Source organism: Gobius niger (assembly GCF_951799975.1).
Source record: "Gobius niger genome assembly, chromosome: 24".
NCBI classification, from domain to species: domain Eukaryota; kingdom Metazoa; phylum Chordata; class Actinopteri; order Gobiiformes; family Gobiidae; genus Gobius; species Gobius niger.
Window position 1 is genome coordinate 10749523 of NC_136875.1, and position 53338 is coordinate 10802860.

General features: G+C 41.8%; 3 protein-coding genes across 3 annotated transcripts; 2 read left to right on the forward strand and 1 right to left on the reverse strand.

Moving 5' to 3' along the window:
• Positions 1-18694: 18694 nt before the first annotated feature.
• LOC306982501 (zinc-binding protein A33-like) lies at positions 18695-20095 on the forward strand (the record flags this gene model as incomplete). Its single annotated transcript, XM_079582437.1, has 1 exon — positions 18695-20095. One exon carries the CDS (start codon positions 18695-18697, stop codon positions 20093-20095), a length of 1401 nt encoding a protein of 466 aa, XP_079438563.1.
• A 530-nt stretch (positions 20096-20625) lies between these two features.
• On the forward strand, positions 20626-28483 carry LOC306982502 (ciliary microtubule inner protein 1-like; the record flags this gene model as incomplete). Its single annotated transcript, XM_079582438.1, has 5 exons — positions 20626-20657; positions 21711-21878; positions 23728-23809; positions 23902-23985; positions 28328-28483. The coding sequence occupies 5 exons, from the start codon at positions 20626-20628 to the stop codon at positions 28481-28483; spliced, it is 522 nt and encodes a 173-aa protein (XP_079438564.1).
• A 2408-nt stretch (positions 28484-30891) lies between these two features.
• Positions 30892-43109, reverse strand: cyc1 (cytochrome c-1). The gene is made up of 7 exons (XM_079582337.1): positions 42970-43109; positions 41490-41680; positions 39964-40090; positions 38730-38887; positions 38403-38563; positions 35444-35544; positions 30892-31433 (listed from the first exon to the last, which is right to left on the reverse strand). Exons 1-7 carry the CDS (start codon positions 43048-43050, stop codon positions 31329-31331), a joined length of 924 nt encoding a protein of 307 aa, XP_079438463.1. The 5' UTR covers positions 43051-43109; the 3' UTR covers positions 30892-31328.
• Positions 43110-53338: the final 10229 nt, after the last annotated feature.

Consider the following 53338-nt stretch of genomic DNA (forward strand, 5'->3'; position numbering starts at 1 on the left):
GACAAACACAGGGAGAACATGGACACCCGTTACCTTCCCCTTACCTAATGACTGGAAGTAAAGAGGATAAAAAAAATAAATCGATTGGACTGTCAATGGGAACCGTAAACGTATCATAGTACTTTTTCTGAGTGGTATGTGGGTGATTGTGAATGGAAGATCAGTTTGTAGTAGAAAGCAGCCCTCACTGCTTTGTTGTAGCAGCTCGCAGACATAAGAGAGGAGCAGTGGAGCGTGGGTAAGCAGGAATGTGGAGGTCCGGTGCGAGCCAAAAATGATCTGTGAGTTTTGTCGAATCATCACAAACAGAGTTCATCTTCCAAGTGATAAAAACATGACAGGCTCTCTCTCTCTCACGTGGATATTTATAACTGCGACCAGGGGCGGACTGGCCATGTGTCCATTCTGGAAGAGCACAGACGGGCCACCGGCTCTAGGGCCACCGGTCTGGCCTCTGACTTTACCTGACCCTTAACCGAGCTTTACCCAAATCTAAAAGCTTGAGCTCGTAACTCCCGCCTGAACCGAGAGGATCTTTTTCCTCACGTCATCAGATTTTTTTCCATCATCTTTTTGTTGGGTATTCAACTCATTTTTATAACTTTATTTGTCATTTTTTTGGGTCATTTTTTTGGGTCATTTTTTGGGTCATTTTTTTGGGTCATTTTTTGTCAATTTTTTATCACATTTTTGTCAAATTTTTGTCTTTTTTGTCATTTTTTTTGTTACTTTTTTGTCATTTTTTTGTCAAATTTTTGTCAACTTTTTGTCACATTTTTGTAAAAAAAAAAATGTTATTTTTTGTCACTTTTTTGTCATTTTTTTGTCAATTTTTTATCCAATTTTTGTCACATTTTTGTAATTTTTTTGTAATTTCTTTTGTCATTTTTGTGACATTTTTGCCACTTTTTCATCAATTTTTCGTCACTTTTTTGTCACATTTCCATCATTGTTTTCGTCTCAGTTTTGTCGCTATTTTCACACCTTTTTCTCCAGAAGCTTTTGGATTGGGGTAAAGCCAAACTGGAAAAAATGTGCTCGGTTCAGGTGGGAGTTAAGGGGTTAAAAGAAAAGCATCCAAAAACGCACTGGAAAAGCAACAAAAAAGTTACAAAATGTGACGACAAAGCAATGAAAAAAGTGATGAAAAAACAATAACATGAAAAAACCCCTGAAAAACAAGAGACGAAAACACAACGAAAAAGTGACAAAAACCCGACAAAAATGCAGCGACAACGTGACAAAAAGTTACCATCACTTTTCTAGATTTTATCTTTCAAACGAGACAGTGTTGCTCTCCAGTCAAGAAGCTTTTACTGGAGAAAATGCTCTCGGTTAAGGCGGGGGGTCAGAGGTTAACGTATGTATTTGTGGAAGTGTCACATTTACGCTAATTTGGGCCAGGCTGACCAGAGTCCAGGGCTGTTTTTCGGTCCCAGTCCGCCCCTGACTGCGACATGCCTTTACAGCGTGATGTTGCTTCATATATATATCATTCTGGTTTACATTAAAGGTTTCTGAATCATTAGTCCTGTTTAAAATCATTCGTCATCCCCATTGTTCCAAATAGGGACCATATAAAGTCTGTACAAAACATATCACTTTGACGTGTCCTGGTTTTACTGCAATAAAAGTGCTCGATTTGCCAACATTACTTCAGAGTCAGTTCTGAGTCATTTGAGAAGCGCATGAGTAAACCTCACTAAATAACTTCCAGATCCACATCCTGTTTTCCCAACGCCGGAAAATGTTGAGTTTTTACAAAGTCATCAACCGAAAACTCCCTTTTTACTGTAATTTACCAGCGTTGTGTTCAATCTGAAGTCAACATTTTACTGGGAAATACACTCACCTAAAGAGAAGTCGCTACGAAAACAGGCCACACACGCTAATGGACCTTTAGTTTTAGTTTTAATACAGCAAGAAAAGATCCGGTGCTGTATTAGTTTTTCACCGAGATCTCGTGTTGATGATGGGAGAGTGACCACAGCAGCGGTTCAAAACAAACCACTCTTTCACAATGTGAGCTTGATGAATCCTGGCATTGTTACATATCTCAGAATATGTCCGCGCCATCAGGGAAAAAGTAATCCACTGATGAAATAACCTGGAGCCTGTTAGATCCAGTTGTCAGTATCTTCATGAAGTTTGTTGGTAGCTTTCTGGGTTGTACAAGCTCCAAACTGGAGGGGGAGCAGTTGTGCAGCGAAGGGCCCTGTGCACGAAACTGACCTCAGTCGACTGGAACTGACCAGAAGACTTGTTGTAGCCCTAAAAACATAGCGATGGTGTATTTTCTATTTTCCCAAACATCTTAAAATATGGCAATTATTTTTGGTTTGTACTAAAAACAAAGTGCTATGGGGAAAGACAGCCTTCAACTATAACAGAGTTACAGTAATATATACATCTTTTTTTCCCTATTTAAAAAAAAAAAAACTTACTCTGATCTCATGGGTATAATCAGATTTGATCTTGATCCAGGCCTGGCTCTGGCTCTGGCTCTGGCTCTGGCTCTGGCTCTGGCTCTGGTGGATCTTGGAAGGTCAAATATTTGAGTTGGTTCTTGGAAAGACATATATTTTATGAAGTGGCTCTCTTCGCGTAAAAGATTGGTATGAAGTTTGTGAACCACTGCACGAAAGGATTTGAAAATGCTGTGTTGTTACACTAAATGTCCACAAGGGGCCACTCAAGGCTGCCCTATTACATCAGAGCTGTAGAACTTTAAATCTCATGAATAATGAACAGAATGAGGTAATAAACTTTGGCAACAGCAGAAAACGGTACTTGAGCTATGAAGTAGTCTCATAGTGGATGATATTCTAATTATATGACGAGCACCTGTATTTGTCATTTACACTTTAGCTCCAGTGCATTTTATGTAAATGTATGTTATTCAGCAGCTGTGGGTCTCTGCTATAGTTAACATTTACTATAGTAAAGCAGTCGCAATTGAGGCAATGGCAATATTTTGGTCACCACGAGATGGCGACATTATCATCTGTATGTTCCATTGTGTGAAGAGGTGTTGTAGGAGCCAGAAATGGACTTGCAAATAACTTCATAAATATGTTTGAGTGGGGGGATTCTGCCGCCATCTAGTGGGCGCTTTGAAGAACGCCTTGAAGAAATAAAGGGCAAAGGCTGTCTGCAGAAGGTGTGGCTGCAGCAGGAAGACACAGTCTTCGACCTCCACTGCTGCCTTAGTTAATCTTCCTTTTATCAAAGCAATCATTATTTCTGCTCAAGTGCTTCAATTTGTATATGCGCCTCTTTAATTTCTGTAATAAATGCCGTTACCATTTTTGAAATCTTTTTTGTCTACCACACTGCAAAAAGTAACTAGATTAGATCAGTATAAATGTCTCAATTTGAGCACAATAATCCACATTTTAGTTGTTTTGACTAGTTAAGAAGTTGTTGGGCATTTGTCCTAGATTATTTCACTTGTTCTAAGATGTTTCTTACTCTTTTCGATACATTTCATCCTTATTTCAGGTCATTTTTTTGCCAATGGAGTAAGAAAAACGGTCTTATCTCATTGGCAATTTTACTTTCTTATTTCAAGCGAGATTTACCCTAGAACTGGTCTGAAATGTCCTCAAACAAGCAAAGTAAACTTGGTACGATCAGGAAAAGTGTCTAAATGAGTGATACAATGCTTGATATTTACTTTTTGCAGTGCAGTTTATTTTATTTTATGTGGAGCGTCAGACATTTTTGCCAGCCACCAAGGATGATAAGGTTGAAAAACTGACACTACAGGTGGACCAAAGCATTATTACTGTTTAGACAGTTTTATTGTAATAATTAGACCTCAAACTACATTATTATTTTCACATATATTTTAATTGTGCAGTTATTTATTGGCATTTTATTTTCTGTCATTTCAAACTTGTTACAATACTTGATCCAACCTTCATTAAATTACCTCTGGAGCTTCATGACTCGTCTCTCTTCCTCTGGTTGATTGGATCAAGATCAAGAACAGATAAAGAAGAAGCACTTTAAGCCACACTGAAGCTACATGTTGCTAAACGTCACAGGAGCAACTGTTGGAAAAACTATAACAAGTGCGATACAAACGTGCTCTCGCTGGAGTTTCATCAAAATAAGGCACTAAAGCAGAACAGGCAGCATCTTCATGGAGCTGGGCTGTCGATTTCCTGCTCCAAATGAAGCATCAAAGCTGAAATGTGAGGCTGAAAGGCTTTAAACAACAATTGAACATAACTTTTATTGTAGAGTTTTCAGTCCCCTCTGTGGGTTTAAGCGTGTTTTGGTCGTTTTCCTCGGTCAATATCTATTCCCAGTCATCTGTTGGAAGGGAATAGAAGCCTCCACAGGTCCGCCTCCACTGCTCTTCGGGCTTCTTGTCGATCCGGACCCTGTTCTTGGTCAGTTCTCTGAGTTCGGAGACGAGCGCGTCAGGCAGAGGCTTCACAAAGTCGGTGTCCAGCGACTCCATTATCTCCAGCACCTCCAGCTCCTTCAGAGAGGCCAGGCTCAGGAACGCGTCCTCAGAGACCTGATAATGCATCAGGCGCAGAGTCTTCAGCCTGGGGAAGAGCTGCGGGATGAGCGCCATCTCTGAACGTGGGCCCAGAGGGGGATCGTCATACACCTCATGAGGGTCAAAGGGCACGACCACCTCCAGTTTCAGGTGGCAGAGGTTCGGGAGCTGCGCACACAACGTAGTCATGTCATCAGAGTCGATATAATACGTCCGGAGGGAGAGGTGAGTCACCGAGGAGGGGATTGATCCAACAAAATTACTATGTTCTGTACCGTCCAGCGTCAAAGAGGTGAGGGTGGGCAGGTCCCTCAGCCAGGCAGACAACTTACGGGATTGGTCTTCAAAATAACTTTCATCTACAGAGCAGCAAACAATGGCCAGGCTCTGCAGAAAGGGCAGCTCGCTCAGCATCTTCATCATGTCCATCGGGAAATTCTTTGTTTCGCAGTCCAAAAGCTCCAAGCTGGAGAGGGAGCAGTTGTGCAGAGGAGCCAGGTCTGATATCTGGCCCTCAAAGCACATGTTTGTGTCGCCGGACAGGGAGAGGTGCTGCAGCTGAGGTAGAGATGAGAGGAAGAAATGCAGGACATTGACCGGATGGAGGACAAGAGTGTAGTGGAAAACCAGAGACTTGAGCTTCTTTAACGATGATTCAGGCGGGAACGCAGCGGGGGGACAGTAAACGTGGTCAATATTACTTTGGCACAATCTGAGGTGCTTCAAACGCGGAGGCAAGACGGGGGATAAATCTTCCAAACGTACATTATAGGGTAGCGCTAGATGCAGATGCTCCAAGTTGCTAAAACTCTTTAAATCCTGTATCTGCTTGTCACTATCACTCCATCCATGCATGAAGAGGGCGTTTATAATCAGAGTGGTTAATCCCGGGAGCTCTTTGGCGACGTGTGCCAACGTCATGTGAGAGAATATCCGGGCGGAGGTCACTCTCCAGCGGCGGAGCGCGCTCCAGTAGTCCTCTCCATACGCCTCTCCTCTCTTCAGCATCACGGTCCTGTTCCTCCACAGAGCGTCATCCACCAGGTCTCTGAAGGATTTACAGGAGGCTCTGACCGTCAGTCTGTCCGAGAGAGAGAGATGTCTGAACACGAGGGTCCACACCTCAGCGGGGAGACACGGAGTGCACATGTTTATTCACACACACACCGCTCCAAGAGGTTTTGGAAACTGCAAGACGTCACCGTGGTAGATTTTCTTCTTCTTCCGAGGACGAGACCGAAGTCATGCGCCCCCTAGTGCACGGGAATGACACAGTGAAGTTGCAACATTATTAGTATTTTTCTTGCCAACAAATTTACTGGCTCAACCTCTTAACCTCTTACCACCCGCCAAAACAAAATGCATTATCTCCTCTTTGCCATTGTCGTCACAGCTGATTTTTTCTGTCATGAAGAGCTGTTTATTTAAATCACAGCTCTTTTACCACACAAGGGCAGCAATGCTCTGTTTGTAAAAATTATTTTGACCCACCGTAGAACTATTATCGTCTATAAAATACATTTGTGTTGCCCACTAAAGCCTCGGACGTGACGGCATGTTCATAACACCTATAGTCAAGCGTTCCTTACTGTTCAGTAGCATATTGCTAATGTTGCATTACATTTGGAGCTATGATAGCCAATATTTTGAAGTTAAGAGATTGCAGCACCATCTACAGATCTATAACTAGGAAACCAAACAATAGTTTACACAGATTAATTAATGTGAGCAAATATGCCAGAAGAAATCTTCCCACATCAGCATGTGTTAGCATTACAACTGGCAACAAGCTTCTGGAAAAAGCCACTTCTCTATAATCACACAGTGATCATTGGCTGATATTTCTACTCCCTACACAATGGACAACTTGTTATCAATGATTAATAATGTGAGCAAACGCCAGAAGAAACCTGCCCACATGCTAACGCATGTTAGCATGTGGGCAGCATGTGTTAGCATGTTAACACATGCTAACATGCTAACGCATGTTAGCATGTGTTAGCATTACAACTGGCTACGAGCTTCTGGACAAACTCACTTCTCTATCATCACACGGCTATTCTTGGGTGATATTTCTACTTCCTACACAATGTACTGCATGTTGTCAATGATTACATACCTTCCACTTGACGTCCACGGTGATTTTCTTGAAGATATGACACTTCAGATTGAAACACACGATCTCATTCCATTAGAGTAACGCGGACAGGACGTCGTTTTACACTGCACGGAAGTATCATGGCGGATTCGTGACGTCAGCGTGAAAAGGGCCTATAAAGTGCAGCTGATACAGAGATTATTGCACATGTTACTTCACAGTCTTATTGTACAGTCTGACAGCAGTGGGGATGAAGGCTTTGCGGTAGCGCTCCGTCCTGCACTGAGGGTGTCTCAGTCTGCCACTGAGAGAGCTGCTCAGCTCTTCTACAGTCCTGTGCAGTGGGTGGGAGGTGTTGTCCATGATGGAGGTGAGCTTGGCTAACACCCTCCTGTCCCTCACCTCCTCCACCGAGTCCAGGGGGCAGCCCAGGACGGAGCTGGCCCTCCTGACCAGCTTGTTCAGTCTGTTCTTGTCCCGCTCTGTGCTGCCCGAGGCCCAGCACACGGCAGCGTAGTGGAGAGCAGAGGCCACCACAGAGTCATAAAAAGTCCTGAGCAGAGGCCTGCTCACTCCGAAGGACCTCAGTCTCCACCGAGTGTAGCATTAGCGGCTCACAGACCGAGTGTAGCATTAGCGACTCACAGACCGAGTGTAGCAATAGCGGCTCGCAGACCGAGTGTAGCAATAGCGGCTCACACACCGAGTGTAGCAATAGCGGCTCACACACCGAGTGTAGCATTAGCGGCTCACAGACGGAGTGTAGCATTAGCGACTCACAGACCGAGTGTAGCATTAGCGGCTCACAGACCGAGTGTAGCATTAGCGACTCACAGACCGAGTGTAGCAATAGCGGCTCACAGACCGAGTGTAGCATTAGCGACTCACAGACCGAGTGTAGCATTAGCGGCTCACAGACCGAGTGTAGCATTAGCGGCTCACAGACCGAGTGTAGCATTAGCGACTCACAGACCGAGTGTAGCATTAGCGGCTCACAGACCGAGTGTAGCATTAGCGACTCACAGACCGAGTGTAGCATTAGCGACTCACAGACCGAGTGTAGCAATAGCGGCTCACAGACCGAGTGTAGCATTAGCGGCTCACAGACCGAGTGTAGCAATAGCGGCTCACAGACCGAGTGTAGCATTAGCGGCTCACAGACCGAGTGTAGCAATAGCGGCTCACAGACCGAGTGTAGCAATAGCGACTCACAGACCGAGTATAGCAATAGCGGCTCACAGACCGAGTGTAGCAATAGCGGCTCACAGACCGAGTGTAGCATTAGCGGCTCACAGACCGAGTGTAGCAATAGCGGCTCACAGACCGAGTATAGCAATAGCGGCTCACAGACCGAGTGTAGCAATAGCGGCTCACAGACCGAGTGTAGCAATAGCGACTCACAGACCGAGTGTAGCAATAGCGGCTGACAGACCGAGTGTAGCATTAGCGGCTCACAGACCGAGTGTAGCATTAGCGGCTCACAGACCGAGTGTAGCATTAGCGGCTCACACACCGAGTGTAGCATTAGCGGCTCACAGACCGAGTGTAGCATTAGCGGCTCACAGACCGAGTGTAGCATTAGCGGCTCACAGACCGAGTGTAGCAATAGCGACTCACAGACCGAGTGTAGCATTAGCGGCTCACAGACCGAGTGTAGCATTAGCGGCTCACAGACCGAGTGTAGCATTAGCGGCTCACAGACCGAGTGTAGCAATAGAGGCTCACAGACCGAGTGTAGCATTAGCGGCTCACACACCGAGTGTAGCATTAGCGGCTCACAGACCGAGTGTAGCAATAGCGACTCACAGACCGAGTGTAGCATTAGCGGCTCACAGACCGAGTGTAGCAATAGCGACTCACAGACCGAGTGTAGCATTAGCGGCTCACAGACCGAGTGTAGCATTAGCGGCTCACAGACCGAGTGTAGCATTAGCGACTCACAGACCGAGTGTAGCATTAGCGGCTCACAGACCGAGTGTAGCATTAGCGGCTCACAGACCGAGTGTAGCATTAGCGGCTCACAGACCGAGTGTAGCAATAGCGGCTCACAGACCGAGTGTAGCATTAGCGGCTCACAGACCGAGTGTAGCATTAGCGGCTCACAGACCGAGTGTAGCATTAGCGGCTCACAGACCGAGTGTAGCATTAGCGACTCATGCAGACCGAGTGTAGCATTAGCGACTCACAGACCGAGTGTAGCATTAGCGGCTCACAGACCGAGTGTAGCATTAGCGACTCACAGACCGAGTGTAGCATTAGCGGCTCACAGACCGAGTGTAGCATTAGCGGCTCACAGACCGAGTGTAGCATTAGCGGCTCACACACCGAGTGTAGCATTAGCGGCTCACAGACCGACTGTAGCATTAGCGGCTCACAGACCGAGTGTAGCAATAGCGGCTCACACACCGAGTGTAGCATTAGCGGCTCACAGACCGAGTGTAGCATTAGCGGCTCACAGACCGAGTGTAGCATTAGCGACTCATGCAGACCGAGTGTAGCAATAGCGACTCACAGACCGAGTGTAGCATTAGCGGCTCACAGACCGAGTGTAGCATTAGCGGCTCACAGACCGAGTGTAGCATTAGCGGCTCACAGACCGAGTGTAGCATTAGCGACTCACAGACCGAGTGTAGCAATAGCGGCTCACACACCGAGTGTAGCATTAGCGGCTCATGCAGACCGAGTGTAGCAATAGCGGCTCACAGACCGAGTGTAGCATTAGCGGCTCACAGACCGAGTGTAGCATTAGCGACTCACAGACCGATTGTAGCATTAGCGGCTCACAGACCGAGTGTAGCATTAGCGGCTCACAGACCGAGTGTAGCAATAGCGGCTCACACACCGAGTGTAGCATTAGCGGCTCATGCAGACCGAGTGTAGCATTAGCGGCTCATGCAGACCGAGTGTAGCATTAGCGGCTCATGCAGACCGAGTGTAGCAATAGCGGCTCACAGATCGAGTGTAGCAATAGCGACTCACAGACCGAGTGTAGCAATAGCGGCTCACAGACCGAGTGTAGCATTAGCGGCTCACAGACCGAGTGTAGCATTAGCGGCTCACAGACCGAGTGTAGCATTAGCGGCTCACAGACCGAGTGTAGCATTAGCGACTCACAGACCGAGTGTAGCATTAGCGGCTCACAGACCGAGTGTAGCAATAGCGGCTCACAGACCGAGTGTAGCATTAGCGGCTCACAGACCGAGTGTAGCATTAGCGGCTCACAGACCGAGTGTAGCATTAGCGGCTCACAGACCGAGTGTAGCATTAGCGGCTCATGCAGACCGAGTGTAGCAATAGCGACTCACAGACCGAGTGTAACATTAGCGGCTCACAGACCGAGTGTAGCATTAGCGGCTCACAGACCGAGTGTAGCATTAGCGGCTCACAGACCGAGTGTAGCATTAGCGGCTCACAGACCGAGTGTAGCATTAGCGACTCACAGACCGAGTGTAGCAATAGCGGCTCACACACCGAGTGTAGCATTAGCGGCTCATGCAGACCGAGTGTAGCATTAGCGGCTCATGCAGACCAAGTGTAGCATTAGCGGCTCATGCAGACCGAGTGTAGCATTAGCGGCTCATGCAGACCGAGTGTAGCAATAGCGGCTCACAGATCGAGTGTAGCATTAGCGGCTCACAGACCGAGTGTAGCATTAGCGGCTCACAGACCGAGTGTAGCATTAGCGACTCACAGACCGAGTGTAGCAATAGCGGCTCACACACCGAGTGTAGCATTAGCGGCTCATGCAGACCGAGTGTAGCATTAGCGGCTCATGCAGACCAAGTGTAGCATTAGCGGCTCATGCAGACCGAGTGTAGCATTAGCGGCTCATGCAGACCGAGTGTAGCAATAGCGGCTCACAGATCGAGTGTAGCAATAGCGACTCACAGACCGAGTGTAGCAATAGCGGCTCACAGACCGAGTGTAGCATTAGCGGCTCACAGACCGAGTGTAGCATTAGCGGCTCACAGACCGAGTGTAGCATTAGCGGCTCACACACCGAGTGTAGCATTAGCGGCTCACAGACCGAGTGTAGCAATAGCGGCTCACAGACCGAGTGTAGCAATAGCGGCTCACAGACCGAGTGTAGCAATAGCGGCTCACAGACCGAGTGTAGCATTAGCGGCTCACACACCGAGTGTAGCATTAGCGACTCATGCAGACCGAGTGTAGCATTAGCGACTCACAGACCGAGTGTAGCATTAGCGGCTCACAGACCGAGTGTAGCATTAGCGACTCATGCAGACCGAGTGTAGCAATAGCGTCTCACAGACCGAGTGTAGCATTAGCGGCTCACACACCGAGTGTAGCATTAGCGGCTCACAGACCGAGTGTAGCAATAGCGGCTCACAGACCGAGTGTAGCAATAGCGGCTCACAGACCGAGTGTAGCAATAGCGGCTCACAGACCGAGTGTAGCATTAGCGGCTCACACACCGAGTGTAGCATTAGCGACTCATGCAGACCGAGTGTAGCATTAGCGACTCACAGACCGAGTGTAGCATTAGCGGCTCACAGACCGAGTGTAGCATTAGCGACTCATGCAGACCGAGTGTAGCAATAGCGTCTCACAGACCGAGTGTAGCATTAGCGACTCATGCAGACCGAGTGTAGCATTAGCGACTCACAGACCGAGTGTAGCATTAGCGGCTCACAGACCGAGTGTAGCATTAGCGACTCATGCAGACCGAGTGTAGCATTAGCGGCTCACAGACCGAGTGTAGCATTGCTTTCCTGAACAAAACAATTACATACAAAAAGATGACAGGACACTGTGTTTGGAGGAAGCTGCCACGCCCATTTCGAAGTGATGATGGGAGGAATCAAGAACATACAGACAAACATGGCTTACCACCACCGATTATTTTCCGAGTGGTGGAGCTATATGCGAGAAAAAGAGCTGCAGTGTCCGCATGTTCACCGCCCACTACCCCACAACCCCCCTCCAGGCCGCGGAGTCGATCTGGTTGGAGGAAAATGTGCGTCTCCACCCACTTAAATGCAATAAGTCTGGAGTGGCAAGATCCCAAAGTGTGCTTCTACTGAGCACAAAATGTCACGCTTTCGTTTGTGTTTTGAGACACAAGATCGGGCCCAATAATTACCCAGACCCGAGCCCTGAACCCTAAACCCCTAACCCTAACCTTAACCCTTACCCTAATCTAAACCCAATCCTAACCCTAAAACCAAATCTGGACCCTCAAACAGTCCTTCAAATAATAAGTATCCGCACTTTCCGAATATATCGTCACTCTGTTAAAAACTCACACTGGTCCTCACAATGTCGTAATAACAAGAACACGCACACACACACGGACGCGCACGTACACACACACAGACGCGCACGTACACACACACAGACGCGCACGTACACGCACACAGACGCGCACGTAGACGCGCACGTGCACGCACGCACGCACGCACGCACGAAATATGGCTCAGTGTTACTAGCCTGGCAAAAGCCAGACTGACTTTATTTATGTATTTATAAATACATATAAAGATTGAAAAGGGTTCAGTGTCAGAATGTGTTGTACTTGGACAGTTTTCAATATCTTCAAAAACTTCTTGGACTATTCTAAGAATACCTTCAGCATGTTTGTATGCAAAGACTGGAAGGTGTGACGTTATGTAAGACACATCAAATATTCTGGGACTGTGCTCAATAGCGGCCTCAATGAGTTCTACACCAAAACCAGTACAAGCAGTTTTACTAGTACAGAGGTGTGTTTCTTCATGAAGCAAATTGTCTTGGTATTGCTCCAACAAATCTCTTAACAGCACTCTGTCATCATCGGTCACCTCTCTACTTTTAGTGACTACAGGTGCTTTGCTTTGGGGTTGCTCATACAAAGGTAAAGGCTCCTTGCACCCGTCAGGATGACAGACACATTTTAAGTGACAATAAGTACAGCACAAATGTCCAGGAAGAACAGAAGAGGGATCTTTATCAAAATGACTGTATAAAGCTTTTCGAAAGCATGTACTCTGGCCTAGGTTTAGCAGCTCTTTCACTGTGTGACCCACATTTGTATGTTGTTTAATACAGTAAACCACAGCATGTGATTGTGCCCCATTTCTGCCCGCCCTGCCGATCTCCTGAACAATAGCTTCCACATCCGCAGGCACACCGTACAAAACGACATGGGATACAGTAGGAAAATTTAAGCCCATACCAAGAGCAGTTGTGGCCACAACAACTCTACAATTGCCTTCTCCGCTAAAAGAGGATATCACATGACTTTTATGCGGTGGAAGTGTTTTGCTATGATACATGCCAATAAGTGCGTTCTCAAGCTTGTGTTCTGGATCCCTGTCAACCCAAGAATCCTCACCCAACTCAGCTTTTAAGTAGCTGAAGACTCCCGAAACAGCTTTTAATGTACGACAGTAAATTATTATGTGAGACATTGAAAGTCCTTTGCCCTTAATCTCCTCTACAATCCAGTCCAGACTGTCCAGGTAAGGTCCAGAAATACGTCGGACTCCGAGTCTGATGTTCCATCTGTTAGGGCTTTCTGTCAGAACCATTGCGTTGTCCAGAAGTAGCTGCCTTTTCACCCTTGTTCTTGATTCAAGGTCCGCAGAAGCTGTCAGTGCCAATATAGGTGTACCTGAGAAAAAAAATAAGCATTTGTAATACTGCATTAAAAATATGAATATTTTAGCAAAGATTACAAAAATCATTCATCAATAACTAGGTAGGGGGGTGGGAGCACTATCAGTCCTACATGTTTTCCTGAATATGAAAAATATTTACCATGAATAGGCAAAATTATGTCATTGTTACTTAGATATTAACATAGTACATACAAGTAACTTAGCCTAAATATTACATATTTCATAATATTCCTCCAATTACTCCACAACATAGTATTGCAGCCATAATCAGTGTAATCATGCTGGATTACTTTGTAGTTCATATTTAGAGTGTAACCATTTAATAATTAAAATCTCACCAGCTTTGATCAAGGATCGCAGTTCACCCAGCCTTGAGAAAGTCTCTCTGAAAGCACGCTTGCCCTTTTCAGCGTGGCCCCTGGTAATAAAAGCATTTGCGTTAGCATGTTAACATTTTTAGTCTAGGTAATAGCGTTACATCTGGTAATTTGTGCAGAAACAGAGAAAACGTACCATTTGTATGTATGGTGAACCTCGTCCACGACGACGCCAACAAGATCCTTTTGGCTAGACAACAAGTTACGCCACTTATCATTTAGCAGCCAAGCCTCCGGACTGCCAAACAACAGCTGAGCTTGACCGCTGAAAATGTCTTTGTCACTGCGTTCGCCAAGCTGCATGGCAGTGACCCCAAGTTTACTGGCCTCCTTTACCTGTTACTCCATCAAAGCCACGAGTGGAGAAACAACAACCACGACCGGATTCGCGTATATTTCCATTTTCTTAGCTACGAGTGGAGCAAGCTGATAAATCAGACATTTTCCAAATCCTGTCGGGAGAGTGGCAAAGACGTCGTTTTTTAAAAGAAAAGCCCTCAGAGCAGCTTCTTGTTGTGGCTTTAAGGTCAGGTCCAGCTCATTTAAAACAGAAGAAAGGGCACTGGTAAAAGATCGCTGTATCGCGGCCGCCGCCATCTTCACTGTTTTGGTTGCGGGAGGAGCACAGGTGTTTATGGGAAATCTTGGCGCGGCAGATGACGTACGGTTAACTCCCGCCTCCCGCGCTATGATTGGCTCTGCCTGGTTTTGCCGGAGTCAGCGAGATTCAAATCACACAATTCCAGACTGTCTCCCCATGTATCTCTTAACATGGAGGAGCAGTCTGGCTTGTGCCAGGCTACAGTGTTACAGTGTTTGTCCCATTATTTCATCTTAATATACTTGAATAATTAATATTATGTTGTATAATTGTTAATTAATATTTTATGTTTATGTATTTTCCAAAGGTTTTTAAGTAAAATGTTTACTTGAATGTGTGTCTTGTAATTTGAAAATAACACTGTGAAATAAGTGTGAAATATTGAAGGGACATATGGTTTATTGCAAAATGAATCACACTTTACTTTAGCGGCAGAGACACTTTTTCAGTTTCCTTTTTCCTGCAGGGGAAAACACACTCATCTTAAACTCGATGCCCAGATTAGCATCTGATGATTAGCATCGAGTTTCTTCTTGTTTTGACAAGACGCTTGTCAAAACAAGCTTCATTCCAAATTCATCAACTGGCAAAAGTAAAACCTGTTTTGTCACGGCAGCACTTGGAGATTTTAATGCATCCTTTTCTGAGTAACCGTCTCGATGATTGTAATGTATGTATGTGGGGCTGAACCAGACCTCTCTCGCCCGACTCCAGCTGGCACAAAACGCTGCCGTTTGACTCTTGACGGGCACAAAAAGAGGGAGCGCATATCTCTTATTTTAAAATCTTTGCACTGGCTCCCCGTCTGCTTCTGTATTGAGTTTAAAATTCTGTTATTTAGACCATTGGTTCTCAAGCTTTTGGAGCCGCGACCCTGATTATAACTAATTATTAATTATTAGCCTACATAATTCTTAAAAAAACAAATGGATAAAATAAAAGTCATTAAATTCCGAACAAATAATAGCACTGCTACAATAAAATATTAGATTATATGCTAATAAAAATATGTATATTTTATCTACATGATCTGGCGACCCCCCAAATTTGTCTCGCGACCCCCTTTAGACCATTTGTCCAGGGCTTTTGATAGTGATTGACATTTGACTTTGTAATGTTTTTCTCATTGCCTTTGTATTTGTTTATATTGTGATTTTTTTTTTCCTTTTAACTGATGTTCTGTTTTGTAAATGAGGGATCATGTCTCAAAACTGGCCATAGAATTACAATTCCCAGGATTTTCTAAATCTATGAGATGTTTAATTCAGGTTCATCAGTCTAAAGTATTATTTATAAGCTTTCTTTTCTTAAGTGAATAGGCATGTGCTGTATTGACTTATGAACCTCAGAGTCAGCACTGCTATAGCAACACTCAATCAACAAAGGGCATTATTCTACAACGCAATAAGTAACATTAGAAATAAGCTAAATTCTTCTTGAAATAAGTCAATTTTCCTCTGACTTGTGTCACTAATTTCAAGAAATCTGTCAGTGTCAAGTATTTTAACACGCAAGATAAAAAATCTCATCTGACTCAAAATTAGATTGGAAAAACAATCTTAAATTAGCCTACTTGAAAAAAGATGTACTGCAAACCGGACGACTGAGCACCTGAATATAAGCCGAACTAACAAAATCTATAAAGATTTTTATTTTTCACATACATAGGCCACTCTGGTCTGAGCCGCAGCTGTCCACACTGTGACAAGCACATTTGAAGCACAATCAGCGCAACGGAAATACTGGACTTTTCTCTTTGTGTGTGGTCAAATTCTCAGAGAACAACGACCTACATTTACTTTTATTAACCTCTTAGTCTCAGAGCTTGGATATTGGCGTTTGGTCACATTTGAGCCCAACCCACTCTGAGTGACTGTGATTTGATTGGTTTCAGAGTTACACTGTAGGTCACTAAAATACATATTGACACTGAATATTGAGCCCTTTATAGAAGAGAAACCATGAGATGAAATACCCGCCATTGAAATCAAGGCTGGAGGCTAATATCAAAGCAGCGCATCGACAAGTGAGTCAACTGACAGACGAGTAAATCTTCTGTTCGCCACTCAACCAGCGAAAGTGTACGTTCAGACCCACCAAGGCTGGAAACTGAACAGTGCTGGAAAGCATATGGGAGAAGGAGGCAGCACACAACAGTGATGCACAGTGGCTGGTGGCTCTGAGAGAAGACCACAGCAACCTCCCTGAACAGAATCCAGTTACCATCACAGTGGCAGACGTCCAAGAAAGAGCCTCAGGTATGAAAAACTGGACAGCTCCAGGCCCTGACATGATACACGCCTACTGGCTTAAGAAACTCACAGCACTCCATGAGCGCTTGGCAGCACAAATGAACCAGCTGCTGAGAGATGGGAATCACCCTGAATGGTTAACCGAAGGGCGCACAATCCTGATCCTGAAGGATCCCTCAAAGGGTACAGTCCCATCCAACTATCGGCCAATAACCTGCCTCTCCACAACGTGGAAGCTCATGTCCGGCACCATAGCGGCTAAGATAAGCAGGCACATGGATCAATACATGAGCACAGCTCAGAAGGGAATCGGTAAAGATACCAGAGGTGCCAAACACCAGCTCCTGGTAGACAGAACAGTCGCTCGAGACTGCAGAACCCGACACACTAACCTGAGCACTGCCTGGATTGATTACAAGAAAGCCTACGACTCAATGCCACATACTTGGATCATTGAATGCCTGGAGCTATACAACATCAACAGGACTCTAAGAGCCTTCATTGCAAACTCGATGAGGTTGTGGAAAACCACCCTTGAATGGCAAGCCTCCATCAAATGTGGCATATTCCAAGGAGACGCCCTGTCCCCACTGCTGTTCTGCATAGGTCTGAACCCCCTCAGCCAAATAATCAACAAGACTGGCTATGGACACCAACTCAGGAACGGGGCCACCATCAGTCACCTCCTCTACATGGATGACATCAAGCTGTAGCTAAGAATGAGCGAGACATCGACTCACTGATCCATACCACCCGGATATACAGTGCAGACATTGGGATGTCATTCGGACTAGAGAAGTGTGGTCGGATGGTGACTAAGAGAGGGAAGGTAGTCCACACAGAAGGGGTCTCACTCCCAGAAGGAACAACAGCAGACATTGAGGATGGTTACAAGCACCTTGGAATCCCACAAGCAAATGGCAACCTTGAAGAGGTGACAAGGAAAGCGGCTACGGCCAAATACCTCCAACGAGTAAGGCAGGTCCTAAGAAGCCAGCTCAATGGCAAGAATAGAACAAGTCCCGGACAATAAACAGCTACGCCCTGCCAGTAATCAGATACCCTGCAGGAGTAATAAGCTGGCCAAAGGATGAGATACAGACCACAGATATTAAGACGCGAAAGCTCCTAACCATGCACGGAGGGTTCCACCCCAAATCCAGCACTCTGAGATTGTACGCTAGCCTTAAGGAAGGAGGCCGAGGGCTAGTGAGTGTGAGAGCCACTATCCAGGATGAAACATCCAAGATCCATAAGTACATCAAGGACAGGGGTCCAACAGATGACGTGCTCAGTGAATGTCTCAGACAATGGGGAACAGAAGATAAGACGGTGGAGATCCGGTCATAGGCGGACAAGCCCCTACATGGGATGTACCACCGAAACATAACTGAAGTGGCGGATATCAGGAAATCCTACCAATGGCTGGACAGAGCCGGACAAAGGACAGCACAGAGGCTCATCATGGCTGCACAGGAGCAGGCCTTGAGCACCAGAGCAATAGAGGCCCAGATCTACCACACCAGACAAGACCCCAGGTGTAGACTGTGCAAAGAGGCCAATGAGACAATCCAGCTTTACATCACTGCAGGGTGTAAGATGCTGCAGGGAAAGCTTACATGGAACGCCATAACCAAGTGGCTGGTATAGTGTACAGCAGGGGTCACCAACCTTATTTCAGCTGAGGGCTACTTTAAGAGCATTAAGTTGTTCGAGGGCTACCAGTTAAAAACAAATCCTGAAGACTTAAACGTACACTGTTCACTTATAGGATATTGACCCCATATTATATTAAAATAGCTTTATTTTAAACTCATACTGAGTCACAAGAACCGAAATAACTGTAATTTTAAGAATTAGATTCAAGAAAATGAAGTGTTTTACACTTTAGAAAAAGTCCCAAGGGCTACTGTACATGCCCCAAAGGGCCCCTGGGTGCCCGGGGGCACCACGTTGGTGACCCCTGGTGTACAGGAACATCTGTGCAGAGTATGGGCTTATTCCATTATTGTTATGGTTCAAATAAAGGACACATTCTTTTTACACATGAATGTTCATCATGACACTTTACCTCTAATGTGAATCGAAAGAGAGCTGCACCAAAGTTGGCAAACAGGCTTGACCATAAGACTAAGACAAACATTACCCTGTCAGTAACACACCTCACGTCAGAGTATTTTTATAAAGAGCAGAGCAGTCAGAGACAGCAGAGTAAAGGGACTCAGCGACCATGGCGTTCCGACCGGTGGAAGATTTGACTTGTTTAATTTGTCAGGACATTTTCAAGGAGCCTGTAGTGTTGAGCTGCAGCCACAGCTTTTGCAAAGACTGTCTGAAGAACTGGTGGAGAGAAAAGCCCACAAGAGAGTGTCCTGTTTGTAAGAGAAGATCCTCCAGGAGTGACCCGCCACGAAACCTGGCTCTGAAAAACCTGTGTGAGGCCTATGTCCAGCAAAGAGAGCAGAAGACTCCAGAAGAGCAGGAGTGTGGAGTGCACTCAGAGAGACTCAAACTGTTCTGTCTGACTGACCAGCAGCCGGTCTGTGTGGTGTGTCGGGACTCGGCCGCTCATAGAAATCATAGATTTAAACCAATTGAGGAAGCAACAAAAGGCTTTAAAAAGAAGCTCTGTGAGTCTCTGAATCCTTTGAAAGACCGCCTTCGCATTGTGGAAAGGTTCAAAGAAAACTGTGAATTTACTTTAGATCACATTGAAGCCCAGTCGTGCCACACAGCAAATCTGATTGAAAAAGAGTTTCTAAAACTGCATGAGTTTCTGTCGGAACAACAAGAGGTCCGGATGAGAGCACTGAAAGAGGAAGAGGAGCAGAAGACTCAGAGGATGAAGGACAAGATGGCGGCCGTGAGCAGAGAGATAGAAGCTCTGTCAGAAAGCATCAGAGCCACAGAGGAGCAGCTCAGCGCGCCAGACGTCTCCTTCCTGCTCCAATACAAGGCTACAGTGGAGAGAGTGCAGCGCTGCCCCCTGCTGGAGGAGGAGCCACAGCTGGAACCAGAGGCTCTGATAGACCAGGCCAAACACCTGGGCAACCTGGCCTTCAACATCTGGACCGACATGAAGAGACTGGTGCAGTTCACTCCCGTCATTCTGGATCCGAACACAGCCCACCCAGATCTCCTCCTGTCCAATGATCTGACCAGTTTCACCCATGGTGATGAACAAGCGCTTCCCAGAAACCCAGAACGAGTGAGGCTCGATTCTACGATCGTCCGCGGTTCAGAAGGTTTCGACTCCGGCTCTCACAGCTGGGACGTTGACGTGGCAGACGGAGATCACTGGGAGCTTGGAGTCGTGACGAAATCAGCCTATCATATCGCAATCACCGATGAGTTCATAGATGACGACGCAGGGTGGTGGTCCCTCCAGTTCTCTGACGGACAATACAGAGCGTTTAACATTGACAAGAAAAAGGAAAGTGTCCTGAAACTGAAATCACATCCTTTAAAGATAAGACTCCACCTCGAATGTAGCAGACGGAGATTGACCTTCTACAACGCTGACACTAACGCCCGCATTCACTCCTTCACCCAACTCTACCAACAAAAGCTCTTCCCAGTTTTCGGAGGTTTAAATCACCTGCTTATTTCCATTCTCCCTCAGAAAATATGACCAAGAATGTGTCAAAAGAGCAGCAAGTCTCAACTGGTGGGTCATGAAGCCTTGTAGTAATTGTATTTTATTTTTCATAAACAGGACTTATTTGTGCCCCCAGATATGAGGTAAATGTGCTTTTACTGATGACCATTGTGATTTTTCAAGGTTTCAACATTTTATACTAGAAGGTCTTGGCTTTTAAATGAGGTATCCTTATGCTTTTAGATTTGAACATGTATAATAACCCTAACCCTAAGCTGGCAGATAACAGGTTAATAACGTTAACATTGAACTGCTGTAACTCATTCATGTACAGTGTGATTGCATCAACGATAAAATAAATTCTGTTCTGGTAACTTACTGAGTGCGTTTGGTGCTTTTCATTCACTCACCTCCCTCATCATTTCAGTGCTCAAATTGACTCCACTTCACTTTTCTTCATTAAAGGTTTTAATGCTCAAGGATTGAATCTGGAAAGTAATCTCTACAAAGGAAAAAAAGCAAATATGCAGAATGGTCCAGTGAGGAAAGTGAAGGAGTGAGTCATGTTTGATCAGGAGTTTGCTGCCATCTACTGGTAAAGTAATGTACATCATGTCATGCATTTTCTGGCAACCTTAAACATGCTTTCTCATGTTTATGACGACCAAATAATGGCAGAATTGTTTTGCTATTTTTCAAAGAATATAAAAGTTAACACAAATTTTTAGTTAGTGCCTGTGTGAAGCCATTTATGGTGAGTTTGTCATTTGTAAATCATAATGAAAAAAGAAAGTACCTGATCAACAGTTTTACACACCCAAGTTTTTTATATTGTGTATTTCCCCCTTTAAAGAGGGGTTATTCTGCTTTTTTCAATCACACAGCACCAGTCTATATCACATTACAATGATGACCAAACCTTCTGTTGGTCTGTAAATGCAGTAAATTAGAATAACTGCCTTGTATAAAATTGCTCTCTCAAAATGGCTGTAGTGAATGTCTTGAAATAGGCCTCTGTCTCTTTAAGAACCTCTGACCCTTTCCGACACGCCCCCTCCACACGCTGTCTGTGGCATCAGTGGGGAGGGGGTTCTGTTGAGGAGCAGTGGTTGGTTACTCGGCTGGTGACGAAAGCTCGGAGGCGTCTCCAGGAGGTGGGGGCGTTCCTAGGAGGACTCGGGCAAACCTATCCCTAAAATGGCCGCCATCAGAGTTTTTACAGATTACTCAAAAATATGTGAATGTGCCAAGGCAACACTTCAGGCATGTTTTTAATGAGGGAATGACATAATACCATGATGTAAAGCTTGAAAAAGTCGATTTTGCATAAACCCCCCCCCTTTAATTCAAGTAGATTTATGTCATTTCCTCCTTAAAACGATTATTCTTTTTCCAGTGCACTTCTTTCAAATGCCAGTGTTATGACCTAATTGGGTGTATTGACAGCATTTCTACCTTTTTTTCCTCCCATTTAACTCTAATAATGTTAAAAGTACTCTGTGATTTGTGTAATAGTGTTTCTCAAAATCATCAGTGACAGGATCAAACACAGCATATGTTCCCTGAGTTCTGGCCAAAAGAAAAACTCTTCCCGTGTGTCGGCCAGAGGGTATAAGGCCAACGTAGATGTATGGGAATGTGTCTCCAGGGCGACGGTAAACTCTGGTGTCACTGAGCCTTTGGTGCAGGTGAAACATTATCCTGACACAGCCCAAGGAGACGGTCTACAACAAAACACAAACTCAACCCACGGAGAGGAGATGGAGGCACCGAAAACTCCCGCGAAAGTCAACTATGTTCATCGGGACGAAATCTGGTAAAAGCACCAGCTCGTGTGTCTAAAAGCTGACATGTGTGTGTTTAGAATTGAGGAATTTAAATTCTTTGTGGCGAACGTGATGCTAGAGTTCTGTTTTGTGAATGTACATAGAATTCCAGCGAAGTACAGTGAGAGCGAGGGCATTGAAATTGTCCCATTTGTGTCGCTAATTCCAAGAAACACTTAAAGGGATATTTGAGGATTTTTTTTTACATAGGGCCTCATTTCCTTGTTATCCCGAGTGTTGTTGATTTCTGGAGATATATTTTTTTATTATTCATGCAGTCCTTATATTTGAAGAGTTTAGTGGTGCTAGGCTAGTGCTAGGCTAGTGCTAGGCTAGTGCATGTCTATGGTAGCTAGTAGCCTGCATTAAAAATCATGGGGTCGTCCTCCAAACGTTGCCATATCTGATTTGTAGAAAGCTCCTTTGTGAATTCCACACGTAGTAATGCTGCCGCAGGTAAATAAACTAGACCCGGTAACCAAGCAGATCACTCCGCCGCCACGTAAATACAACCAGAAAGCTGATGCTGCTCAAATATAAGTTCTTTTAAATGCAAAATTAAGTTTAAGTTAAGTTAAGTCATCTATTGCACATGTTTTTACCACGAACCTGCGCAGACACGGGGAGAACATGCGAACTCCACACAGAAAGGCCCCGTCCAGGTGGGAAACAAACCCGGGACCTTCGAACTGTGAGGCACGAGTGCTAACCACTACGCCACCATGCTGTTAAATATTGTATTTCAAAAATTAGTCAGTCAGCAGCGACGTTTATATGGGTATTCTAGTGTTATAAGTGATTTGCCTCAGGTGCACTGTGCTTGGGTCAGACTGTTTTTAATGCAGGCTACTAGTTACCATAGACATGCGCTAGCCTTGCACTAGCCTAGCACCACTAAACTCTTCAAATACAAGGAATGCATGAATAATAATAAATAAAAAAAATCTCCAGAAATCAACAACACTCTGGATAACTAGGAAATGAGTCTCTATGTCAAAAATCCTGAAATATCCCTTTAAATGAAGAAGAAAAATATCATCAGACTCAAAATAGGAAAAAATTCATAAATATTAGTTTACATGAAAAAATATGTTTCTTAATTTCAAGTAAAACTAAAAACTGAAACTACATTTTCTTGATTTTATCTCAATTTTATGTGTCAAAGTCATCTGCGGTTTGGTGGACTTGGGGTGGTTTGGCTTTTAAAAGTCAGAACATTGTTATTGGGCCCATGGAGGTTTAGTGTACGTGTAAAGAGAAAAATAAGTGTCCAAAACTAAACACGGTAAATCTCTTCTAAATTGGCAAACAAAAGTCTGCAGCATTAAATAATACGTCAGCATGGCCGATCCACGTCCTTTAACCGCTTACCACCCGCCTAAACCAAATGCATTCTGTCCTCTTTGGCCATTATATCGGTCTGTGTAACACCTCATTTGAAAGCTAAGAACTGATCGTTTTCCTCGCGTTGTTGCGACATTTTTGTTTGTCACATTTTTGTTGAATTTGTGTCACATTTTTGTTGAATATTTGTAGAATTTTTGTCACTTTTTTGTTGAATTTTTGTCACTTTTTTTGTTGCGTTTACATCCTTGTTTTCTTCTCATTTTTTGTGGCTGTTTTGGTGCTTTTTTCCCCAAGAAGCTTTTTGATTAGGGTAAAGCCAAACTGGAGAAAATGGGATCCGTTCAGGTGGGAGTTAAGAGGTTAAGGTTGTCCATGACCTCACCGACTCACAAGGGTTTTAAAACGATAATTAAAAGCTTCCTCCATCACTGCACCATCCATCAAATTGTAAATAAATCTGAAGACTTTATTTTCGTTTTGTGTTTATTTCAGGAAGGCCCATGTGAAGCTGGAGAAGGACTCGGCTGACGTTTGGCCAAAAAAGTGGGGCTTCCTGACGGACGAGTACAGAGAGGTGAGGGATTTCAAGCCAAAATCATATTCTGCTGAACAAATTGTAGAAAATAACAAACTGTATCTCTTTTTTTTTATGTATACATTTTGTAGTACCAGAAAGAAAGCTTGAAGCAGAGAGAAACCGCAGAGCAGCAGCCTGAGACGGACACAAGTTCATCGGACAAAGACGACAATGTAAATCATTTCAGTGTTTACTTAACAATGCCTAAGTCAAAGTAGTATACTTCATTAAGAGTTGTGGTATACAGCTCCTCGAAATATTACAAGTACCCCACAACTCCAAAAGAAAATACAGGTAAAAAAAAAAAAGGAACAAGGAACATTTTAGCCCCAAAGAAATTGTAGTTTTCCACAAACTTTCATTATATGGTGTTTTTTGTTTAGGTATTTGCAATTAATTTGAATTTGAGATTCCATTCTCGGATTGACAGATCACACCTTTCTGAATAGACGCAGCTCGATGGAAATGTAAAAGGGCCCCTCAGAAAAGACCTTTGACAGTTGGCCTTCACTGTCCAGGGCGCGAATCTCTGGAACTCCTTGTCTCCTGATCTGAAACCGGACTTAGATCTCTTAAAAATGAACCAAAGCATTGTTTTAAAGTGTGCAATTATTTTTGGATTGCACTCAAATGCACCTTTGTGTCAGAATTAATGTAACTGTAAATGTTCTGTTTGCCTGTTGTTCATTTTTGAATCAAATCAGAAAATGAACTAAATGTATTTTCTGTGTGATTGAAAAGCCCTTTTAACCTCTTAACTCCCGCCTGAACCGAGAGGATCTTTTTCCTCACGGCATCAGATTTTTTCCCCATCATTTTTTTGTTGGGTATTCAACTGATTTTTGTAACTTTTTTCATTTTTTTGGTCATTTTTTGTCACATTTTTGTCAATTTTTTTTATCACATTTTTGTCATTTTTTGTCAATTTTTTTTGTCAAATTTGAATCAAATTTGTCCTTTTTTTGTCCATTTTTTATCACATTTTTTTTCATTTTTGTCACATTTGTCATTTTATTGTCACATTTCATTGTCATTTTTTTGTTACATTTGTCATTTTTTGTCAATCTTTTGTAATTTTTTTCGTAAATTTTTTTATCACATTTTTGTCATTTTTCGTCATTTTTTGGTCCATTTTTTAAATCACATTTTTGACATTTTTTTCACATTTCATTGTAATTTTTTTGGTACATTTTTGACATTTTTTTGTCATTTTTTGTATCAAATTTGTCCTTTTTTTTCGTCAATTTTTTATCACATTTTTGTCACATTTTTGTCATTTTTCGTCATTTTTTGTCAATTTTTCGTCATTTTTTGGTCAAATTTTTATAATATTTTTGTCATTTTATTGTCGTTTTTTTGTCACATTTTTTGTCATTTTTTGTCACATTTTTGTCATTTTTACATCAATTTCTTGTGACATTTTTGCCACTTTTTCATCCATTTTTCGTCACTTTTTTGTCAATGTTTTCTCACTTTTTTGTCACATTTCCATAATTTTTTTCATCTCAGTTTTGTTGCTATTTTCACAGCTTTTTTCCCAGAAGCTTTTGGACTGGGGTAAAGCCAAACTGGAGAAAATGTGCTCGGTTCAGGTGGGAGTTAAGGGGTTAAGGACTGACATTGCAAATTAGCCATAAAATAAACAACAAAACAAGCAGCAGATTCACATTCACCAATTACCATTTAATCATATCATTATAAAGGTCACTTTGTTCATTCTGAAGGAACAGCTGACTGACACATGTTGCATAAAGCGCAGCAGACAGTAACCATCTTGTCCAGGGATGACAGTTCTCCCTTAGTTGTCGGCTGGCAGAGAGAGATGGGGATTGTGCTTTGAAGGATGGCGTACTTGTCCCTCACAAGACCGATCACACGTTCCACATGAAAGCGAACGGCCGCCAATCCTCTCGTGTCCTCAAGTTCACATGGATGTAGCTGCTGCTTCCCTTTGGCGTAGGCTGGTATTTTGAGACGTGCACTGTCCAGCCCAACGGTGTCCTGCAGAGTGAACCCTCCGTCTGCTAAGACCACGTCACCAGGAGAGAGATTCTTCAAGTAATCACTGCTTTCTGTGATGTGCTTATCACTTGTGCGTCCACCCCAACCAGTAGATACAAATGATATGACACCCTGTGGAGTGATGGAAATCAAATACTTGACAGAATTGTGAGGCTTGTGATGAGAAAATGCTTGGGTTCGGACGTTCAAGTTCTTGGGTCTCTCGATAAAAATTTCAAAACAATCAATAATAGATGTACAGTTGCTCAAGCTACTGTTTCTGAAACACATTGGCATTGACATTTCTATCTGCTCTCTATTCGGCCACTCTATAAATCTGCTTAATCTAACATGCATGATATTAAGAGTATAATTAAATAACCGTGATGCAGCCGCCTTTGATACATGAAACATATGTGCTAAAAAGCTAAGTGGTAAATTAAATTTCATTCTAATCAGAGTAATTAAAAAACACTGAAATGGAGATAACTCAGCTGGGGCTTTTAGAAATGTGGACAAGAAACTGAAAACAACAATCATCTTGGGATAAGATGGAAGTCCTGTTAGGTCCTGCACCATTTCATCATTGTTCTTAAAGGACTCCTTTTGGAAAGAGAGCTTATTGACTCTGTCGCGGAGCACGTGCACCTCGGCCAGCAATCTGTTACATTCACTGGACAAATATTTTATGGCGTCTTTGCATCCTTGATTGGCGCACTCTTTGGCAGGGATGTGGGCTTCTGCAGGGATGTGGGCTTCTGCAGGGATGTGGGCTTCTGCAGGGATGTGGGCTTCTGCAGACGGCCTTGCTCTGTGGGGTTCACATCTGCACTCTTGTCCAGGTTCTTCACAGCAGCCATGTTCCCCACTCTTGTCACTCTTCTCCAGTTTTGTGTTTTTTTCTGCTTTGCATCTCTTCCTTTTAATACGTTGTGTTTTCTGAAATCTTGTAAAGCTGTTCACATTTTTCTGATGTAGATCAGATGTGAGAAACACAAACACACTTGGAACATAATCAGGGTCCAAAGGATTTTCACTTTTGCCTGAAAAACAGAACAACACTTTACCACAATGCAGCAATACGGGCTCAGTCTTTTTCATGCCCTACTCTTGTAACAATTCAGGATATATATATACACACATATATGTATTTGTATGGTCTGCATTATGTAAAAATAAGTAAAGCAATAATGTGACCAATTAAACTTTAAGGGAGGCGTGGGGGGCGTGTAACTTGGAGAGATGTGATAGCATCACTTCCATAACCTTGCATGTTTAGACCAGGTCTAAAAGGTCTACAGGTTTATATAATTTCGTCCTGAACCTACTCAAAGCATGGCCTGCTACAATGAGCACTGAAGGCAAATAATAATAATAATAATAATAATAATAATAATAATATGATTTCACTTTCAGTATACATGTGCATTTGATTCTATCTATGCAAATAACATGTTACATTAATACAAATGTTAACTATGGCAAAAGCCTAGTTTTCTTTGAACAAAATCAACAACTGTAGAAATATAGTGCAAAATGTAAACAACAACAACACCTGTATCTGCAGCACCTACAGTGACTTTGCCTCATTCATTTAGTAACTCAAAGAAAATGCCATAGCTATTAGATCATATTGAAAGTGTCAGTTCAGCATAAATTATTTTATCAATTTTTAACACCCACCTTTGTTGATGTCAACAACCATTGAAATAAAAGTTGGCAAACTGGGAAAGTTGATGCTACAACGCTCTGATAAAAACCTGGACATCACAACAGTGTTTCCTTAACTTTTCGAAAGGAGTGAAACAGCGCCCCCAATATGACGCGAGTGGTCAAAACGTGTACTGCATCCACATTTACCACTGAGAATGAATGGGAGGAGAGTTAGTGTTAACCATATTATGCGGTGCAAAAGTAGGTCACTCTCGGCGGGCCAAATTTGGCCTGCGGGCCCCCCTTTGGACACCCCTGCTCAGAGTTGGAACTTTGTGAAGTGCTCCACGTGCGCTAGCTAAACTGGAGTTTATTCTGAAAATGTCACGGCCTGAATAAATGGCAACATTTACAACGCTGTTTTATTCCTCAAGGTCCTACTTAGAGTTATATTATGTGCTCATTCATGTAGGTAAATGGAAAGCCTAGTGTTTTACATTATTGCAACTGTTTCAAGGCCGCCTCACCTTTAACAAAGTGCGCACTGCACAGTTTAGAGTAGGCTGTTGGAGTCCAGTGGTCCCTCCTGATGGCAGTTATCCATTTCTGTCGACGAACTGGGTCTTTAGGAAACTTGTAGAAAGCCAGTCCCTTTTTCTGAGACATGGCATTTGGACATCCCACAGCGCAACAGGCGGACGGCATAACGGCGGTCCGTGCGGTGCTCGGTGTTTCGGTATTCAAAATGGCGGCCACAACAGTGCGTGACGTCACTGGAAATGCGTGTTATACATTAACATTATTAATGTAAAGTCAAAGCAGTAACATAAATACCTTTTTGCTTGCATGCTTTTGCTGTAGGCGGGCCCTTCGCTCCCGTTCCCGCGCACGTCGCAGGCCGTGATTGGCTGGCGCTTGGCTCATTCCCGACTGCTGCGGCTGGAGAAGTTTGGGGCAGTGCATCATGGGAAACGGAGTTTTCTCAAAGAGCTGGACTGGCCAATGGACGCCTGCTGACCTGACGGACTGCTCTTGTTCATATTTTTCATGTATAAATAGCAGATAATGGTAAATACTAAATAAATACATTTCTATTTCACAATGGTTTGTAAAATTCATACTTTGTTGGCTTATTCTTCACCACAACCAGCTTCATGGCTCTGTGATGCGCCATAAAACAAACCAGTGTATTGATCCACAATAGTTAGTCAGTTCTACCTAAACCTGTTGAATGGTCATTTGATTCATATCTTCACATTTAATTTTATTCCAGTAAATTATTAGAACATTTTGCACAAAGGTTGAATTAATAGGATGCATCGTGTTTTCTTTCCCCTCCATGGCAGACGTGACGGCTGCTGCCCTCTGCTGGAACCTTTCTGAAGTGACAATTTAGTAATGTAACAATGTAGATCAAGCCTGGTGGGAAAAGGGGAAACATGAGTAACCTGAATTGAGTCAACCAGTGTTGGGGAGAATACTTACGGTACTTTAAAGTGTATTTCGTAAGGTAATCCGTTACTTTATCCAGTCATAGTACTGTATTCTGAATACCTTAAAATACTTTCAAGTTGATTAGTATTATAACCATCCATCCATCCACTTTCTTCCACTTGTCCGTTGTCGGGTTTTGGGGGCAGCTGTTTGGAGCTGCCCAAATCACATTGCACCAGCCCCCTGTGGCTCCTCCTGCAGGTGGTGGGTCCACGGGTGGACGGCCTCACGATTAACCGGGCCTGTTGGTCTCTCATAAGGGGCTTCTGAACCGCTCTTTGTCTGACCCGTCACCTATAGGACCTGTTTGTTGTCGGGGGCTTCGTGCTCCTGGTAGGGTCTCTCATGGCAGAGCTCCCAGGATCATGCGGGTGCTCAAACCCCTCCACCACGTTAAGGTGGCGGTTCCAGGACGGGTGTATTATAACCATGCATGAAAATGGTAAAGGTAAATGGTCTCAACTGGGGCTGAACGATATTCATGCCAGATATCGCTATATTGATGTGATATAACAATGGGTTAGGTGAAAACCACAAGAGTAGTTTTATTGATCCATATCTGTATATCATTGATATCTTGCCTTTTCGATTTTAAGATTTTGAATGTTCATATCTCGACATCGATAGGATATATCTTTCAGCCCTAGTCTCAACTTATTGCTGGGTTGCAGGTGACATCACAGCATCGTAAAGGCCTAAACTATTATATAGAGGAAAACATATTTTGAGAGATCATGGACCCAGTGACTAATATTAATGATCATTTTTCTAAGTCATACATTTTCTTTTTAGCTACGACTTGTTAAAGTGTAATAATGTTAATAGGAAAAACTGTCTCCTGCCCCCCGCTGGGTCCGATGACATCATCACATTCTAGAACCTGCAACCCAGTAATATAGCACTTTTCTACCTCAAAGGTTTTCTCATCTCGGGAACTCGGGCATCAAACTTACCTGAAAAGTACGGGATGAGGCGGCGTTCACAGCAGTGTTTGACAACATATTTTATTTTAGTTTTAGTCTTAGTCTTTTGACTAAAATGTAATTCAAAAGTCGAGATTTAGTAAAAAAAAAATTTTAAATTTTAGTCTAGTTTTAGTCGACTAAAATTGCATATCAATTTAGTCGACTACATTTAAGACGAATTTAGTCGACTTTGCATTGATAATATTCATTATAATCATATTTAATCTTGTTCCTCTGCTTCATGGAGCTGCTCCACATGAACAAAGCTCAGAGCTGATCCTTTGGCAGTGACTTTACATGATCTAAGGCTCTTTCAGACGCTCAATAGAAGTTTGGATGATTTTAGTCTCTCCTTTTCATTTTTATTTAGTCTTATTTTAGTCGACTAAAATATCTGGACATTTTAGTCATAGTTTTAGTCTCATGAAAAACTTTTAATTTAGTTTTAGTCCAATTTTAGTCGTAAAGAATATCACTTTGACTAAATATTTTAGTGGACGAAATTAACACTGGTTCACAGAGCCATCTTATCCAACGAGCTCGCGGGGCTTGGAGCCCAGGGGCCTGCCATAGTCAAGGGCCCATCAGAATTAAGAAACCAACCTGCATATTGGGCCAAAATGGGACCAGAACACTGCCAAGTTCATGTGCAATTTTTCCCTCGACATGTGGTATTTACCGTAATCACGAGACCACATGAAGGCAGCACAACCCAACATTTGTTACAATGAGAAATAAAGCACTTACTTACAATAATAATACACTTATATATACTCGTTTATGTATTATACCGTTTACTTTGCTGCCTGTAGTGAAAACAAAGCAGCAACATCTCCATGACAACGAGCTGATGACGTCTCCCTCCAGCAAGAAGTCTTACAGTGTTATCGCATCGTAAAAGTTATTATAAATTCAGTAATTAAGTTAAATTACACTTTATACAAAAAAAATCCTGAAACTCAAAAGTTTAATTTTAAGTTTATTAAATATTTACATGACAAAATGTATGTGGGGACTGAAACACATCAGGCAGAAAATCAAATATACTGTAAGCTCTTTTACGGGGGCTCGAAACCAAACCCCTTTTTCTTTACGATTATTTCTCCTTACACTAAAATAGTCCGCATTTATGACAAGGCGAGACTCATACGCAGCCAAAACCGTAAATATATAACTAGTTTAATTCTCTTTGCAGGACAGCGCCTACAGAGACCCCATAACAACAACGTAAAGGCGTGTTTTTGGTGATTTTTTAATTATGCAGTGTTTTTCAAAAGGCTGAGGGAGTTAGTCGTCTGTCCGTGATTCAGCGTTGTGGGGTCTTTGGAGGCGGCGTCGCGAGGGTCAGATTGAAAGTGTTTTGGTAGTCGAACTGTGAGGTCTTTTGCTTTTCGAAGGGAGTTTTACTTTGGAGGCCTGTAGGCGATCTTCCTGCTCTTGAGCACGGACCATCGGTGCCTCTTCATGTAGTAGAGCAGCGGCAGGAGGATGGCGGTGCCCATGACCAGCTGGAAGGAGAAAATCACGTGTCAATTTAAAGGTTTGTGGGACGGGACTCCAAAAACATACGAGAAGATATTGTGCTTTACAAATAAATCTGCCTCACTAAGTAAAAAATATGTACATTTGCCTTTATTTAGGCTTATAAAATACTGGATAGACCCATAAATGCATGGTTTTATCTTATTGATTTATAGATACAGACGGCATCTCGTCATAGAGGGGGCGTGGCCTCGCCGAGGGGGAAAATATAATCTTTATAGAAACTAAATTTTTCACTCTTCTTAGCCATTTACTGGTGGAATATGAACTTATTTATGACATACAAATAAAGTCAAGTGTAAATCGGGCCCATATGGATATTTTCTCACAGCAGATTGTTTTGTAGAAGTGAAAAAACGGCAGCTGTAGTTTGCGCTAGCTAACCGTTAGCATTCTCCGTTTTTTTAAAATGTATTTATGGACTGTTGAACCACTTTGCTCCTCTCCATGTCTTTGTATATTTATTTAGTAGAAACTATATTAATAATTCAGCATTTGTTAAAGTAATTTTTGAATAATTAGGAAAAAGTTTAGATTTTTTCAAAATTGTTTTCCCCCTTAAAGGAATAGGCCACCGTTTTTACATACTGTGATATGCTCTTACCTCACTTTAGACGTGTTTATAAATCCCCGTCTGGTCTTTGTCCGTGCGCTCTGCCAGGCAAACGGAGCACATACGCAGCCTCTCCCACATGTCACATAGCTCCAAAAAAGCTCACGATAGAAGCTACCAAGCTCTTCCACGTGTTCCCTATTTAAATAAAGTTACGTGAAGTGTTTTCATGCGAAGTATATTTACACAGAAATGTAACGTGTCGATTTTATAAGCAAATAAAAAGGGGGACTATATTGTGAGGCGTAATGATACGAGGAGCACAGCGTCCGCGCAGTAACTCCTAAAGACTTCCCCCCGCTCGCTTCCGTCAATAACCTTTAGGAGTTACTGCGCGGACGTTTTACTCCTCGTATCATTACGCCTCACAATATAGTCCCCCTCTTTATTTGCTTATAAAATCGACACGTTACATTTCTGTGTAAATATACTTCGCATGAAAACACTTCACGTAACTTTATTTAAATAGGGAACACGTGGAAGAGCTTGGTAACTTCTATCGTGAGCTTTTTTGGAGCTATGTGACATGTGGGAGAGGCTGCGTATGTGCTCCGTTTGCCTGACAGAGCGCACGGACAAAGACCAGACGGGGATATATTAACACGTCTAAAATGAGGTAAGAACATATCACAGTATGTAAAAACGGTGGCCTATTCCTTTAACTGTTTTCAAAGATGACCATATATGGGCGATTCCAGAGATGTCGTCTTTACAAGGATTATTTCAGAGGGGATTTTGGAATTTCGGTGGTATCACTATATTTTACAGTACCCTTGATACATTGCAACTAAACTGAGTACAATGTAATTTGCTCTGGAACAATCTGTAATAACTTGTACCTATGGGTTAGATACACAATGGAATAACTTGCATTAGTGCTTAATAACGTAATAGGACACGAGACCCTTAAGGTTAGGGTTAGAGTTATGTCTTATTACATTATGTACCTTCAAACTACAAATACATATCATTGCATTGTGTATCTAACTCATGGGTACAAGGTATTACAGAGTTGTTACAGAGCACATCACATTGCACTAAATGTAGTTAGGTACAATGTATCAAGGGTACTGTGAAATAAAGTGTTACCATTTAGGCTTTGAACAAGCTATTTACAAGTGGAAACATTGTGTTTGAAATAATCACATTTTTGGTTTCAAAGCTAAATAATTCTGATATTTAGCTATTAAAAAGTCCCTCTGTAAAAAAAAAACTTCAAAGTATTAAGTCCAGGACTGGAAAGTTTGAAGTACGTAGGAGCTCCTAAAGTGGAGACGTTGTTACTGAGCGAGACATTTCTTTGATATATATCATGTACAGTTCTCTTATACTACCTTACCTGACCTACTGTGTGGAAATTTGGGGGAACACGTATAAAAGCAATACCGATGTTTTATATAAATTACAAAAGAAGGCCCTACGAATTATCCACAAAGTCGGATATAGGGAGCACACCAACCCACTATTTGTACAGTCGCAGATTCTCAAATTTACAGAATTGGTGCAATTAAAAACTGCCCAAGTTGTCTTCAAAGCCAAAAACACTCTACTCCCTGCAAACATTCAAATCATGTTTTCAGACCGTGATGGGGGTTATAACGTAAGAAGGAAAATGAATCTTAATAAAAGATAAAAATATTCCCGTACAACTCAAAAAAGTCTGTCCGTTACACGAAGTGGAGTTGACCTCTGGAACTCATTAGAAGAGGATTTAAAAATGTGTTCAACTGTAGTACAATTTAAAATAATGTACAGAAAGCAAATACTGGAAAAGTATGCAAAACTCCTGTAATTAATCTTCTGTTGCTGAACTATGAATTGTCTGTTATTTTGATCCTTGATAATGAGAAGTATGTTATGAATCCGGATTTATTATGTGATGTCCAGAATGTGCACCTTCAACCTTACGCAAGAGCAACACAAGAATGTTATGAACTAATGACTTTACTGTTTGGGATTTGCTAAGAGGAGCCGTTTGTGTTGATTTAATTTGCTACTAAGGCAATTCCTCAGTCTGGAATTGCCGCATAGATCTCATGGTTAAAGCCTAATTATACATTAAAAATATTGTGCCGTGAGCAGTAGTTTAAGTTGTGTAAGTCTGAAAGGAGGGGTCGGGCCTTATAAGTTATAACTAACTTCTTCCTACTCCCTTTGAGCAGCACTAACCTCTTATGTTGTGAATAATTCTGTATGTTATATGTATACTATACCTGTATGTATCTGTTGCTCAAATAAACAAACTAAACTAAACTAAACTGTCGTGGTATTGTGGTGTTTTGAGAAAAGGGGCTCTGAGGTTTGTGACGTATGCGTAATATAACATATTACTTCAACAAATATGGGAATGTGTTAGTCACTACAATTTAAGTAACTCAAGCTACAAGTGCATTTAAAGGGTTTGTGTTGATGCATGAACGAAAAAACACCAAACTCCCCAAAAATGTAATGCACACAGATCATGTTGAACACTGGTGTATAAGATCGGCAACTGGGTATCGCTAATGTCGTCTACACAAAACTTGGGAGAATGAGGATGGTGCACTTTTGCGCGGTGGCATTATTACTATTTTCAGTTTTTATTTGATCAAAAGTAACTCAAAAGTAACTCACAGTAGTGTAACGCAACTATATTTTTGAATAGTAATATGTAATACAAACATATTACATTTTTAAAACTAACTAATAATGTAAAATATATTGCTATTTTTAAGTAACTTTCCCAACACTGCAGGTGGATACACAATATTTCAATATTTGTGAACGTTGTAGTTACGTCCTGCACAGCTCTGGCTTTCTAGCGACAAAACGTCATAAATGAGCATCGTTATGGGTAAGTTTAGTAAGTTAGTTGTACTTACTGACTAGCTGAAAATCTCAACATTGACCACTGAGAAAAATCAATGTTTACATCTGCCGTTATGAGTTTACTTTTTTTGTTCCACTCAGTGTCGACATAATTTTGTCACATTTAGGTCATTTTAAGACTTTGAAGACCCAGCGGTTTAGTCCAGCTTTGATCTTGATCCAACCTGGTGATAGTAAGTAGCAATTCATGGCTTGAAATGAAACATTTGAGAACCACGGCTTTGTGGCAAAGTACTTTTGAAATTCTTTCTCAAAACTCCAGCAGAAATGGAAACAAAATTACTTGAACAGGCTAAAAGAAAGCTTTTTTTTTCCCCTTTTTCAAGAAAGCCCAACGTCTATAACATTACTTGCAACACCATCTTATTGACGGCTGTCACTTCTCATCGAGCTGTAAACCACGGCCACAGATCAATAATGTGGTTAAATTGTGCCACACTATGAGCCGCGGCCCCGCCCTGATACAGGAGGCAGATCGGTCGACGTCCGCGTTACCTTCAGGCCCATCCGTTTGCGCTGGTCGTGCTCCGGTTCAGCGGCCCACCTCAGGAACGTGCACACATCCTTGGCCACCTGACTCATCGTGGCGGGGGTTCCTACGACAAAACACAAAACAGCATAATAAATAATAAAAAACAAGACCGGTTTGACCTGTCGGTACTTGTTTTCCCAGCGTTCTAAACATTATCCCTTACGAGCAGCATCGTTTATATCCACATTTAGGTTTTGCTAATATCATGCTATCAAAGCATTACTCCGACCTAAATGCCGTTTTTATCCATTTAAAAAGTATATATTGTAAAAAAAAAAAACTACAACGTTACAGACGTGAACCGGAAGTGCACCCCCCGTTGTCATGGCAACGGCACAGACCAACATGGAGACTGAGGGAAAGTTTGGATGTGTTTGGTGGAAAGTTTAGACGATCTGAAAATCCGATTCAGAGCAAATTGATTAAAAGGAGAAAGGAAAGTGCTGTTTTATGAGAAGAGAAAAATCCCAGTCTTGATGTTCGTTGGGGTGTGCGGCAACAAATAGTTAAAGCAAAGCTCACAAACAAACCTGAGAGTTAGCGCTCGCATCACAAATGAATAAAAGGGTTGCTGTCATCACTCAGTGTTCATTATCTATTGTTCTTTTCAGAAAATAGCCTGTGCTATGACTGATTACTGACATTGCTGGTCCCGTGCAGTCGTAGCTAGAGCTAGATAGCATCAGCATGTAGCATGATGCTAACATAAAGCATCATCTTAGCATTCTTGTTGATCCTCTCCATGTCTTTTTTTCTTCATTTAGTAGAATTAATGTTAGTATTTGGTAGAACAATATTAACTAGAAATGCAATGGCTGCGCCATTGCGATTGACTGCGGAATTGCGGGAAGCGAATGCAGAAATTGCATAAACTGTTCAAATTGCATAAATTACTTAATTTGCATAATCTAATTTGTATAAACTGGTAAAATGCATAAAATGTCATGTTGCATAAACTGCATAAAGTGGTAAAATGCATGAATGGGTTAATTTGCATAAATTATGTAAATTGCATAAACTTTTAAATTCCATAAACTGGTCAAACTGCTGAAATGGCCTCAGTGCTTGATTGGCAGAAGCTGCACAAATGGCTGAAAGTCCTGGAGTCTCCCCATTGGCTGGATTCCCCCATACACACTAATGCAAAAATTTCAAACTCTCGTATAAAAAAACTGGAAATCTGCAGAAGGCCAATTTTTTCTCAAAACCCACAAGTTGCAGAAGCTGAACATGCACAAAGTGCAGAAATTGCATAAAATGCAGAAAAAAGTGCAGAAAAGCATGGATTTGCGGCAGCCCCATTATAAGTCAATGAGAAAAATCTCCGACATTTTGGCCGATTGCGGAAAAACCGTAAGTTGCAGAAGTCCCAAAAGTAATAGCACCCTTCTCCTCAACATGCGGAACGTTTTGATGCATAACTTGCATAAATTGCACAAAGCATGAAGGTGCTGAAAGCTCTAGAAAATCGGGAAAAAGATGGAAGAGGAATAATAATAAAGAACATGAAAACCAATAATCATATAGTCAATCAATAATTCAGCATTTGTTAAAGAATGATTGGAGAAAGTTTACATTTTTCTCACTTAAAGGAATAGGCCACCGTTTTTACATACTGAGATATGTTCTTACCTCACTTTAGACGTGTTAATATATCCCCGTCTGGTCTTTGTCCGTGCGCTCTGCCAGGCAAACGGAGCACATACGCAGCCTCTCCCACATGTCATATAGCTCCAAAAAAGCTCACGATAGAAGCTACCAAGCTCTTCCACGTGTTCCCTATTTAAATAAAGTTATGTGAAGTGTTTTCATGCGAAGTATATTTACACAGAAATGTAGCATGTCGATTTTATAAGCAAATGAAAAGGGGGACTATATTGTGAGGCGTAATGATACGAGGAGCAAAACGTCCGCGCAGTAACTCCTAAAGACTTCCCCCCGCTCACTTCCGTCAATAACCTTTAGGAGTTACTGCGCGGACGTTTTACTCCTCGTATCATTACGCCTCACAATATAGTCCCCCTTTTTATCTGCTTATAAAATCGACACGTTACATTTCTGTGTAAATATACTTCGCATGAAAACACTTCACGTAACTTTATTTAAATAGGGAACACGTGGAAGAGCTTGGTAGCTTCTATCGTGAGCTTTTTCGGAGCTATGTGACATGTGGGAGAGGCTGCGTATGTGCTCCGTTTGCGTGACAGAGCGCACGGACAAAGACCAGACGGGGATATATTAACTCGGCTAAAGTGAGGTAAGAACATATCTTAGTATGTAAAAACGGTGGCCTATTCCTTTAACAGACACCCTTCGGCCAATCAGAATCAAGTATTCACCCACACCATGGTGTAAAAAGACACTAAACTAAGACAAAAACAAAGCTAAAATGAAACAAAATTTGAAAGTGATGACTAAAACTGAACTTTAGCTTATTTATAGGTTCCATGCATTATTTATTTTAGGCTGATTTGGCAAAACATATTGATCCCATGCAAACAATCTAACTGGAGAAGAACAGAAATGGATGAGAGCTCTGCTAGCAACGTAAAGCTAACAACAAGGAGCCTACCAACAATCTTGTGTTCACAACCAGTAAAAACAGTTGCCGATGGTTTGAAACATGTGTGAACAAGGCCTTAAAGGGGTAGTTTAAAAATGTTAAAATTATGTATTTTCCACCCCCTACATGTTCCAGCCATGTCTTAATGTGTAGAATGAGCTCAGACCTGTTCACCACAACTGCCTCTAAAATCCTGCACTCAAAAAGTTGTTCATTCGGGTCTGAATTGCCGTCTTTCACGAGCTTAATATAGAAGCTGCTGTTACATGTATGACCTGAGGTGGCAGTAGTGAGTATAAAATGGCCAACTTGCATCCCGCGCCTTTAAGTGACAATCGTGCACCAGCTGAGAGCCGTACCGTCATCGTACTCCAGGATCTCATTGTAGATGGGCGGGGCCATGCCGATAGCCTGTCCTGGGAAGTAGGGGTTATAGTAGAGCCCCTCCCTCACTGACACCCCTGCTGGCGGCTCGCAGTATCCAGTCAACAGGCTGAACACATAGTCCTCTCCTCCGTGCCTGCAAGACAACAAATACATCCAGATGACCATTTTAAGACACAGAGATATGTCCATTTATGCTTTCGTTATCATTTTATCGTGATTTCTCCTCAAACAGTTAAACACCATATAAGGTATTACTTCATATGAAAGGTTTGAGAATAGTCGAGTGTATTGTGCAGTACCTGGCGTTGACGATGTAGCTGAGGTCCGGGGGCAGCGCTCCGTTGTTGGCCACGCGGGCGGCTTCAGCGTTTGGATACGGCTTTGGGAAATAGTCCGACAGTTTGCCAGGACGAGTGAACATCTCTCCGCTCTCGTCGGGCCCGTCCACCACCTCCGCCTGACACAAACGAGAAGGTTTTGTTTCTCCAGTTTAGTGCGAGCGTCGTCTGCATTATCACAGGTAAACGGAGAATCTACAGTGCTACGCTCACTCAATGGAAGACAATGATTTCCTATTGCTGCTTCTATCAATTTACAAATCCAGAAAAATAAGCCACTTGAGAAACATTATGAAGATTACAAAAAAATATATACATCTTTATGTCTGAGAGATAAAACCCGTGTGTCTGAAAATAGACCAGATTTCGATTCTCAATGACTAAAATAGTTGTCAATTCGTTAAATACATGGCAACTCAAAATAACATTAGCATTAGTAATCAAAATCAGTTTATACAGACACAAGCAAGTAAAATGTAATGCCTTTAAAGCCTAAATACTATATTTTAAAGCAGTACTAAGTAACTCTTGCCCCTAGAGGCCATAAGCACAACTGCAGGTGTCGTAGCAAGTTGCGATTTTTTTATCTTATTAATTGTCCGTGAGAGTAAATACTACGCTGATAGAAAAAGGTGAAGGGCAAGAGTGATATTGTTCATCCAATTACACAATGGAAATACATTTTTCACTCAAACTTGGCTGTAAATACTTTTTAAGTGTCGCTAGCCCCGCAGTTAGCTTTGCCCGTGAGCCTGTTCGCTGCTTCTTCGTGATTCTATTAGTGTGTATTGGTGACTCCGGTCCGGTGGCAGTCAAGTTGCAATTGTGGTTTTCTGGTAAGTAAAGAGTAAAGTAAAGAGTAAAGAGAATTAAACGAGACTAGCAAAAAAAAAATCGCCAAAACGGCAACTGAATACTTTTTAGACCATAATTTTAGTATTTGAACTTATACAATAAAGATTGTTGAGCAACATCATAATTATCCAATACAGATTAAATGCGAATTTTAATACAATTTAATGACATTTAAGGCCTTGATTGTGGCACAATTCATTTAATGACTTTTACTGCCCTATGGAAACCCTGTTACTAATAAATGATGGTCAAATGATTGTCATGATAATGATTATTGATAGACTGGGCATTCCTTTTTTGTTTTTGTTTTCACAGCACGCATTGCCAGTGTAATTTTTACCTCTTCAGCGATGGTCTTGACCTCTGCCTCTGTGTGCGACACTCCCACCAGGTTTCTGAAGGCCAGGTACTCCATACTGTGGCAGGCTGAGCACACCTGCTTGTACACCTGGTACCCACGACGCACGCTGCAACATGGTACACAGATTATATCCACAACTGAAGCTGAGCACATACTCGCAATTTAGGGGAATGAAGCTATTACAGCGCGGACATCGAAGTGCCCCTAAGGTGTTATTACGCCTAACAATATAGTACCCTTTTTTATCCGCTTTAAAAATCGACATGGTTAATTTTGTGTAACTATACTTGGATCGTGTAACTACTCGCGTAACCGTATTTAAATAGGGAAAGCGTGGAAGAGCTGGATTTTGGTCACTTTCTTGCTGGATTTTTGTCACTTTTTTGCTGGATTTTTGTCACTTTTTTGTTGGATTTTTGTCACTTTTTGTCAATTTTTTTGTTGGATTTTTGTCTGTTTTTGCTGGATTTTTGTCACTTTTTGTCAAAATGTTTGTTGGATTTTTGTCTTTTTTTTGCTGGATTTTTGTCACTTTTTTCCTGGATTTTTGTCACTTTTTTTGCTGGATTTTTGTCACTTTTTTGCTGGATTTTTGTCTTTTTTTGCTGGATTTTTGTCTTTTTTTGCTGGATTTTTGTCACTTTTTTTGCTGGATTTTTGTCACTTTTTTTGCTGGATTTGTGTCACTTTTTTGCTGGATTTTTGTCACTTTTTTCCTGGATTTTTGTCACTTTTTTTGCTGGATTTGTGTCACTTTTTTTGCTGGATTTTTGTCACTTTTTTCCTGGATTTTTGTCACTTTTTTTGCTGGATTTTTGTCACTTTTTTTGCTGGATTTTTGTCACTTTTTTGCTGGATTTTTGTCACTTTTTTGCTGGATTTTTGTCACTTTTTTGCTGAATTTTTGTCACGTTTTTGCTGAATTTTTGTCACGTTTTTGCTGAATTTGTGTCACTTTTTTGCTGGATTTTTGTCACTTTTTTGCTGGAATTTTGTCACTTTTTTGCTGGAATTTTGTCACTTTTGATGCTGGATTTTTGTCACTTTTTTGCTGGAATTTTGTCACTTTTGATGCTGGATTTTTGTCACTTTTTTGCTTGACTTGTCGTCACTTTTTTGCTGGATTTTTGTCACTTTTTGTCAATTTACATCCTCATTTTCTTCTCGTTTCTTGTCGCTATTTTGAAGAAGCTTTTAGATTTGGAGAATTTGGGGAACAGGAGAAAACACGTTAATATAGAAGGTGCAGTTACGAGCATGACCTGAGGTGGCAGTTGTGAGTATAAAATGACTAACTTGCATCTAGCCCCTCTAAATTACACCGTAGACCATGGTCCGTGTTTGTTCAGATTTGTTTTATATTGTAGAAGTCTGTAACGGTCTTTCTATTCTGTTTTTAAACTGGAAAAGTTGCAAGCACCCCCCGCTAAGTGCTCGCATACCCCTGGGTGGGAATCACTGTTGTTGACAATATTGCCCCCTGTGTACATTCCCTTTCCGGTTACCTGCCGTGGTCCAGCGCTGAGAGGGGCCCCGCGTGGCTCCATGGGTAAGTCGGTGGGTGCAGCTCCAGGTCGGAAGCTTTGACGGACTGATGCAGAGCCAGAGCCAGCCCCGCTCCTCCGGCTGTGAGCACCCCGATCGTGGTGAGGGCCACCTTCCTGCTCCGCGGAAGAGCCGAGAACGACATGTTGGCCTGGAAACACAAGGCGTCAATGTTTAGTAAGGGCTGTAAAAGTCGGCACATTTATTGTTGCCAGTATCCAAAACAAATATCAGTATAATGTGTTTTAAAACTGCAAATGGATTATAAACTGAACTGATGTCAAGCTGTGTCGTTTGGGGGACATTCAAAACCACCTCCCAATTCATGGACAAACAATTAACCTCAAATTAAATGTGTAAGACGTTCAAAGTAAAGTTGGCCAGACGACTACATTATACTAGTACAAGATTCCTCAAAGTTATTTCACAAATCAAGAGAAATGTGCTACTACACAGTCAACAGAATGTGTAATTTATCCATCATATGCAGAGGCCTTAATTATAGTAGTAATAACCACTAATCACTTCCATCAGCATCAACACTAATAACACATGTATTTTCACTCTATCAACGGTAGCTATGGCTAACTGTAGAAACATTGTTTATACATTATAATACACACCAGTGTTGTTCAACTGATAATCCAAAATAGGTGCATCTCAAATGACCTCACACCAGAGGAAGGCAACGTCACTACTTTTAAGTCGGAACTAAAACTAGCGGTTCGCATGGTTCAGACCACTACAAATGAGATTTCATGGCGTTTATGTTCATAATTCAGTCTAAACTCGGTTAGAACTTCACAGGCTGACGAGATCTTACAACATGTCTACATAAGTCTGCAGAGTTAGAAAACAGAGGTGACCGGTGGCTTTGATAATCGGAAGTCCGCTCAGTCCTTGACAGGCTAACACTTAGCATAAGAGCTAACCAACTACTTTTGTAACCATTGACGTAACACAAATGACCAGTGATAATTCACATTACTGTGATGAAGCAGGCATGTGGTCCCGTGGTCCACTGTCACTGTAAACCAAACTATATGCGCTGTGTGTTACGTTTGAGTTTGTTTGAAGAGGTTTGAATTTCGCCGGTTCGCTGTCACAATTTCACGAGTTAGCATCCGGCTAGTTAGCTTAGCAACATTGACAAGCAATCACAGTTGATTAGAACTCCCGCAAGGCTTTGACAGTGAGATAATGCGAAAATCGCTGCACCTAAATCAAGATATAACAATGTTATCTGATGACACAAACGAGAAATATCTGCTGGCAAATAAAAACAACACAGCAACGGGAGTGACCTTGCCTTACCCGAATCTGATCTGAGCTAAGCAGCTAACACTGAGCCTCTAACAAGACATTCCTTTTTCTGTAAAACTTCAAGCCAAATGGCCTCGACAGCAGATGGAAGAACCCTATATCTAACGATAGACATACCGAGGGAGTCTTGATCGCCTTCGGGGTGCTCAGGAGCGCTTTCCCACTGCCCGAGAGCGCCGTGACGCGTAGCGCTGCCATCTTCTCTGAGTGAATCTGAAGCTGAAGCGCCAAGCACTGAAGAGAGGGCTGCACTTCCGCTCTGGCGCTTTCAAAATAAAACCAAGCAACTCCCCATGTCACGCGCCAACAGTTGTTGTCAGACTTTCTTTTCAGGCCACGACCCCCAAAATCACAAAAAAAAACTTAGGTCTTCTGTAAAATGTAATTAGCGTTTATAATCATTTACGATCCAAAACATTTAACATCTGGTTTGATGGTGATAGTTTGGATGCTGTATTTTGATACTTAAAGGAGCTATACCTGATTTTTTTTTTTCTAGTAATGGAATGAAATTAGTTTTGTCTTCCTTAGTATATTGTAAACTCAGACATTTGTGGGGAAAACACAGTAGATCTAATTATAACGCATTTGTATCAATTACATTTTTGTGTAAGTGACCCGGAAAAGTGACCCTGCCAGTTGTGAAACGTGCAAATGAACTCGTGAAGAACTGGGTGAGTCGGTACCTCAACCAACATTTTAATTTAGTGACATCCTCTTTCATTGTTTGAAATTTTAAAAAAAATCAGGTATTGGGCCTTTAAACAGAAAAACAAGGTTTGCTAAACCCATACCATGACTGTGGACGGCAGGAAAGCAAGAAATACAAGGCACACAGTTTTTCGACTACCTCTCAGTATTTTATCATGACTTTTTAATATATATTTTGCTTACTTTAGTTTAAAAAAAATGCTGCTTTTAATCAAAAATGCATCAAATTAAACGTCAGAAATGTGTCCTGCAAGCCCCCTTGTGATCCCGACCCCCACTTGGGGTACTGTCCTGTTATGAGTGCACAAACTTTAAAAAGACTTTGCAAATTGACAGTAGGCTGTAAGTCTTTATTCACTCACCACATCCACAGAAGCAAATACTTTAACACAGTTCCGGCCAAAGGAAGCGAGAACAATGACCGAATGATGATAATTTATCCCCAATGTCATTTCTCTGCTCCGTCTTGGCTCTTATTTTGAAGGCAGCGCTGTCCGTGACCGAAGCCCGTGTAACTTAACGCTCATTTTGATCTTACACAAGTCTCCTTTATTCATGTCATAACAGCTTACCAAACAGTCACAATAACAAAGAAAAAACGTCCAGGGCATCTTTAAGTTTTCTTCAGTCGTGTCTAACATGTTTAGTTATTGTTTGACTGAAGACATTTACAAGGTTTAGTCATCAATTGGTAGCTTTTGTTTTGATTTTGTCATGTAGGCTACACACGTGTTTATTATTTATTTTTCCCGATACAGGTCAGTATTTGGCTCATATTGCTTTGTAACTTAGTAGCCTATAGACACAAGCCATAGTCCTGTGAATCAATGACCTGGAATGGCCCCAGTGCAAACTTCACCCACTGACATGTTATACAGCCCGCTCTTCTTCTGTTACAGTCAGGGAGAGACTGGTGCAGTTGTGCCACCTGCTGTGCCATAAGTTTAAGTGTCCACAAAGATTTATTTTTGCACAGATTGTTTTTTTTTTGTTTTTTTTTTATTAACATAAAACAAAGCTTACAAATAGCACTTAGACAAAGGAAAGACGCATAAGGGTCGGGGCGTGAGGCCTGTGTAACACCTCATTTGAAAGCTAGGACCCACAAAACTGATCTTTTTCCCCCGCATTATTGCTGTGTTGTGTCACCTTTTGTATGTTTTTCTTTTCTTTTCTTTTTCATTTTCTTTTTCATTTTTGTTGAATTTTTGTTGAATTTTTGTTGAATTTTTGTCACATTTTTGTTGAATTTTTGTTGAATTTTTGTCACATTTTTGTTGAGTTTTTGTCACATTTTTGTCACATCTTTGTCAATTTTTGTCACATTTTTGTTGAATTTTTGTCACATTTTTGTTGAATTTTTGTCACATTTTTTTTGAATTTTTGTTGATTTTTTGTCACATTTTTGTTGAATTTTTGTCACATTTTTGTTGAATTTTTGTTGAATTTTTGTCACATTTTTGTTGAGTTTTTGTCACATTTTTGTTGAATTTTTGTTTAATTTTTGTCACATTTTTGTTGAATTTTTGTTGAGTTTTTGTCACATTTTTGTCAATTTTTGTCAATTTTTGTCACATTTTTGTTGATTTTTTGTCACATTTTTGTTGAATCTTTGTCACATTTTTGTTGAATTTTTGTTGATTTTTTGTCACATTTTTGTTGAATTTTTGTCACATTTTTGTCACATTTTTGTCACATTTTTGTTGAGTTTTTGTCACATTTTTGTCACATTTTTGTCACATCTTTGTCATTTTTTGTCACATTTTTGTGGCGTTTACATCCTTGTTTTCTTCTCATTTTTTGTGGCTGTTTTGGTGCTTTTTTCCCCCAAGAAGCTTTTTGATTTGGGTAAAGCCAAACTGGAGAAAATGGGATCCGTTCAGGTGGAAGCTAAGAGGTTAACGGAGCGCATTTTCTCCAGTTCGGCTTTACCCAAATCCAAAAGCTTCTCGACTGGAGAGCAACAATGTAACGCCTCATTTGAAAGCTAAGACCTACAAGAGTGATTGTAACTTTTTGTCAAGTCGCCACAATTTTTAACCTCTTTTTTTTTCCACTACTTTTTTGTGGCTTTTTATTGTGTTTTTGTCACATTTTTTCTATCATTTTTTTGTTATGTTTTTGTGGCCTTTTCGTTGCTTTTTCATCACTTTTTGTGTTGCTTTTCCGGCACATTTTTGTTTTCTTTTCATCCTCTTTTTGTCACTAATTTGATGCGTTTCTTTCTAGCTTTTAGATTTGGGTAAAGCTCGGTTACGGCGGGACCGGTGGCCCTTCTGTGCTCTTCCAGAATGGACATATGGCCAGTCCGCCCCTGCATAAGGGTAAGGTACATATTTGATTCTTAGGATCGTTCTTGGGTTCTGCACGGCGTGGATGTGTGGTGTGTGTGATGAGTAGGTGTGAGATGTGGATTAGAGAGAAAACAAGAAAGATGAAAACAATAATAAATCATGAGAAACAAATCACAGAACATGAAAAATGATGATAGGAACAAATAATAGTAAAGAAACAATAACACTAGAAGTAAAAGTAAGCTAAATGGGGTAGTGAACATGATGAAAGGCAAACATTCAAGATTGAAATCAAACAGACCATTTGGATTCGGAGGAAGAAAACAAGAAGCAAGAAACTACAATAGCAAAACATAACGAAAGATAAAATTGAAGAATAAGAAAACATAATATAGCCTTAAAGGGACTATACAGAGTTTAGAAATGTTAAAACATTCTGCTCTCCCAAAATTTCATCCACTGAGCGGCGCTGTGATAAAAAAATGACACCGTTTCCTGCCTAGCGCACTTCCTGTTGCCACTATACTGCATTCAAACTGAACGCGATGGAGTATTTTCTGTTCTGTTTTATTGCCTTAATGGTTTGTGCAGCCCTGTGAGGCGACTCCTGTCGGGATATTGGGCTTTACAAAACCACTGATTGATTTAGACGTCAGGGGCAAGTGATTTTGAATGTGTTCTGAAGAGTATGAAGACTGAGAAAGAACTGCTGTTTTAGTTCTAACTAGTCCCTCTTTGTTACTGCCATGTCCAATGGATCTTCAACTATAGCTATACACACGATCTGCACAAGGATCTCCCTAGTATATGTAGCACATATCCAGCCCATATGTCCGAATAAAGGACTATTTTTTGTGCCAGTGGACAATGGTTATTCCAGGTTAGCCCCGTTCGCTTGTTACAATCGCCTACAGCTCATTGTGGATGAAAAGTCTGCAATAAACCACAAGTACATCAAGCCCGGCTCAGTGTGTGATCCTCTCAAAGGCTGCTTTATATAGTTACCAGCTTTATTTACGTTATTATTGCATAATACTTGTTTTCACCGGATCTATGCGCTGCTAAGGAGCTAGTTAGCTCCGGGCGAGCGTTTAGCAGCTCGGCTACGGACTTACTTTCTGACATGGCTGATGTTCTCACGTTGAAAACACAGACTCGATGAAGTTGTATTGGGCAGAGAGATAATCAGAGGCTGTCAGTGCTTTTTACCAGAGGTGGGAGCAAGTCACTAAATGCAAGTCTCGAGTCAAGTCCAAGTCGTGAAGGTCCAAGTCCCAAGCAAGTCCAAGTCAATCGGTCATGCGCTCAAGTCAAGTCAAGTCAAGTCAAGTCATAGCTTTTGTCAAGTCAAGTCAAGTCTTGCTTAAGCTGGCAAGTCACCTTAAGTCACAAACGCCAGCGTGTCTACTTTTCAAAATGTGTTTAATCTTGAAAATTACAAGTGCTTTCTCAAGATGTAGCAATTTTAAAAATTTCGGCTAAAACAAAACTTTTTTTAAATCTCATGGATTTGGATTTAAAGTCTAATTAATATTTGATTGACAAATTCAAACTATATACATTTCAAATAAACAGTCTATGTACAAAAGTACCGGGACAGCATTTTAAGGAAGGGGGTCCGGGGGGGGCGACTTTAAAAAGAAAAAAAGGAAACAGAGTCTTTTAAACATGAGCTGCTTTTCCTTGTAGTATGAAATATAGATATACAATAATATTTTTATTTTTGTTAGTTTCTGGCAGTTCTTCTGTCAGTGGTTCCCCTGTACTGCCCCAGCCCCTGTATACTCGGATTCGCCCCTGCTCAAAGTAGATTCCGCGTAGCCTTCAGTCCCGCTGTCACTGGGCTCTGTGCGGATGCGTAAAATAACCACTAAATGCTGTAAACTGTGTGCGAACGCCTTAAAACATCGGAAATCCCCAAGATTTCTGTTGATTAATCAGCTCTTACTCATCATCGTTCTGGAGGCTCCGTCTGCGCTGTGGGTACAGCCCATTGTTTCAAATGTTTTCCTGTCCGTAAATCTCCACCTCTTCACTGTCTTTCGAAAACTTTTAATGCATCCAAAGAAATATTTCCTCCTGCCTTTTCGCACTGTATTGATTAGACGCGCTGTGTTGGGTAACCGAACATGCATGTGGCTAATTACCATAATGTAAACATACATGCGCCGCTTTTACGAAATGAATCCTGATCTTTCGACAGTTTCACTCAAATAAATAAAAAACTATAAAGTCACAGCGAGTCATTGAGAGTCACTGGCCTCAAGTCCAAGTTAAGTCTCGAGTCACAAACAGCAAGTCCCAAGTCAAGTCAAGTCTTTTCGGAGCTTTGGTCATGTTAGTCTCAAGTCCCGAAAATTGCGACTCGAGTCTCCCACCTCTGCTTTTTACTATAGTCTCCCAGGGACAGCTCACAGAAACCGGGCCTTCGAGGCTCCGGGCCGGGCGGAAGTACAGCGGGGCAGTGCGAGGCTGAGTGTCCGCTGAAGGCAGGCGGGGGGGCGGGAGGTACGAGCCCCAAATGTAGGGAGTCGGAACAGTCGAAGTCTGCATCATAAAACATCACCTACAGAATCGTATTCCTCTCTTAGCAGAAGATGAAGCAAGCAGAGCGAACGAAAACAGAACTGGAAGTTGCGAAGACTATTATTACCCATAATACACCGCAAAATTCAGTCAATCCCCCGCCCATCGGATGAAATTTTGGGAGAGCAGAACGCCCAAATTCAATATACATTTACATAAAAATAGATCATGAAGTCCAGATTACATTGACTTTTGATACAAGAAAGTCCTTCCTGAGCTGAACAGATACAGCTCAGTGTCTCGACTTCCCTTGTTTCCTTCTGTCTTGTTTTGTAGAGATGGTAATGACAACAACTGGATTCACCCGCGGCTTTAACTGCGAAACAAAGCGCACCAACCTGCCAATCGAGCTCTTCCCAATTACAGTGCTGGCGCCAGCGGCATGCAGTATCTATTCACAAACAAAGTACTTTTCCTTGGCGCTGCAGTTGATGTGGTTTGGGCAATGGCACAAAATTGTTTCTTGCGAAGCAGCTGCCAAACCTCTTCATCAGATCTCTGCCACAATAGCACATACTTTATTGATCGATGGCCTTTATTAAGGTTTGGAACCTTAATGACGGCTCTGTTTCACAATTTAATGTTCTTGTGGTTTATTATAATTATACATATATTAAAACAACAACATCTTCCCCACCCTCCACAGGCTTTTTTTTTGTTTTCCCAAGCTCAGGTCCTCAGGCCTGGGAGTTGAAGGTTCTTTCCTGAAGATGTCTGATGTATTTTCTGGAATCTGCTGTAGCCACTGCTCCAGTCTGGGGTAACGGTCGATCGATGTAAGTGAAGGTGATATAGACTTCCCGTTTTGTGAATCGGAAAGAGCTCAGTCAGAGCCTCAAAATGAGCCCTCACTCAACTTCCGAGGCCTCAGACAAGCTGCGAACATATTTCATATTGCGGATTTTTGGAACCATCAGAGACAGCAGGGCCGTGGGATGATATTTTGGCTAGGAGGTGCTGATGAGAGACAAGATGGCCCCCCAAAACGCTATTTCTTTGCTTATTTCCTATTTATTTAACCCCTTAACTCCCACCTGAACCGAGCACATTTTCTCCAGTTTGGCTTTACCCCCAGTCCAAAAGCTTCTGGGAAAAAAAAGCTGTGAAAATAGCAACAAAACTGAGATGAAAACAATGACGGAAATGTGACGAAAAAGTGAGAAAACATTGACAAAAAAGTGACGAAAAATGTATGAAAAAGTGGCAAAAATGTGACAAAAAAGTGACGAAAATGTGACAAAAAAAATGACAAAAACTTGATAAAAAACTGAAGAAAAAATTGACGAAAAAAATTGACGAAAAAAATTGACGAAAAAATAACAAAAATGTGACAAAATGTGACAAAAAAATTACCAAAATGTGGTAAAAAAAATGACCAAAAAAATGACAAAAAAGTTTCAAAAATGAGTTGAATACCCAACAAAAAAAAAATGGAAAAAAAAAATCTGATGACGCGAGGAAAAAGATCCTCTCAGTTCAGGCGGGAGTTAAGAGGTTAATATTGCCTGTAACGCATAAACGATCCAGGGTGCTGCAGCGCCCTCAGCACCCTGGGTTCCCACGGCCTTGTTCCCGATGTTCCAACCACAGCGGCTTTCCTTTGCTCTTTGTCCACCACACAATGCCCGGTTATTTCATTACCAATTCTCTCCGTCTGTATCTGGAAGTCCCAAAAGATCTTTGCTCGGTCACTCTTTTGGAGGTGTTTCCACTTTGACCTTGGGGTTTCCAGCACTGATGTTCCTGTACCCTATACCAGCCACTTGGTTATGTTGGTCCATGTCGTACACCCTGCATTAAAAAGAAAAACAAGTAGAAAAGGAAGTGCTTTATTTATTTATTAAAAAGACTAGGCACTGTACCAAGAGAGAAGAAGTCGCCATGACGCAAAAAGGAAAAAAAAAAGGCAGAAAACTCACATGGAAGGAAATAAAGGTGTAAAAATGACGGCTTTATGGAGAGTGGAATTTTGTCTCTTAACTCTTGCATTGTGGGCCCGGTCGGTGCAACTGCAACACGGAGACGCTAATGCTTTTATCACCAGTCGTATCAACTACTGTAACCAAAAAGAGGATCTCAGGTTTACAACTTCTACAAAATCCAGCAGCTCGTGTCCTGATGAAGACCAGGAGGCGGGACCACATGACACCGGTTTTAGAATCGCTGCATTGGCTCCCCGTGTGTTTCAGGATCGATTTTAAAGTTCTTTTAATGGTTTTTTAAATGTCTTCATGGTCTCGGTCCTTCTTGTGTTTCAGAACTGCTTTTGCCTTATGAACCTTCATGGCCAAGGCCGTGGGAACCCAAGGTGCTGAGGGCGCTGCAGCACCCCCCTGGTGGATAGTTTGTGAACTGCAGGCAATATCAACCCCTTAACTCCCACCTGAACCGAGCACATTCTCTCCAGCTTTACCCCCAGTCCAAAAGCTTCTGGAAAAAAGGTGGGAAAATAGCAACAAAACTGAGACGAAAACAAGGATGAAATTGTGAAAAAAGTGAGAAAACATTGATGAAAAAGTGACAAAAAATTTACAAAAAATAACAAATATGGACAAAAAATTGACAAAAAAGTGAGAAAAATTTGACGAAAAATGGAGAAAAAATAAAAAGTGATAAGAATTTGACAAAAAATGCGAATAATTTGACGAAAAAGTGACAAAAAATTTACAAAAAATGACAAAAATTGACAAAAAATTGACAAAAAAGTGAGAAAAATTTGACGAAAAAGTGAGAAAAATTGGACGAAAAATTGAGAAAAAATTGACGAAAAAGTGATAAGAATTTGACAAAAAAAAATGCAAATAATTTGACGAAAAAGTGACAATAAAATTTGACAAAAATGAGACGACTGCCCAACAAAAAAAGTGATGAAAAAAAATCTGATGTGAGGAAAAAGATCAATTTAGTTTTGTAGGTCTTTCAAATGAGGTGTTACGCTGGCCTACAGGATTTGGGTAAAGCTGAACTGGAGAAAACGCTCTCGGTTCAGGCGGGAGTTAAGAGGTTAATAAATAGGATTTATGCACAGAAAAAGTATTTTGGGGGTAAATTTTGTCCCTCAGCGCCCCCTAACTAAAATATCTTCCCACGGCTCTGTTCACGGCCCCTTCGCTCCTCCGGCAGGGGCCTCCTAGTTATTCCTAAAGTCAAACAAAAAGACTCACGGTTTCAGTTGCATCACCATGTGTTTTAACGACCAGGATCTGTTTATTGCTATTGAAAAGGTTCATGCTCTAAATCTCCTCTTTGTCTTTGTCATGGGCGGATCTATTTTAGCGCATTAAAGCGATGTGAGCACAGGTCAAGACGGAGCCTGTCTTCGTAACTGGTTCCACAGCTTCGGGGCAACAGAGAAGGCACGGCCGCCACAAAGCTTCACTCAGACTCTTATGTTCACGTTCAGTGGGGCATTAAAAAAGCATCAAAGTGCATATGACACATTACACACAATATAATTCACCACAATTATACTTTAAGATTCTGCGACATTTTCCACCTAGTTTTCATTAGCTTTACTTTTTTTTTTGTGATGTGTTTTTGCCTCACTTCCTTATTGTCACTGACAGGAAGTGACATGCGTAGAGGTAAGCAATTTTTAACCGTTGCCGTGCCAACCAATGGGAAATAAGTGAGTCTGAATTCTATGGAACCTTCCCTCAGTGTCACGAACTAAAACTGACTTCACAGTGCTTCTTAATTAAATTGCTGCCTCATGAAAGTAAAACTAATTATTACTCCCAACAGATGTTATCCATCGAACTAAGTCTTTAACCTCTTAACCCTCGTGTCGCCTTCGCGGGGTCTTTTAGACCCGCTGGTATGCTCCTGGCATTTGGATGCAAGGTGACACAAGAGGGCGCTCTTCCAACCTTCTCAGTGTAAACGTGAGTTGACTTTCTTCAGAGTGAGACTTTAGGTCAGACACCATGAGTGACAGTAACATGACGCTAAATACAGTGACCTCTTTGTTTCCAGTAAAAAGTCTGAGGCCCCATTGCTCTTCAGTCACAGACTGAGAAGTGAAGAAGGAAGTCATGGAGCTTCTGCTTTAGACAGAACTTCAGACTTCTGCTGCATGTAAGAGAAATAGAATTATAAAGTTTGATTGATTGATTGATCATATTCTGAAACTCAAATCTGTAGTAGAAACATAATATATATGGAAAATTATTATTACAATTACAAAAAGAAAAATATTTGAAAATCGTTTATCTAATCAAAAAATTTGGTTTTTTTTAAATTTACCCTCATTCTACAAAAAACAAAAAAACAAAGCCTTGTCACTTGTGTCTGCTGTAGAGTCATGTTTGTCCCAGTTCCTCTGAGTCGTGGTGCAGCAGGACTGATGTGGACAGATGTTACAGAAGAAGCTCATGAGGTTCATTTCTTCAACAGTTACTATAGTAACTATTTTCTCCAAAGTAAAAGTAGATCTACCACAGTCCTGTCCACATCTGTCATGGTCCACCATGACCCACCACGACTCAGAGGAACTGGGACAAACATGACTTTACAGCAGATACAAATGGTTTGGGTTTGTTTGTTTGTTTGTTTGTTTTTTAGAATGAGAGTAAATAAAATTATTTTTTTGATTAGATACATGATTTTCAAATATTTATCTTTTTGTAACTGTAATAATTATTTCCATATATTTTGTTTTTACTACAGATTTGAGTTTCAGAATATGATAAATCAATCTTTATTTATAAAGCGCTTCGCATACCGAAAGGTATCACAAAATGCTTTACAGATTACAACTTTTGATATGACATAATATGACCCTTAAATGCAGCAGAAGACTGAAGTTCTGTATAGAGCTCCATGACTTCGTTCTTCACTTCTCAGTCTGTGACTGAAGAGCAATGAGGCCTCAGCCTTTTTACTGCAAAAACAGA

Excerpts from the sequence above, each read along its gene's own strand:
- cyc1 (XM_079582337.1), bottom strand. The coding sequence starts at position 43,050 with ATGGCAGCGCTACGCGTCACGGCGCTCTCGGGCAGTGGGAAAGCGCTC. Across the intron at positions 41,681-42,969 it reads AGGCGATCAAGACTCCCTCG|GCCAACATGTCGTTCTCGGC; the intron begins GTATGTCTATCG and ends TTGTGTTTCCAG. Across the intron at positions 38,564-38,729 it reads AGCTACATCGTCAACGCCAG|GCACGGAGGAGAGGACTATG; the intron begins GTACTGCACAAT and ends GTTGTCTTGCAG.